Here is a 71,312-nt window from a genome sequence, read left to right on the forward strand (position 1 = left end):
AGCACAGTAAAACAGGTCTGGAATTCCTGCTCACAATGTGGGGACTGGCTGATACACACGTAATCTCTGTTCATCCCATGAAAATTATTTTTCACAGCATATAATAAACCCACAAGAAAGAAAATAAGAGATTTGCAGACAAGAGATTTTTGCAAATTTCTGGCAGACTAAAAGGATCTAATCAGGGTAAAAGTAGTAGCGATGTGAAGCACACAAGAGTGGGTACAACAGGCCCTGGCCGGTTGGCTCAGTGGTAGAGTGCTGGCCTGGCGTGCAGGAGTCCCGGGTTCGATTCTCGGCCAGGGCACACAGGAGAAGCGCCCAACTGCTTCTCCACTCCTCCCCCTCTCCTTCCTCTCTGTCTCTCTCTTCCCCTCCTGCAGCCAAGGCTCCATTGGAGCAAGTTTGCCCAGGTGCTGAGGATGGCTCTGTGGCCTCTGCCTCAGGCGCTAGAATGGTTCTGATTGCGGCAGAGCATCGCCCCCTGGTGGGCGTGCCGGGTGGATCCCGGTCGGGTGCATGACTGCCTCCCCGTTTCCAACTTCAGAAAAATGCAAACCCCCCCGCAAAAAAAAAGGATGGGTACAACCAAAGGAGGGCTCTCAGCCTGCAGCGTGCCAGGACCCAAAACCCAGGACCCTCAGAAGAGGGTGAGGACTACACCTGCACACACAAGACAGTCCTGGTACAGAAAAGCTGTACAACAGGCCCCTAGACCAACTGCGGCAGCCCACAATCAAAAGGGTCTTCCTTAAGCTGAAAGGGAAAGAAAATCTGCCATCTGGCATTTGAGGTCCAAGCACGGTAACAAGCTCCCAATCACCCAAAGGGAAACACACACATTTTCACACCAGCCTCACAGACTCAGATCTACTAGCTTCCTCCTGCTTTAGATAATCACCAATAAATTGAGGAATACTTGCCATACAAAGCAAGAAGCTAGCATTTTTAAATTATTAAGACAACAATGACACTAGATGAAACAAGAAATCAGAGAACCAGCTCTGGCCAGTTGGCCTAAGGGCCAGAACGTCAGCCCAGCATATAGACGTCCCAGGTTCGATCCTTGGTCAGGACACACAAGAGAAGTGACCATCTGCTTCTCTCCCCCTCTTACTCCCCTTTGTCTCTCTCTTCCTCTATTCAACTGGTTCAAGCGTCAGCCCTGGGAGCTGAGGATAGCTCAGTTTGTTCCAGTATCAGCCTCAGGTGCTAAAAATAGCTCGGTTGATTGGAATATTCACCCAAGACAAGGGTTGCCCCCCAGACAGGGCTTGCAGGGTGGATCCCAGTCAGGGCACATGCAAGAGTTTATCTCACTTTCTCCTGTCCTCTCACTTAAAAAGAAAAAAAAAAAATCAGAGAATAAAAGAACTGAAAAAAAAAATCCCTATTAGTATCCTCAGTGTCAAGGAGATAATGCATTAAAAAACAAGAAGCTACTATGAAAAGGAACAGAACAAGCTTTAAATAGGATGGGGAGATAAACTGAAGCCTTCTCCCAGAAATAAGAATAAAATGACACAGGAAGAAAATAAAGAGAAGAGAAAAAGATGTCCATCATCAAACTAACAGGAACTTGGGAAGAGAGTAAAAAAGAAGAAATTCTCAAATAAATGATACAAGAGACTTTCCCAAAGCTTAAAGACAAGACTCTAGGATCAAAGAGCACATCCTTTGGTACTCAGTAAATGTCCTAAAGACAAAGAGGCTCCTAAAAAGTAACCCAAAAGGCTACTTGGCCAAAGGTTCTCAATTAAATGAAGAAAACCAAGATTGATATATGGAGTCCTGAACAGCCCATGATAATACCAGTGCTGGCATAGAATAATCAATCCAGAGTAGAAAAAAGAGGACAGATGGCTGGAAAGGAGAAGGAAGGTTGGAGAGATCTGACACTATCCTTGAGAATTTGAACAATGTAAGGAGTCAATGAAAGAAAATGCAAAGAAAAAGAAATGCCATTACAAACAACGGAAAAAACAAACAGCTGTATTAGAAGGAACAATTTGAGTTACATAGTGAATTCAGGGGATAGAATAGGTGCTATATGATATGAAGACCTAAATGATACAATCGCAACAAAGTAAAAAATACGTACAATTAATACCAATTTACTATGTAGCACCATGAAGAATCTGAAAAAACAACAAAAAGATATAAAAGTCTCTGAGGAGGGGTACTAAAAGGCTGGGCAGGAGGCTGTTGCTTCTCCTTGGGAGTTTTTCATTGACATTTCATTGTATATATTACTTTAAAATATTAAATACATGTATGTTTAATTCCTTTAAGAACATTCAAACGCTGGCTGTGTGTGTCTCAGGCGAGTCACTCAACCTCTGTGGGTCTCACTCACCTCATCCATAAAACAGGACAGTCTCTACCTCATTGGGTCGCTAAGAAACACTGCAAATGATGAGTGGTCCAAGCCACAGAAAATGACCCATAAATGGCAGCTGTGTTTTTAAAAAGTAAAGCCTATAATGGCAGAATACATGACAAGAACATTATTTTAACTTCAGGGCAAAGGGGAAATGGAATTGAACATATATAATTTATTTTACAGGCAGTTTTGGAGTTTTCTTTTATGACTGGATGTGTTCCCAGGGTTGTCCCAAAGGCTGAATGTTCAATGATCCAATCATCTACTTCCTGATTAACGTTCCCCTCACTTACTGAGGGCCACTCAACTATCCCAAGTTATGTTCCCCAAACTTCCAGTTACTATTCGCCCCTTAGGGCTGTCTCCTCTCACCAACCGTTGGTTTAGTGGTAGTTTAACCAACGCAGTCAGGCCTTGGGAGTATTCAGGAAGAACAGGTAACTCCAAATACATAGAAATAGCCTGTTCCACTTCCAGACTCTCAACTGGGGCCTCCCCTGCTTTAGGCAAACTCTCTATCCTTGGAAGTCACTCTCGGTGACAGTTCTTCAGGGAATATTTATTTCTTCAATATCAAGACAAACTGTTTCTACCATTCCATCAAACACAAATCAGTCCTCTATTAAGACAATGTATCCAATTCGCTCACAGAGTGGAGATGGAACGTACATCGACATTTTGCAGTCAGGAGGGGAGGGCGGACTTCAAAGAAAAGAACTGAGGTCACATTTCAAAAGGATTAAACTACAGATGTACCAAAAAAGTACAGGAGTGGGGGGAAAAACAGGTCGGGAGAATTGGATCCGATCCCCCTCCTAAAGCTGCCTATTCCTATACGGCACCCTACGCCCCTATTTCCCTCTGTGAAAGCTTAAGCAAATTAAGAGAATGTTGTCTGTGTTCCTAACTTGCAATACTCAGGGTGCCAACCGAGTCGGAAGTCGGGTTGACAGGAACTACCACACCGCAGGATCTTTTGCGTGCGTTTCATTTTCCCATTTCCCAGACAACTGAGACCCAGCCAGCCCCCTCCCGCAGCTCGAGCTGTCCGTCTGCAGGGCGACCCTCGGGACGTCAGGGAACACCTCTCGGCAGGGCTGCTCCCCAATTTCAAAGGCGGCTGGCGGGGCCCCGGGGGCCGTACCTGTCACCCCCACCGTCCTACTCCACGCACCGCACGGCGCGGGGAGGTGGGGGGTGGGGGGGTTGCAAATGCAAAAGAAAATTAATGAAAAAGAAAGCAAGTCTTCTGCGGAAATAAAACGAGCCTGCGCGGGACCCTCTGACTCAGTCCCCCAGTATCGGAATGCTGGGGGGACAGCGCCATGCGCCCAAGGGAGGACGCGGTGCTACGGGGGCCGCAGAAACACGGAAACGTCAGGATCGAGGGGGCGCCCGGAGGGGCCGAGGGGAGCGGCGGTAGTTAAGAGGTTGCTGGCAGGGCTGAAGGGGGCGGCGGTGCCCAAGGCTGCTGAGGCTTAGGGGGCGTCCGGAGGGGCTGACAAGGCTGCGGGGAAACGGCGGGGGGACGAGTGCCCGCAGGGCTAAAGGGGACGGCAGGGCCCAGGGGCGCTGAAGGGGCAACCGGACAGAGGCAGCGGGCCGTTGGCGGGCCGAAAAGGGTGTCCCGGGCGGGGGCAGCGGGCGCGGGCGCCGCGGCCGGAGGAGGGCGAAGGGAGGAGGGAGAAGGGGAGATCTCGCTCTCGCTCTCGCCCCGCGGGAAGGGGGAGGTGGAGACGCGACCGGCTGCGGGAGCTGCAATTACCGTGTGGGCTGCGGAATTCTCGTGGTGTTTGTCGGGGAGATGCGATAATGGCGCCCGTCCTCGCGAGAGAAGCCGCCGATCTGCGCAGGCGCTGCGAGTTGCCTCCCGCGGCCCTCCTCCCTGCATCATTTGCGCAGGCTCTTCGGACAGGGCGCGCCGGGAGCAAGGGCGGAGCCAAAGGCGGGGGCGTGCCGCTTTAGGCCTTCAGCGCGCGATATGGCCCGCTCCCATGACAGCCGAGCATGCGCACACTCCTGCTCTGCTCCACAGTTTGGACCTGAAGTTCTTACTTCGCAGTGATGCGGTGCGGCTTCTCACTTGCGAGACTGAAGTCACGTCGGCGGGCCATTGGAGGAATTTGCATTTTCTTTGCGACTTAATGAATAGGCATTAGCGGCCCCAACGACTACATATCCCGGAGGGCCCTGCGCGAACTACAAGCAGTGCATTCTAGGAGTCGTAGTCCCGGGGTCTGCGCCATGCCTGCTGGTACTAGTAGTTTCTTCATACTCCTGCCGGCCGGCCGGGGTTCCATGGGCTGCTGGAACTTGTAGTTCTGCTCCGTTCCCTGCGTCCGGTGTGTATTGTCGCTTCCGCTCTGACTGGGTTCTCCACCACCCCCAAAAAATTATGTGGTGCTCAAGGCTTCCCAGTGTCAGGAGCATAGTGTGTGCACGCGCGTGGGAAAAATATATTAATTATATATGATATATATTTTAAAGGTAATTAATATTATACATCATATAATATGTGTTACTGTAAATAATCTATGAATATAAGTATAGTGTGAATGTGGCTATATTTATATAGTATAACTCTGCGTTTGTGGGTGCTTGTAGGAAAAAACATCTCAAATTATGGACAGTACCCAGGAATGTTATTCCTTCTTTCTGCAATCACCATTGCTTTTCATGTGTGCTGGAATTACCGTTACTTTTCCTTTTTCTTTATACTTTCCTCTATTTTCTGAGTTGTTTACATTGAGCAAGAATTCCTTTTATCATCTAAACACAAGAAGATGGGACTATTTTCATTTGGAAAAGAAAATGCTTTACCATGAGTTTCCTGCTCATTTCCCTTTTGCCAATAATTAAAACCTGATTCTGGGCAGCAACCAGCCGTGCAAGCTTGGGCAACCTTGTTGAGTTAAAGTCTTTTGTAGAATTAACACTCTGGGGTTCTGCCGAGGCTCCTCTTCCCAGAATCCTTTCTAGGAAAAGTGCCTTAAAGAAATTCCAAAGAAGAACCATAACCAGAGAGGTACTCTGTAAAAGATACTGACGTAGAAATGAGATGAGTCCTATGTAGAGATGATAAATCTAAAAAGAGTGGGAAATTGCTCAGCAAGGTCACATGATTGGAAAGAGACAAAAGCAGGGTTTGGAATCCAAAACATCAGAGTCGGTTCACCATTGAGGAGGGCAGTGTATTCAAAACACTAACCACAGAAATCCTGAAAGAAGGGTTGGAGGATGGGGAGTTCTACAGAGCCCTCTTTGCTTTGTAGCCCTCTTCCTCAATCACAGCTGAATCAAAACACTTAACTATGTAAGAATTCTTTTTTATTTTTCTGAAAAAAACAGAGAGAGACCAAGAGAGGGACAGATAGAGTCAGACAGGAAGGGAGAGAGATAAGAAGCATCAATTCTTCATTGCAGCACCTTAGTTGTTCATTTATTGCTTTCTCATATGTGCCTTGACCAGGGGGCTGCAGCAAATCAAGTGACCCCTTGCTCTAGCCAGAGAGCTTGGGCTCAAGCTGGTGAGCCTTGCTCAAACCAGAGAAGCCCGTACTCAAGCAGGGGACCTCATGGTTTCGAACATGGGTCCTCCGCATCCCAGTCCAACACTTTATCCACTGCGCCACCGCCTGGTCAGGCACTATGTAAGAATTCCTAATCTTCTGCATCTTACATAAAAGCAGATAAACATAAGGTGGTATTTTTTATATACAGTGTGTCCATAAAGTCATGGCGCAATTTTGACTAGTCACAGGAAAGCAACAAAAGACGATAGAAATGTGAAATCTGCAACAAATAAAAGGAAAACCGCCCCAGTTTCTGTAGGATGATGTGGCAGCATGCGCGCATGTGCAGATGATGATGTAACTCCGTGTATACAGCGGAGCAGCCCACGGCCATGCCAGTCGAGATGTGGATGGTACAGAAGAAAGTTTAGTGTGTTCTGTGGCTCGTTAAATTCGAATCCGTGACCAAAGTGCAACGTGAATATCGGTGCATTTATAACGAAGCGCCACCACATAGGAATAACATTACTCGGTGGGATAAGCAGTTGAAGGAAACCGGCAGTTTGGTGGAGAAACCCTGTTCTGGTAGGCCATCAGTCAGTGACGAGTCTGTAAAGGCTATATGGGATAGCTACCTAAGGAGCCCTAAAAAATCTGTGCGTGACAGGAAGAAATACAAATGGCCAACAGATATATGAAAAGATGCTCATCTTCTTTAGCTATTAGAGAAATGCAAATCAAAACGGCAATGAGATACCACCTCACACCTGTTCGATTAGCTGTTATTAGCAAGTCAGGTAATAGCAAATGTTGGAGAGGCTGTGGAGAAAAAGGAACCCTCATACACTGTTGGTGGGAATGTAAAGTAGTACAACCATTATGGAAGAAAGTATGGTGGTTCCTCAAAAAACTGAAAATAGAACTACCTTATGACCCAGCAATCCCTCTACTGGGTATATATCCCCAAAACTCAGAAACATTGATACGTAAAGACACATGCAGCCCCATGTTTATTGCAGCATTGTTCACAGTGGCCAGGACATGGAAACAACCAAAAAGCCCATCAATAGATGACTGGATAAAGAAGATGTGGCACATATACACTATGGAATACTACTCAGCCATAAGAAATGATGACATCGGAACATTTACAGCAAAATGGTGGGATCTTGATAACATGATACGAAGCGAAATAAGTAAATCAGAAAAAAACAGGAACTGTATTATTCCATACGTAGGTGGGACATAATAATGAAACTAAGAGACATTGATAAGAGTGTGGTGGTTACGGGGGGGAGGGGGGAATGGGAGAGGGATAGGGGGTGGGAGGGGCACAAAGAAAACAAGATAGAAGGTGACAGAGGACAATCTGACTTTGGGTGGTGGGTATGCAACATAATTGAACGACAAGATAACCTGGACTTGTTATCTTTGAATATATGTATCCTGATTTATTGATGTCACCCCATTAAAAAAATAAAATTATAAAAAAAAATAATAAAAAATAAAATAAAATAAAAATAAAAAAAAATAAAAAAATAAAATAAAATCTGTGCGTGAGCCCACATAGAACTGCACTGGATAGGTATGAAACTGGGAGAGTTTTCCTTTTATTTGGTGCAGATTTCACATTTCTATTGTCTTTTGTTGCTTTCCTGTGACCGGTCAAAAGTGCACCATGACTTTACGGACACACTGTAGTTCATATTATCACGAAGTTTTTGCCTGTAGCTCCCTTCCAGGTGTGGGTTTGCCCGCTCCTTCCTGCCCAGGCCTTGCACAAGCTTGGCTACAAGCCACTAATAACTAAGTCAGGGGTCCCCAAACTATGGCCCGCGGGCCACATGCAGCCCCCTGAGACCATTTATCCGGCACCACCGCACTTCTGGAAGGGGCACCTCTTTCATAGGTGGTCAGTGGAGGAGCATAGTTCCCATTGAAATACTGGTCAGTTTGTTGATTTAAATTTACTTGTTTGTTATTTTAAATATTGTATTTCTTCCTGTTTTTTTTTTTACTTTAAAATAAGATATGTGCAGTGTGCATAGGGATTTGTTCATAGTTTTTTTTTGTAGTCCGGCCCTCCAACGGTCTGAGGGATGGTGAACTGGCCCCCTGTGTAAAAAGTTTGGGGACCCCTGAACTAAGTCATGATCAGAAAGTAAACCAATCAAAATTATAATGGTGCTTATATTGGAGTTGTTGATTTCTCTTTTATGTTTTCAGTGTTTCAGCTTTGTTTATTTACCATTTTGCTGCCCAGGAAGCTCAACTAGAGGAAGGTGTTAATATTCACATCTAGCTGGTTAACCATGATTTTTAAAAAATTAAATACTTTAAAATCAGCAAGGACAGCTGTCTACCAATAAAGGGACACTTTCTGACCGACCACAGAGGGTTCTTCTTCTTGCCACTTTATACAAGAATCCAGTGGAAGTTCCAGAAGTTAATTAGGCTAAAGTCACATTGGTGTGGGCTTTTATAGGAAGAGAGAGAGGTGCACTGCAGCCTCAGAGGCAACAGAAGCGCGGGGCCACTTAGATGTATGTGCACTGGGCATTTGCAAAGATCTCCAAAGCCCCTTCTTCAAAACCAGACAATGCCCACCTGAAGGAAAACCTGGAATCCTTCAGAAGGGTTCTGTTCCTGAAGATGTCACTAGGATAAAGAAATGTGAATTATTCATGAATCACTTAGTTGCCCAGAAAAAAACCTACAAAACTGAGAACACCTTTTCACAAGAGCAAGCCTGACCTGGGCTTTGTCTCTAAGCTCTCCTATGGTGAAGTACTGGGGCTTCATTTGGCTCATGAGGATCTGGGGAAATAGAGTTTGTAAAGGGTTTAGTAGAGGGTCTGACTCAGGAAATGATCATTTTACCATTTGTTGAGTTACCATGCCTTGAGCCAGGCTCATTTTATTTTAATCCCTCTTTGGGAAGAATGTAAAGTTCAGAGAGATTAAGCAACACACTCAAGATCATACAGCCATCACAGCACTAGAACTTTGAGGAGGAATGTTCTGAGATGTGGCAGAAAAGGTAGTTAAGATACAGGCTGTGCAAATCCTTGTTGCCAAGAGTTGAGCTTTGTCTTGATCCTAAAATTAACGTGAATTCTTTACAAGGTTTGAGGCAAGGGTAAATATGATCCCGTGTTGTGTTTTCAAACGTCTACTCTGTTTGGAGTGCTGGAAAACAAGTTAGGGGTGTGAAGAGAGGTAGTGAGGAAGCTGCGGCTAGATTCCAGGCAAAAGATGATGGAGGCCTGAACTACTCCAGGATGCAGAGAACTGGACAGAATCAAGAGGTCTCAGGGGGCCAAAACGTAGGGCAGGGCATGGGATAGGGAGCAGCAGTGCCATCTGTCCAGGGACTCAGAGGGAGACACACCCATCCATAATGTAATACATTAACAAAATTAAAGGAAAATTGCATGATCTTCTCAATAGATGCAAAAAAAAAAAGCATTTGACAAATTCAACATCTTTCATGATTAAACTTTTCAACAAACTATAGCAGAAACAAACCTCAAAATCATAAAGCCATATATGACAAGCCTACAGCCAACATCATATTCAATGATAGAGGGTTGGCCTGGGATGCTGAGAACACAGGTTCCAAACCCCGAGGTCGCTGGCTTGAGCCCAAAGGTCACTGGTTTGAAACCCAAGGTTGCTGGCTTGAGTAAGGGGTCACTGGCTCAGCTGGAACCCCCCAGTCAAAGCACATATAAGAAAGCAATCAATGAGCAGCTAGGGTGCCACAATGAAGAATTGATGCTTCTCATCTCTCTCCCTTCCTGTCTGACCTTCTTTCTCTCTCTTAAAAAAGAAAGGTTGAAAGCTTCTTCTTTAACATCAGAAACTAAACAAGAATGTCTGTTCCTATTTAACATAGTACCAGAAGTGCTAACCAGAGCACTTAGGCAAAAAAAAAGATATGAAATACACCCAAACTTGAAAGCAAAGTTGAATTGTCTTTGTTTGCAGATAATATGATCTTATACATAGAAAACCATAAAGACTCCATTGAGAAACTGTTGAACTAATAAACAAACTTAGTGAAACTGCAGGATACAAAATTAATATGCAAAAATCAGTTGCATTTCTATGCACTAACAACAAACTATCTAAAAAATAAATGAAGGAAATAATCCCATTAACAATAACACCAAAATAATAAAATAGAATAAATTTAATCAAAAAGGTAAAAACTGTAAAAAAAAAAAAAAAAAAAGGTAAAAACTGTAAAGCATTGATGAGAGAAATGAAGAAGACACCAATCAATGGAAAGATAGTCCATGTTTATGGATCAGAAGAATTAATATTGTTAAAATGTTCACACTACCCAAAACCATCTACAGATTCATTACAGTTCTTAGCAAAATTACAATGGCATGTTCCACAGAAATAGAAAAAGCAATCCTAGAATTTGTATGGAACCACAAAAGCCCCTGAATAGTTAAAGCAATCCTGAGAAAGGAGAACAAAGCTGAAGGTATCACACTTTATGATTTCAAACTATATTACAAAGCTATACTAATCAAAACAGTATGGTACTGGCATAAAAATAGACACAGACTAATGGAACCATGGATAGAGAGCCCAGAAATAAAACCATTCATATTTGGTCAACTAATCTTTGACAAGGGCACTAAGAATACACAAAGGGGGTAAGAATAGTCTCTTCAACAAATAGTGTTAGGAAAACTAAATATTAGGATGCAAAAGAATAAAATTTGTCCCCTATCTTACACCATACATAAATTAACTCAAAATGGATTAGAGACTTAAATGTAAAACCTGAAATCATAAAACTTCTCAAAGAAAACATGGGGGAAAGCACCTTCATGTAGGTCTTGGCAATGATTTTACGGATATGACACCAGAAGCACAAGCAGCAAAAGCAAAAACAAAGTGGACTGCATCAAATTAAAAGGTTTCTATACAACAAAACGAAAAGACAACCTACCAAATGGGATAAAATATTTGCAAACCATATATATCTGAAAATTGGTTAATATCCAAAAATATATAAGAAATGTATACAATACACCCCTGCAAAAAAACTGATTTTAAAATTGGCAGAGGACTTAAATAGACATTTTTCCAAAGAAGATTTATGTAACCATATGAAAAAGTGCTCATTGTCGCTAATCATCCAGGAAATGCAAATCAAAACCACAATAAGATATCTCTTCACACCTGTTAAAATGGCTATTATCAAAAAGACAAGAGGATCTGTGGTGGCACAGTGGATAAAGCGTCGACCTGGAAATGCTGAGGTCGCTGGTTCGAAACCCTGGGCTTGCCTGGTCAAGGCACAAATGGGAGTTGATGCTTCCAGCTCCTCCCCCTTCTCTCTCTCTGTCTCTCTCTCTTCTCCCTCTCTCTCTGTTTCTCTCTCTCTCCCTCTCTCTCTCCTCTCTAAAAATGAATAAATAAAATAAAATAAAAGCCTGACCAGGCGGTGGCACAGTGGATAGAGCGTCGGACTGGGATGCAGAGGCCCCGGGTTCGAGACCCCGAGGTCGCCAGCTTGAGCGCGGGCTCATCTGGTTTGAGCAAAAAGCCCACCAGCTTGAACCCAAGATCACTGGCTCCAGCAAGGGGTTACTCGGTCTGCTGAAGGCCCGTGGTCAAGGCACATATGAGAAAGCAATCAATGAACAACTAAGGTGTAGCAACGGGCAATGAAAAACTAATGATTGATGCTTCTCATCTCTCTCCGTTCCTGTCTGTCTATCCCTTTCTCTGACTCACTCTCTGTCTCTGTAAAAAATAAATTAATTAAAAAAAAAAAAAGACAAGAGGTAATAAGCTCTATTGAGAAAGAGACACAGGAACTCTTGAACACTGTTGGTGGGAATACCATTATGGAAAACAGTATAAGGGTCCCTCAAAAAATTAAAAATAGAGCCTGACCAGTGGTGGTGCAATGAGTAGAGCATGGATCTGGGATGCTGAGGTCCCAGGTTCAAAACCCCAAGATCTCCAGCTTGAGTGTGGGCTTATCCAGCTTGAGCGCAGGCTCACCAGCTCGAATGCTAGGTACTGGCTTGAGCTCAGGATCATCAACATGATCCTAAGGTTGCTGGCTTGAGAAAGAGGTTGCTGGCTCAGCTTGAGCTACTCTTAAGGCACATATGAGAAGCAATCAAGGAACAACTAAAGTGACGCAACTATAAGTTGATGCTTCTCATCTCTCTCTCTCTCTCTCTCTCTCTCTCTTTCCCTGTCTCAAAATAAATAAATAAATATTATATATATGTGTATGTGTATGTGTGTGTGTATGTATATATATATATATATATATACACATACACACACACACACATATATATGTAATTTCCATGTCATCCAGCAATCCCACTTCTGGGTATTTATGCAAAGGAAAGAAATCAGTATATTGATTATTGATCAGACATCTCCCCATGTTAACTGTAGCATTACTCACAAGTCGCCAGGCCAGGGAAAAAAACCTAAGTGTCCAACAACAAATGGGGATGTATAAAGAAGGTATAACTATATATAGGAAGCAAATCCTGCCATTTGCAACAACATGGATGGACCTAGAGGACATGCTTGACATAGAAAGACAAAAACTGTATGATCTCACTTAAATGTGGAATCCAAAAAAAGTCAAACTTATAGAAACAGAGAATAGAACAGTGGTTGCCAGAGGCTGGGAGGAGGGGAAATAAAAGGTATTGGTCCAAGGTTACTAATTTTTAGTTATAAGAGGAAAAACTTCTGCAGATCTATTGTACAGCATAGTGACCATAGTAAATGATACTGTATAGCAGAGATTTTCTACCAGAGTGCCACGACAGCACACTGGTGTGCCTCAAGAATTTTTTAAACATGCAATACCTGACTATTTAGTCAGGGGTACTGACCTCTTTTTTCCCTTAGACTGTCAAATAAAAAATGACAACAATAGCCCTGGCTGGTTGTCTCAGTAGTAGAGCGTCGGCCCGGCATGTGGAAATCTCAGGTTTGATTCCTGGCCAGGGCACACAGGAGAAGCACCCATCTGCTTCTCCACCCCTCCCCCTCTCCTTTCTCTCTATTTCTCTCTTCCCCTCCCGTAGCCAAAGCTCCATTGGAGCAAAGTTGGCTCGGGCACTGAGGATAGCCATGGCCTCCACTTCAGGTGCTAGAATGGCTCCAATTGTAGCAGAGCATCGCCCCCTGGTGGGCATGCCAGGTGGATCCCAGTCAGGTGCATACAGGAGTCTGTCTGCCTCCCCACCACTTCTCACTTTGGAAAAATACAAAAAAATAAAAAATAGGTGCATAAAAAAAATGACAACAGCCAACACAACAATAGCCATCTGGTGTGAATGCCCTATTTTGAACCATAAATATATAGGTCATATAACAGACTTTCATCTTATTGGTCACATGGCATAATAAGGTTGTGTCTGATTGGTTAATTCTTGGTACCAGAAATTCTTATACACAAGTATAGGCATCTGATTTTTTAAAAAGTCATTTTGAAACAAACTACTACTATTATTTTTTTGTGAATCAATCAAAATTATACCTATTTTTTTTTGTCAGATGAGCAAAAATATATTTTTTTGGTGTGCTGCAGAATTTTAATAATTAGTTTATGTGTACCCTGAGGTGAAAAAAGTTGAAAATTGCTGCTGTAAAGTACAATTGAAATTTACTAAGATCTCAAGTATTCTCACCACAGGTGACGAAGGTGTTAATTAATCTGATTGTGGTAATCCTTTCAGAGTGTATTCATATATTAAATCATCATTTTATTTGTCAATTATACCTCTATAAAGCTAGAAAATACTTTTTAAATAATTTTAAGAGCACCCTGGCCAGGTAGCTCAGTGGATAAAGTGTCAACCTGACGCACCATAGGTCACACAGATTTGACTCCTGAATAGGGCACCTACAAGAAGCAATCAATGAGTGCACAACTAAATGTAACAACTAAGTGAAACAACAAGTTGATGCTTCTCTCTCTCTCTTCCTTCCTCTCTCTCTCTCTCTCCCTCTCAAATCAATGAAAAAAAAATTTTTTTTTTAATTTAGGAGTAATAAGGACCCTACCCAAACATAGTTGCATGGATAGGATGTCCTGTGAAACTCGAAAAGCTGCCTAAACTTTCTGTGCCTTAGTTTCCTCCCTGTAAAGGGGTAGTAAGACCTCCAGTTACCTGTGAGTAACATGCCTTTGAGTATGGACTCATGTGGGATCCATTTCCAGCTCTTGTTCACCTTGTTTGGCTCTGGCCCAGTAACAGCATCCCTGACCTCAATGTTTTTATTGGTTAAATGGAACAATAAGATCTACCTCAAAGAGTTGTTTTATTTTTCTTTTCTTTTCTTTTTTTTTTTTTTTAGAAGAGGAAAGATAGAAAGACTCCCATATGTGCCTTGACCAGGATCCACCCAGCAATCCCCATCTGGAGCAATGCTGGAATCAACCGAGCTATCCTCAGCATCCAGGGCCGACGCTTGGAATAACTGAGACACTGTGGGAAAGAAAGAGGGAGAGAAGGGGGAGAAGGAAGGGAAGAGAAGCAGATGGTCACTTCTCCTGTGTGCCCTGACCGGGGATCAAACCCAGGACATCCATACGCCGGGCCAACGCTCTATCCACTGAGCCAGCCGGCCAGGGCCCCAGAATTGTTTTCAAATTTTGAAATTAACTTTGGAAAGTGCTTGCCCACAGCATTTGACACAAAAGACACACTTACACTGACACTTTTTGTAAAAAAAAAAAAAAAAAAAAAAAAAAATTGTATCTATACAAATAACTTCGACAATAATACTACTACTAACGGCCTGACCTGTGGTGGCGCAGTGGATAAAGCATCGACCTGGAAATGCTGAGGTCGCCGGTTCGAAACTCTGGGCTTGCCTGGTCAAGGCACATATGGGAGTTGGTGCTTCCAGCTCCTCCCCCCTTCTCTCTCTCTGTCTCTCTCCTCTCTAAAATAAAAAAATAAAAAAATAAAAAAAAAATGAATACTACTACTAACGAAAATAAATATTATTAGCGACCGTGATTGATAGCTCCCTAGGTTCCAGTTTCTGTGCCTTTGACCAAATCATGTGATAACCCACTAGTCTATACCTTCCCAAACCTGCTTGACTGCTTTTTTCTCTCCTTTTCTTTTATTATATTTAAATACACATACCATAAATTTTACCATTTTAACCATTTTAAAGTGTACAGGTCAGTGGCATTAAGTACATTCACAATGTCTTGTAACCATCACCACTAATTGATTCCAGAACTTTTTCATTACTCCAAAAGGAAACACTGTTTCCTTTCTCAGTCACTCACCCTTGCTTCCTCACCCTCTCCCCCCCCATCAGCTTACTGCCAGCCCCCCCACACCTCTGCCCCCCAAAACTCTAAACCACAAGGACCCTGTCAGCTTGCAGTCTCCAACAGCGAGCCAATGATACGATCTACCTGAAACAGGCTGGCTGAAGATGGCAGGGCAGCCTGGGATGGCAGAGGACACACCCTCATGAGCAAAGGGAACCTGGGAGTGTCAGCTGACCAGTTGGCTCACGCCGGGGGGAGTGTGCCCTCATCCAGGGCCTGCAACATGGTGCCTGGCATGTACCAACAGTAGGAGTACCACTCCAAGCACTTTACTCTTATCAATTCATTAAACCGTCACAATAGTGCAGCGGCGTCATTGCCACACTCCTGTGGGGTTTTTAAGGTCTAAGATCCTAGAATTCTACGATAAGTTATGATGTCATTTCTCCCCTTAAAGTTTATAAGTTTAATACCCACCCACCCACCACCACCACCAAATACAGACTTTTCTAATCCTGTAGGCTCCCTTTCATGAGTAAAAAGTGTCTGCAGAACAAAATGCCTGTTGTCCAAAGTAAGTTTGTTTGATACCTGGCACGTGCAATTATTACAGGTTGTATAACGCGGGGACCTTCCAATTTACTGTTCAAATGTGGACAGTTTTGTGCGTGAAATGGGCACCACCACCTGGGAGTATCCTGAACCAATCAGGACAGTTTACTTGGGCAGGACAAATTAGTATCAAATCATATCTGTTTTATACAAAGTGGGCACTGGCTGCTTTTTCAGGAGTCCTAAGCAGAGGTCACCTGCTCACCTGCCCACCCACCCCACAGCTTTGACTGATTCCCATCCCTGCACTTTTGAACCCGTTGTTCCCTGTACAAACACATACAGCATGGTTTAGTACCTGGTCTGGAGCAGCCCGAGGCCAGAGAGCCACTCGGCTCCAAACTAGAGGTCAACAGCAAGAGTACGGACTTTGTCCTCCCCTGTGTGCCCTCACCTGTTCCCTTGGACCCACAGCAGGCCTGCCTCCCTGGCTCGCTCACCCAGCTGTTTACCAGACCAAAACACAGTGACCCCAGGAGCCTGGCCACAGTGAAGGCCACCTGTCCCAGTGTACCCATCCCTAAGCCAGACCAAGTGTCATCCTAGAAGCTGGGATGGGCATGGGTTGAAATTTAACTAACAGGGCTCACAGTTTGGGTGAGTTTTTATAATAAGAGGTGAGTCCAGTGTGCTTCACCATTGTTCCAATCAAAGTGAGCATCGTAGGAAAAATCACCCTCTCTTCTTTGGGCTCTGTGGGGACAGACCCAAGATACTAAGGACCTCAATGTTGAGCAGGAACCTCCTGGAGTCCTCGCGTTTCTCCGTCTTGGTCAAGCAGGTGCGGGGGACTCTACGAAGTCATCTGCTAAGGCCTGTGCGACCATGCTCCCAGGGTCCGTGTGCACAGAAAAACAGGAATAACGCTTGTAAGTAGAATTTCTTAGAATCCTTGCATTTTTCCAAATGCAATTTGATGCTTGTCTAAATTTATGATGTCTTTTAAAATGGAAGACAGTCTGGAGCCAGAATGCTTGGGTTCAGGTTTCCACTCTGTCTCTTTTCCCATAGGTGACCTTGGGCACGTCTTTTATCCTCAGATTCATGGGCTGGTTGGGAGGGCAAGAGGCTTGGAGTAAGATCAGTACCAAGTGCCCCTTCTCCCAGGACAAGCTGTTATTATGAAACATCCAGCCCTGAAGGACCAAATGAGCCAATTATAGAGCTCCCTGCCCTTTTGAACCCAAAAGCCGCTAGCAGAGAACATTCTCAACAAACACACAGTAAATAGACCACCTACCCAGCTCTGTCCAGAGACGGCCCCACATCAGCCTTGTTCCGGGATTGGCAGAGTTCATGCTCCGAGACTCATCCTTTCTTCTTTCTGGGTCTCAGCTCTACCTCTGTCAAACAAAGGGCCGGCGTTGAGAGCTGATAAGTTGGCTTCCGATGTAAATATTCCTCACTTTCCACAACTGGGCAGTTGAAAGAGCATGGGTTTCAGAGCCAGTCGCTCCTGAGGGTGGGCACTAGTGACTAGTGAGAGCTGGGCAGCTGCTTCACCTCCCTGAACCTCAGTTTCCTCATCTATGAAATGGGATGACTGTGTGTCGCACAGGACTGAATAAAGATGAATGGTGTGAGTGGAAAGCCTGGCACACCCCAGCCCTCAGTGGGCATCACTGGCCCTTTCCAGTTCATCTGTTGGTCTACACCTGAGGACGATGGTGAAATCTCTGTCTTGAAACCTCAGGGCAATTTACTAAAGCACTTCAGGCTCCACTGGGTTCCTGTTAGGCCAGAACTCAGGCCTGTTGAAGGTGAGGGCAGGCCCCTTGGGGTGCTAGACCACATGCTGTGGGTAAGCTGAGGCTCAGGCTCAGGCGGTATTTGGGGGCTGCTCTAGGTTTCCAAGAGAAGGAAACCCAAGGCGTCCTCCAGGGTGTGCCACAGAAATGGAAACCAAAGTCACCAGATATATATCAACCCCCCCTACCCAGAGGGGGGCTGGGATAGAAGCCTTGTCCCACCCCACTCAGAGTGGGGTCCTCAGACCACCGCCTGGGAGCTTGCTGGAAATGGGGAACCTTAGGCCCCACCATAGACCTACCTGTAAATTTCAAACCCAACAGAAGACCCTCACATAGAAAGACCCGCTCACCTGTCCGCCTCCAACCCCAATTCCCAGAGGCAACTGCTATGTGTAGTTTGCAATGCAGAAAGCAGCCTTCCAACGAATTCCCCCAAGCACTTAGAAATCTGTCCACACGTATACAGTGCTTTCTAAAAAATAATAGGTACTTCACTGGGCAAGCTTATCTGCACCTCGGTTTTCTTCTTTACTTAACTGTAGACATCTCCACAACTGTCTCTCAGTAACAGTCCCCTCTTAGCACTTAGTACAACCATTACGAGCATCAGGCCACTTAAATGGAAACTTGGCCCCACCACTTTGTGGATGTGTGCCCCTCCGCAAGTTTCTTAGCCTCTCAGAGCCTGTCTCCTCTCCTGTAAAAGGTGGGTAATAAGAGTACTTATGGGCCCTGGCCAGGTGACTCAGTGGATGGAGCGTCATCCGGGCGCGCGGAGGTCACGGATTCAATATCAGGTCGGGGCACATAGGAGAAGCTGCCAATGAGTGCACAACCGAGTGAACTAAGTAGAACAAGTTGATGCTTCTCTCTCTCTCTCTCTCTCTCTCTCTCTCTCTCTCTCTTTCTCCCCCCCCCCCTCTCTCTCATCAATGGGAAAAGTAAATTTTCTTTTAAAAAGAGTACTATCACACAGCACTGCTGAAAGCATGAAACGAGGTGATGCCTAGAAAGGCTTGGTCAGCGCCTGGCACCTCACGTGCCCTCTCCGGGCATTGTTATTATCACTCATGGGGCCGTCACACGCGTGCGCCTGTATGTAACCATTTCCCTGTCGGAGGTCACTGGGTGGCATACAATTTTTAACTCTTTATAAGCTATGCTCTCCCACATCTGTACACACTTGTGCAGGACAGGGTAACAAAGTAACTTTTGATCCAGTGCCTGAATTGGTTCATGCTGTAGTTCTCAAAATGCTGGTGGGGACACCAAGGCATTGTTATTTCAACGGTCCACAGTGAGCAGGGTCTGTTCTGCCAAACAGGCAACATAAGAACTTCATCCTTCTCTTTAGTGTTTTGTTTATTGGGATTTAGCAAACATTTCATTTGGGGGCAGGAGTGTTTGCTACTAAAAGTGATTGAAAATCAGTGGTGGTTTGGCCTAAAGGGCAAAGTCAGAGTTATAAAATGGTCAGAAATAACTTTAGGGACCATTTCAATGCAGTGGTCTCTGGAAACATGTTTCAGTGTGTCTGGAAGCTACTTTTTACAGTGGGCATCTCCTCCCGAGTCTGTGATCAGTGACTTCCACCTTGGTAGCTTAAAATGGGCCCTGGTGGGAGGATTCACGGTGGTAATCGGCAAACGTTCCACATCAGAGCTTCTTATTCCTCAGTTCAGCTGGTTAGTAAACTTTCAGCAACAGACCGCTGCATGCTCTCAAACTTTTTTTTTTTTTTTTTTGTATTTTTCTGAAGCTGGAAATGGGGAGAGACAGACAGACTCCCGCATGCGCCCGACCGGGATCCACCTGGCACGCCCACCAGGGGGCGACGCTCTGCCCACCAGGGGACAATGCTCTGCCCCTCCGGGGCATCGCTCTGTTGCAACCAGAGCCACTCTAGCACCTAGGGCAGAGGCCAAGGAGCCATCCCCAACCCCCCGGGCCATCTTTGCTCCAATGGAGCCTTGGCTGCGGGAGGGGAAGAGAGAGACAGAGAGGAAGGAGAGGGGGAGGGGTGGAGAAGCAGATGGGCGCTTCTCCTGTGTGCCCTGGCCGGGAATCGAACCCGGGACCTCTGCACACCAGGCCGACGCTCTACCACTGAGCCAACCGGCCAGGGCCTCTCAAACATTTTAATAGATATCTCTTGCTCATTCATCGGCAAGGCTTCCTGGGTTTGGCTCACTAAGGCTGGGATAGGCTCCAAATTGGGGGCGTCCAGATCTGTTCAATATGTCTCTCATCCTTCCCTGCACTTGGGCCAATGCTGGAACCATAGGAGAAGTGCACTGAATATTTATTGGAGGATGGAAAAAAGAGGATAATACTTTATTACTTCCCATCAGAGAGCTGCTTTAGTTACAACAAGACTTACTTTGCTGACATCAGCTTCAGCCTGGAGACATGATCGACTTGAGCAAACATCGGAAACCTATTTAGGATTTAAGCAGTGTCCCCTGTTTGCAGATTGTGATGGACAGCACCTTTTTACCTGGTGGCAGGGACAGTGTTCAATGCAGATGTTTCATGGTTGGCAGCCCCTTCACCCTTCATGAAGTTTCACAGATTTAACCTTCTGTACCTTATGTCTCTGTGCCAGAAGGCCAGCCGAGTCCCCGGTTAGGGGAGGGCTGCCTCTGTGGCACTTAGCCGCGCCTGTGACCTATCTATGTTAAGAGTTGTGCAGCTGTGTCAAATCCCCGTTTTCCCTTAGGGAGGATCTATGCAAACATGGTTTGTGAGGGCTGCACTGGTTTTTAAGTGTCCCTTCCCAACAGACACAATTGTGGTTTGTGCAGCTCAGAGGGGTTCGGAAGAAAGCAGACGATGGAAGACCAGGCACTCCCGGTAGAGATCAGGATTCAAGCAGATGGAGGAACCAGACCGAGGTCCAGGCCAGTTAGCCGACTCTGAGTCTGCTAGCATCCATTCGTCCCTCTTGCAAAGGAAAAGCGGGGAGCACTGGATGTGCCTGCAGGGTGCTTCAGGCTGCTCTGGCCTGGGAGCACAGCGAGTCACTGCTTCAGGGCACTGGACGGGGTCTCTCTGGGAGGGAAGTGTCTCTGCTAGGCTGGCTTCAAGGCAGAAGCCAACATGGACTCCACAAGCTCTCTCTTCTGGTCTTGGTCAACCCGCTTGTATTATACACTATTATTCTCACTCTTAAAGATGAGGAAACTAAGGCTGGGGAAGGGGGACAGCAGGGGGAAGGTAAATAACCAGCCAATAACTCAAGTAGTGAGTACTGAGAACTGGGTTATTTGGTCACAAATATGTCTTTCCCTCTACATAATGTTAAAAACTTTAGCACTGCCTGACTGTGGGTGGTGCAGTGGATAGAGCATCAACCTATGACACTAAGGTCTCAGGTTTGAAACTCTGAGGTCGCCAGCTTGAGTGCAGGCTCATCCGGCTTGAACACAGGCTCACCAGTTTGAGCGTGGGATCATGCACATGATCCCAAGGTCACTGGCTTGAGCCCAGAGGTAACTGGCCTAAGCAAGGGGTCACTGTCTCAGCTTGAGCCCCCTGGTCAAGGCACATATGAGAAGCAATCAATGAACAACTAAAGTGCCGCAACTATGAGTTGATACTTTTCATCTCTCTTCCTTTCTGTCTTTCTCCCTCTCCCTGTCCCACCCCTCTATCGAGCACATATGCTAAAAAAACAAACAAAAAGTTTTAACACAAAATTAACTATTAACACTTAAATATGAGGAAATGTTGCGTGAAAATCTTCATTTTTATCCTGTCCTGAAAAATCTACAGATCTCGCAACAAATGCTGCCATACTTTCCAGACTGCCACAGTTCCCACTTCCCTAGCGCCAGGCAGCAGCCTCACTGACACACCTGCCTGGACTCCGCAGGCCCCAGTCTGTACCCCAGGATCGGGTAGGAGGACTGCTATGGTCCTGTTCTGCCTTCACAGCCTCTACTTCTTTTTTTTTTTTTTAATAAATTTTTATTAATGTTAATGGGATGACATTAATAATTCAGGGTACATATATTCAAAGAAAACATGTCTAGGTTATCTTGTCATTAAATTATGTTGCACACCCCTCGCCCAGAGTCAGATTGTCCTCCGTCACCCTCTATCTAGTTTTCTCTGTGCCCCTCCCCCTCCCCCTAACTCTCTCCCTCCTTCCCTCCTGCGTCCTCCCTCCCCCCACCCCTGGTAACCACCACACTCTTGTCCATGTCTCTTAGTCTCGTTTTTATGTTCCACCAATGTATGGAATCATGTAGTTCTTGTTTTTTTCTGATTTACTTATTTCACTCCATATAATGTTATCAGATCCCACCATTTTGCTGTAAATGATCTGATGTCATCATTTCTTATGGCTGAGTAGTATTCCATAGTGTATATGTGCCACATCTTCTTTATCCAGTCTTCTATTGAAGGGCTTTTTGGTTGTTTCCATGTCTTGGCCACTGTGAACAGTCACAGCCTCTACTTCTATAATTTCATGAGCACTGGGTCTTTCACATGGTTGGGTGACTCTTGTCCACAATGAACTCAATTGGTCACCTCCCAGATGTGGAAGGTAGCACTTCTTTACTTTGCCACCTCCAGGTTCCAACTCTGTGCCCTTCCCCAGCTTGCTCTCAAATCAAGGCATAAATTATTTTTTTAATATTTGTGTATCTATATTGCCTAAAGCAACATGTCCACTGTTATAGGGAAAGCAAAACACACGAACAGAAGGTGGAATTTCAGGCCTTGGGTGGCCATTGGCAGGAGGTTTGGGAGTACCCTTAGGGTCTACAAAGAACAGAGAAACCCCTGCCAGGTCTGGGTAGCAGCCCATAACTACGGAAACCTTGAGAATAGAGAGCAGGGGGCCATTCTGCTTAGTGTTATTGCCGTCAGAATACTTTTGCCTTCTCCCTTTGGGAGACTTGAAGTATCTATGAGTGTAATGTGCCAGGAAGAGGTTCCAAACTACCCTGCACTGCCTCATGCACATGCTTCTCCGGGTCTGGCCTGGAACCACAGGGCGAGGACTTCCTGAGACCAAATCAATGCAGTGCAAAAAAAAAATCAATGCAGTGGCGTCTGGGGATGGTCCAGAGAGGGCATGGAGCAGGGGCCCTGCGCGGGTGGGCAGGGTAAGCAGCTGACTGTCTGGTGGCTCCCGGGTTCTATGCTGCGCTGGTTCTTCTGAGATCTCTGCCATCTGACTCTCAGGCTCAGCAAGGCCAGTGTATCATCAGGGTCTCCTTCTTTCTCTTCTCTTTGTCCCCAGTGCATCCCCTTTGGAAGGGCCCAGCCTCCATGCAAGGGGGCTCCCGGCAGTCCCCCATTAATATCCGCTGGAGGGACAGTGTCTATGACCCGGGGCTACAGCCTCTCCGCGTCTCCTACGACGCAGCGGCCTGCCTCTACATCAAGAACACCGGTTACCTCTTCCAGGTGGAGTTTGACGACACTACTGAGAGGTCAGGTGAGTCTGAATGGGATCTGATGCCTTTCTCTTCTCCTGTCACATCCTCAGAGTAAAGTCACGGACTTAGCAGAGAAGGGATGAGAGCTTTACTTAAATATAAAGTTTGAGGCCAAGGAACAGCATTGCAGAAGCAGGAACAGGTAAAACTCACAAGTCTTTCTGCAGGGACAGAGGAATGATGCCTATTTTATTTTATTTTATTTTTTAACTGATGCTTATTTTAAAGTCTATAATGCCAATCACTTACATTCACATGGTTTTACTGAGGATAAAATAATGAACACAGTTAAGTCCCTTTCTTTATGGATTGCATTCCAGGGACTGGAGAGGAAGAAGCACTAAGCTAATAAAAACACAAACTCATGGCACATCAGAGAAGAAAAACAGAGAAAGGCAGACGAGGGAGGCGCGGTGGCGGGTAGGCTCGAAAGAGAGGAGGAAGGAAATTGCGCTGACAACGGGCCGAGGTGTCTGGAGGTTTGTCACTTCGCTGGTTCTTAGAGTGAGACCAGCAGCCAACAGACATTGACCTGGTTGATGTTTAAATGAATGCCCACCTGCTATGAGGAAACGGAGGGGAGGAGGACAGGGTTGGAGCAGGGACCAGCCAGAGGTTGTCTGGGATGATGACGGTGGAGGACTTTTGGGCAGGTGGGCAGGGAGGCAGGAGAGAGGCCCCAGAAGCTTTACTGGGTCTCAGCACTCTGGATGGGCTTCAGCTGAACCACCTCATTAGATCCCTTTCGGGATGCTCAGGAGTTTGGGATGTCTACTCCACCAGGTTGGGGATGTTTCTTTCCACTCCTGTGATACTTGTCAGGATCAGCTGCTTCCATCACAGCTGGTGTTTTTCAGCCCCTTTGGTATCATCGTAAACCTTGTTTACACCAAACATCTGTTTTCTTTCTGGGAGTGGAGAATGTTCGTACATGCCAGGCAGAGGGTGCCCATGTGACCAGCCCCCAGTGAAAACCTTGGGCAGCAAGTCTCTTAGGGGTGTCCCTGGTGGACAACACAACTCACCGCTGGGGGAGTCGGCGTGTCCCCGTGACTCCACCAGACACACTGGAAGCTGGAGCCTGGTCTACTTCAGACATCACCATATGCGTCTTTTCCCTCTGCAGATTTTGCTTGGATCCTCTTGCTCTAATAAATCTTAGCCATGCGTATGACTGTGTGCTGAGCCCTGGGATATCTCCTAGAGAACATGGAACCTGGGGACCTGACACTGCCCCCAGCCCCCGTCCTTTCTGGGTGAGCCTTGGCTATGTTTGGTTATGTTGTTCACTTCCTTATTGTTGCCCAGCAAAGAAGTGAACGCCACGAGGGCGCCCTGAACCACGTGCACTAGTGTTCTCGGAGCCCAGGGGAGGGACTGGATGCCGAGTGAGGCCCAGCCTCGAATATTTCACTTCTAATGGACTGGATGGCTGCAGCAGGGGGCAGAGAGCCCTTCTCTCCTGTGCAGTCCCAGGGAGGGGCTTCCCGCACACGGTGGTTCAGCCTTCCCAGGTGCCTCTCCTCGGCTCACAGGTGGGAAGGAGCTTATGCTTCCTGAGCAGCCACCTGTGTGCCTGGGGCTGCTCATGGTTCTTGATCAGTATTCACAGCGATCTCAGGCACACTTCTCAGTTAGGACTTCCCAAATGCAGGGACAAGAACCCCAACTCTGGCCAACATAAGCAAAGAGGAACTTCTTGGAAGGCTAAGCCTAGCTGACAGAAGAGAAGGGAAAATGGGACACCCAGATCTGGGAAAGGACAGGAACCAGGACAGCTCAGGGCTCCAGGGAGCAGGGGTCAAGCATTTATTTACTTAGCACACCAACTTTTTTTCTGCCCGATGTTGTTCTGTTCTAAGTTCAAATTCCCAAGGAGCGATTGAAATCGGCTTTTCGGGTTTAATATGGTTTGTGTTATTTTTAAACATTTTATGCAGCAGCTTTAAAAGATTAAATAAAGAATAATAGTTTCTGAACTTCTGCTTGGTTAATAGTTGTATGACTATTCTAATAAGATTGAGCAAAACAGAAATGGATGTAGATGAGTTCATGATCCTCCTATATAATTTTTATGTGTAACTATGGGTCTTACTGATATCTACATAACACATTTATTTTCCTTTAACTTTTAAATTATGAAAAACTTTAAAGGTTACTTTGGACTTTTGTATGAGTACTGTTAAGATATATTTGGCAAAAATAATTCAGATTCCCAGAGGAGAAGGTCTAGTGACTGAGCTAGGCACTCAGCCAGCCGTTGGTCAGTGGGGTACCCAGCACCCTGATCCGTGTCCTCACCAAGAACACATGCTCAGGGAAGGGGTGGTCCTGGGGGAAATTGAGGTGCTATTTCTGGAAGAAGGAAGATATGCTGGACAGACCAGCAGACATCCCTTTGAAAAGCACCACCGTGAATGAATAACAGCACATAAAAAACAGAAACCACTGTAGAGGGTATTGGGGTTCTTATCTATGCAAGGAGAAATGGAGGCTCAGAGAGGAAGCCACTCACTCAAGATCAAGCGGCAAGGAAGTGGGGAGATCAGGTTCAAGCCCAAGTCCCGCTGATTCTAAAGCCCCGCCCCCCAGTCATTCACTGGTCTCTTCTCCTTGTCAAGGGCTTCACTTGAACAAACTTAAGTGTTCCTCATAACAACTGTGTGAGATGCATATTATTCCGTATTTGGCAGGGAGGAGAATGAGGCTTAGGGCGAGTCACGGCCAGAGGTCATAGAGCCCTCACAGTGAGATTCTCTGTGTAAATTTCTCATAGTAAAATTCCCAAAGAAGGGAATTTTAAGAGCATGAATCCTCTGTTTGAAGGAATCTGCATTCAATATCCACAGGGTTCAGGCATGAGGCCGGAGGTGCTGACTTAAACAAAGGGGAGGAAAGGGCTAGCATATGGGGTGAATGTAGTCCAAATCACGTCAGGTCCTCAGGAGAAACAGCAGCCCGTTCAGGGGCCAGGTGGGCTCCTGGTTCAAGCCCTGCCACACCATGTCCAGGGTGCTCACTCCATCAGGAGGGCCAGTGGACAGTAAGGTCAGCCTGGGACACCCGTCTCTTACCTACCAGCAAGAAGATGCCCACACCCAGGCCCTCCTGCCAGGTGGAGCAGGGATATCTCTGTGATACTCTAAGGGCCCAGTTGTTTATATTATATTTTTATTTGGGTGTCTTACAGCATGTATGCCTTGGAATCTAGTTGTTCCTATATCCCATGGGAGTTCAGGGTCAGGGTCTAAGCTGGGAAACTAGACTATCACAGGTAACAATTATCCCCAGAATCACAAGTCAAGGCCTCCTTTTGGTCAAGAATTTCAGCCCTGGCCAGTTTGCTCAGTGGTAGAGCAACAGCCCAGTGTGTGGATGTCCTGGGTTCGATTCCTGGTCAGGGTATACATGAGAAGCAACCATCTCCTTCTCTACTCCGCCCCCTCCCCACCTTTTGTCTCTCTCTCTCTCTCTCTTCCCCTCCCAGTTGGCGGGTGGATCCTGGTTCAGGGTGATCAGGCACATGTGGGAGTCTGTCTTTCTATCTCCCTTCCTCTTGCTTAGAAAAGAAGAAGGGAAAAAAAAAAAAGAATTTCAACCTCTTGAATTTTTACCCAAAGCTTGAATCATAGGAGTGGGTGTGGCCAGTACCGGCAACCCTTTCTCTGGCTTCAGTGATTGGTTCAGAAGTGAGCATATGATTCAAGCCACACAATAAGAACCAAAGAATTTTCTTGGAAATGTTCAAAGAGAACCTGTCTTTTTGCCTGCAGGTGCTGGGGGCAGCTGCAAGGCTGTGCGGCAGGTCCTCGCAGCAGAGCACAGCTAAGAAGTGGATAGAAGTGGAGGTCTGAGGCCATTGGCAGAGCCTCTGACTGCAGCTGTGCCTAAAGCCAAACCAGCTCCCGGACTAATCACCTTTTTTGCTTCAGTCAGTTTGATTTTAACTTTCAGTCTCTTGTTTTCAAGAGTCAAAATACAAACAGACAAATAAAAGTGACTAATTTTAAGAGAGAAGAAATAGAAGGAAGGCAGCTGGAGAATCGCCAGTTTCAGTCCTTTCAATATTTTCTCAAATGTAATTCAGCTTCAGGCTGGGTCTGGGCCACTAAGGATGGAGGGAAGCGCTGGTGAGCATCTGTTTAAATTGACCCAGAGAGATTTGTGCGCAGAAAGTGGTGTTTTAAGACTCTCAGACCTGTCCAGAAAGACAGGCCCTGCTGAGTATATGGAGTCCTGGTAAATGTTGAGCACTGGCTTTCTGCACTGGGGGTCATGGTTTATGTGATGGAGGTGAGGGGACAAGAAGTCATGATTTGTGGTGTTTGCCACTTCCTGTGGTGTAAATACTCCCACATGGCTGACAGATTTCAAGCTCCCAATGCAAAGTCGTTGATCGTGAATTAGGAAGAGACATACACAGTCAGTTCCCAGGACCTGGTATAAGCTTGTCTCACACATCACTGTACTGTTCTTTCTCCCCTCAGTCCCTGGTGCCTCAGATCTTATTTTTGCTCTCATTTTTGCAAGGCATTTACTGTATTGGTTAAGACTTCCTTTTGTGTTGCATGTGGCAGAAACTCAAACTGGCTTAAGCAAAGAAAAGAGAAATTTATTGGCTTAGATTCCCCAAAATTTCAGGATGTGGCTGTGTCAAAATCCTCCCCTCTCAGCTCTACCTTCCCCTGGTGGGCTCATCCCAGGTGGGGATCTTGGAATGAAGCAAAGATAACGGCCCATAGCCCCGAATGGTGGCCTTGTAGACCTTCTCAATAGAGTGACACAAAGAGACATTCTCTCTCTCCCAGCAATGTCAGCATCAGCGCCAGGACTAGTCCCCATTACCCAGCTTTGGTCACTCATCTTATGTGAGCCAGCAACAGTGACTCTCAGGGTGCGCTGTCCTAGAGAAAGGTCAGGCCGGAGTGGAAGACCACATGCTGCTGGTCCCAGAAGTGAGGTCAGGCTAGAAAGGCACTCTCAGAGCTGTCTCCTCTGGGCTGACTTCCTTGCTCTTGACCTTGAGCTCACCTTGACCCACTCTTGATTTGCATCACTCTCAGAATCCAAGGTTTTTGTACCCACTGTTGCAATCAGGCCTCTAGGTCAGGGGTCAGGAAACTTTTTGGCTGAGAGAGCCATGAACGCCACATATTTTAAAATGTAATTCCATGAGAGCTGTACAACGACCTGTGTACATCGTTACGCATTATCCAATAAAAATTTGGTGTTGTCCCGGAGGACAGCTGTGATTGGCTCCAGCCACCCACAACCATGAACATGAGCTGTAGGAAATGAATGGACTGTAATACATGAGAATGTTTTCTATTTTTAACATTATTATTTTTTTTATTAAAGCTTTGTCTGCGAGCCAGATGCAGCCATCAAAAGAGTCACATCTGGCTCACTAGCCATAGGTTCCCGACCCCTGCTCTAGGTTGACCCAGCCTTGACATCCACATGTTGGCTTCTCCACCAACTTCTTAATCTGGTTCAAAGGGACCCACCCCACCCTGCCACATACCGAAAGAATTATCTGAATATCTCTCCCCCGCCACATAGGTTAGTTGGATAATTCCTCCTGTGGCTCATGTCCACACAGGACAATCTGGTTTTACTTTACTTGTCATTTTCCCCAAAACCCAGTTTCCCTTTTCTCCTTTCCTAGTCAATCTCCCAGGCTTCTGAACCATCTCCATGGCTTGCTTTCCAGCCTCTAGCCCCCTTTTTCAGGTGATCTGTCTTCTTTGTTCACTTCTCTTGAAAATTGGGAGCCATGGTACCAAAGGAAATGGAAAACCGTTGAAAGACAGAAAGTGCTAAAAAAAAAAAAAGTTTCGCAGCAAGTAACCAAGGCTAATGAAACTCTCTCACAATTAAAAAAAACAAAAAACAAAACCTGGACGGACTAAAAGGAAATGCTTCGCGAGTAAAAAAGGAAGTGAGGAGGAGGCGCATGGGGTAGAAGTAATTCTGTATAAAACGTGCTCGCTTAGCTTGGGTAACGCCAGCAGGCGGGAGCCAGAAACTCAAAGCGAAACATACCAGGAGACCAAGGATGTTTTCCATCAGCGTGGAGGGTTCCAGCAGTTTTTCAAGCAGGTGAGGGACACACACGCTTTGAGACGAATGCCAGCCGGCGAGGATGAACAACAAGGTGGAGGCAGTGGCGGCTCTTGCCAAGGCCTGTGCGCGGCGCTGAGGCCCGGAGAGGAAGGGCTGGTGGAGCATGAAGGGCTCGATGGAAAGGTGAGAGGCAAGGACGTGGCCATCAAACCTCACACACCACTTCTCAGATGAAGGAAGACCCCTTGTCCTAACACAGTGATCCTTTTCATAATGAATGGCAGCAGTTTTTCCACCTGATGGGCACATTAGTGCAGAAAATATATCAAAGGTCAAGGTTCAGAGGTTACAGATAGATCCAACTGCTTCTTGAGAAGACACCCTGTGTTGTGTGAACCAGACCCTAAACTACTGTGGCAATGACATCATCACTGCCGCTAGTGTGCAGATGTGCTCGTTGGGGGATTCAAGGCATTTAATTCTCACAACCCCCCCCCCAAGAGACAGGTAAGTATGTCCATTTATTGGAAGAGGACACCTATAGCCAATATGCAAACCCAGGGCTGTTTCCAAATCCTACTCCCTCCCCTCCAGCCACATAAAAATGCCAGTGCCTCTGTTCTTGCTGACAGTGTAGGGCCTGACTCCAGGGCACTAAGATGCCCTGTTGTGCCCCCATGCCACCCACTTACCTGAATGGAGTGAGTAGAGCAGCAGATGGCAAAACACCTCAGTCTTCCATGCTAGACCCATCTTTGGGGGGGGGGCAGGGTCCCGAGCTGCCCCTCCAGTACCCAAGCGGCAATTCATCTTACTCCTCAAGGGTGGGGGGTGGACAACATGGTGTTGGCCTCACTCTGGAGCCATAAAAACAGGGTGTGAGGCCAAGTTCCTCCATTTACTGTCTGGGTGGAGTGAACATGTCACCTCTCCTCTCTGACCCTCAAGTCTCCTCATCTGTGAACTGAAGATCTGATACCGATTGGCTAGTGGGAAAATTAAAAGAGAATCCGCGTGAAGCAGTTAGCACTGTGCCAGGAGAATTAAGTACTGTACTTGATCAAGGATAGCTTCACCTACTGTGTGTGGAGCATTCAAAATCGAATGATCAAAACAAGATCGGGGCCCTGGCCGGTTGGCTCAGCGGTAGAGCGTCGGCCTAGCGTGCGGAGGACCCGGGTTTGATTCCCGGCCAGGGCACATAGGAGAAGCGCCCATTTGCTTCTCCACCCCTCCGCCGCGCCTTCCTCTCTGTCTCTCTCTTCCCCTCCCGCAGCCAAGGCTCCATTGGAGCAAAGATGGCCCGGGCGCTGGGGATGGCTCTGTGGCCTCTGCCCCAGGCGCTAGAGTGGCTCTGGTCGCAACATGGCGACACCCAGGAGGGTCGCAACATGGCGACGCCCAGGATGGGCAGAGCATCGCCCCCTGGTGGGCAGAGCGTCGCCCCCTGGTGGGCGTGCCGGGTGGATCCCGGTCGGGCGCATGCGGGAGTCTGTCTGACTGTCTCTCCCTGTTTCCAGCTTCAGAAAAATGCAAAAAACAAAACAAAACAAAAAAAAACAACAACAACAACAAAAAAAACGAAACAAGATCGGCTGTGTGCTCTTTCAATGTCTTCCACCAGGGGGAACACAGAGAAGGCAGACAGGCAGCTGCTGGCCAGGCTGGGTCTGGCTTTCTCTGACTACAGAGGATTCTGTATGTTTGCATGACCAGGGGGCAGGAGGACAAATAGAAACTGCAAGCCCCATAGTGACTCATGAGCAGCCTTCCTGAAGGGTCACTCACTCGCGAGGACAGTAATTGGCAATTAAGGCACCAGGCACTGAAGCACAGCCTGCCAATGCTCCTTTTAACATCATAGTGAATTTTAAGTATTTGTAAAGTAGGGCCAATAACAGCCTTTTATCCTCTAAATGACAGTTGACAACTGTCCCCATTGCCAAGAGATTCCAGCCGGGCGTGGTTCCTAAGAGCCGAAGTCCCTGGGTGCCATTCACCATTGCAGAATCAGCAGCGAGCACACATGGCAGGAGACTGATGCGTGTTTGCTTCTGGAGCAAATGTAGACCGGTGTCATTTTCAGGTTTGCAGACGTCACTTCCATCAGTTGGGGAATCTTTAGGTGCAAGGCTAAGAAACTGGCTCAGGCCACATTCACCAAAGGGAGCTGCTGCCTGACAGAAACTGGGGGTTCCCTTCCGGGAAGACAGGCTAGAGATGGGCCTGGAGGTGGATCCGGAACTCGGCGGCAAGAACTGCTTTGCCATTTCTCCACACAGGACCCAAATCCCAGGGCCCCTTCCACTGGCTGGGTGCCTGCAATGAGGCATGAACGAGTGGTTCCAAGATTATGCACAGGCAGAAGAGAGGGTCCTGGGCAGGAAATCTTGTGCCATCGAGAAGAGGGCTGTGGCTACATGATTGGAAGATGACTATGAAGACAATCATGAAGAGGAAAGAATGTGATGATCATACTCCTCCTGGGGTAGTTATTTTTCCCTGCAAATTTGTAAATTGTCAGCCTGATTCCTAAAACCATATACTTTCAATCTTCATTAAAGAATGAAGAGGCCCTGGCCGGTTGGCTCAGTGGTAGAGCATCAGCCTGGCGTGCGGGGGACCCGGGTTCGATTCCCGGCCGGGGCACATAGGAGAAGCGCCCATTTGCTTCTCCACCCCCCCTCCTTCCTCTCTGTCTCTCTCTTCCCCTCCCGCAGCCAAGGCTCCATTGGAGCAAAGATGGCCCAGGCGCTGGGGATGGCTCCTTGGCCTCTGCCCCAGGCACTAGAGTGGCTCTGGTCTCGGCAGAGTGACGCCCCAGAGGGGCAGAGCATCGCCCCCTGGTGGGCAGAGCGTCGCCCCTGGTGGGCGTGCCGGGTGGATCCCGGTCGGGCACATGCGGGAGTCTGTCTGACTGTCTCTCCCCGTTTCCAGCTTCAGAAAAATACAAAAAAAAAAAAAGAATGAAGATAGCGTTTATTTATTTCTTCCCTCGGGCCCTGCGTGTGGATAGTTTTGGGAGTTGATTGGAAGTGTGATTCTCGGTGTCCCCTTGCTCAATCCATGGGAAGAATACTCCCCACCTAGGAAAATGCTGTGTTTACCAGGGCCCACAAAGCCATAGCAACCGCAACCCCCCACAGCCAGCCCATGTCACTGGTCCATCCCTACGGTGATTTCTTCCTGTCCTCACTGGTGGCCTCTTCCTGTTCCCACTGCTCTCTTATCCCCTTGCCTTTCCCTGCTGCTCCCTGTACTCATCATTTTCTCTTCCCTTGCGTTGTTCCCCGGGTCCCCACTCCCCACTCTGATCACATCATCCTCCCAGTCTCCCCTAAACTATATGCCCGTGCCTGTGAGGCTGAAGAGGGCCCCCAGACAGACGTATGTGGCAAGCCTGGGCCCCATCTCATGCCGACACTAATGCTCCACTGAACAGAAATTAATTGCAAAATGGACAAGCCTCTTAGGACCATTTGAAATCCCTATCACATTGTTATTGCCCATTGGCTCCAACCCTGCTCTTCCTGTCTCCATCCCAGGAATGCTGCTCAACAGCGCTTCCGCAAACGCACCAAGGAGTTAAGATAAGCCTGCTTATCCTGGTAAAAACATGGAACTACAAGAAAGTGGCCTTTAACAGCTATGGTTGTAAGCACAGAGACAATAATATTTGAGGCCAGCAAATTGCAACATGGAATCATCCAACAATTTCATCTGTCCTCAGGGTATTTCCAGGGTCTGACAGTCACTAAAACAGTTCCCCAATTACCTCTTAATGAGAACTCTGGGGTGATGCACGGCCTCCTCTATCTGGACAGATCCTTTTGACAGCAGAGTCTGAGGGTTGAGGGGCAAGCTAAAGGTTCCCTTCTCATGTATTGGGCTTGTATTTTTAAATTTTTTATTAAAGGAATTTTTTGACACCATATTGTCATTATAAAAAGTCACGTTGAAATTTTTTAAAATCCAAGGCTGCAACCTTAAATTGGATTCCTAACTTTCCTGGCAAGAAAAAAACACAGAGTTTGGCTTGAACACTGCTACCATAAGCTGATGGACTGAAACTTCAAGCAGGCCTGGGTTGAGGTTACAGGGTGACCTGGGGAAGGTGACTTAACTCCTGAGTCTCAGCTTCTTTATCTCAAAAAATGAGCTAATAGTACCTGCTGCAAGGAGGTCCTATATTCCCTGGGGGAACCTAACGGGCTTTGCACAATGCCCAGCACGTAGCAGGTTCTCAGTAAATGCTGGCTTGTTAAGAAGTAGCATTTACAGCATGTACTAACTGTCCATCAGGTGCTGGCAGTTACACAAGCTGACAGATGTTGGCTGCACAGCACGGGAGACACTGACCAGTGAGAGCCTTTTCTCTTTAATCAGCTACTTCATCCCATACAGAGACATGCCAATGGCTGCTGGGTTTTGTTCTTTGAGTGCTTCCAAATTGCCAGGCATCATGCTAAGAAATTTGTACTTGTCACATCACTTAATTCTTCCCCTCTGAGTAAGCACTGGGATCTTCCCCATTTTACAGATGGGGAAACTGAGGCTAAGAGCAACTCAGTGACTGGATCAAGATCACTCAGTTTAGAAGAAATGTTGCTGGCATCTGGCTCCACACTGTGCTCCTGACCACCTACGGAAAGGGCGACAAAACACTATTTCCTGTGTTTTTAAATAAATACACAGGCAATTTGCTAGTGGGTTGTCTTTGTGGGTCAGGTCTAATTTAAAAGAGTTTAATTTTTAAGTGAGAGGAGGGGAGATAGTGAGATAGACTCCTGCATGCGCCACAACCGGGATCCCATCTGGGATCCCACCTGGCAGACCCCATCTGGGCCCAATGCTCAAATCTACCAAGCTATTCTTAGCGCCTGGGCCCAATGCTCCAACCAATAGAGCCACTGGTTGCAAGAGGGGAAGAGAGAGAGAGGGAGAGAAGGGGGAGAGAATAGATGGTTGCTTCTTATGTGTGCCCTGACTGAGGATAGAACCCAGGACATCCGCATGCAGGGCCAACATTCTATCCACTGAGCCAACCAGCCAGGGCCTAAAAGACATTATTTTAGTGACATTCCTCTCTGTAGTCCATGTCTGCTGGCTTCTTGAATTTAATCTGCTTTTTAATGCTTTCTTTTTCTCTTCTGAAATGCACTTACAGTGAGGTTGCATCATCGAGAACTGCAGAACCCGGTGTATCTCCACCAATCTGCCACAGGGGGGCGCTCCAGCCCAATCCACATTTATGGCTTATCTTTCACCCACCTACCCCAGATCCTTTTTTCTCCTCACTTATCCTCCTAGAAAAGCTCACATTTTGCTTATCTCCTTGTGTAGATTTGCATATTATAAAACAAGTAAGGGACAGCAGGCTTTGGGAGGTTTTGTTATGAGTTTGCTTGATCCCAGCCCAGGTTTCCATCAAGTCCCTGGTTCATGTACAAATGACCAGATGTCAGCTTGAATGCATGAAGGAGATGGATATACTGGAGGCCTCACTGAAAAGGGACATCTTTCCTGCAGCAGGAAAGCCTCAGGATTTCAAACAACAGACTTCCATTTATATTCAGGCTACTGGGTCTTTCAGAAGCAGACAGGCGGGAGGGAATCCGAGTGGTGAGGCTACTTCAGTAAAGAATTCAGTTTGATGTTGGGATGGGGGGGGGGGGGGTGTCGCGGAGCCATGGTCGATGGGCTCCAGTCCTGTTCAGAGGATGAACTTGGGAAAGTCTTCTGACCCTTGAAAGTCTCCTGACCCTTGCATCTCTTTACCTGCCAGAGGAAGGAGTAATGCTCTGTGCTCACAATTCCCCTCCCACCTCAGCATCCCAGATTCTGCCTCTCTGTTGTTGGTAACAGTGGGAAGTGGTTTTTCTAAAGGTTATTTTTGTCAGGGATCAGGCAGACATCCAGCTAGTGGTGAATGTATGCCTCATGCAGGTGGTATTGTTCTTTTTGGAGACCTTACATATGATCCTACCTACATAGAATTCTAAGATGCTTGAGCTGGGACCACAAGAGCTATTTAGGTAGTAATTTATTTATTTTTTAACTAAATGGAAGAACTGAGTCCCTGGTAGGTTACATGATGTTTTAGTCACACAGCATTGTTATTGTCATTGTAAAACACTTTGTAAGCCTGATGACACTTTAGAAAGTGATTTCCCTGATATTACCTCCATTTATCCTGCCAACATGCTTCAGTTCACAGGTGGGGAGGCTGAGGCTCAGAGAGGCTGAGCAACTTATTCAAGGTTACACGACAACTTAAACTGCAAATCCAGCTCTTAAAAAAAATTATAGCATTCTGTGGAATTACCTAGAAAATCCCAGGCAGTTCCCAAGCTACCACGGGAAAGGCTGGATTCTCCATAATACACAGATCTGCTTACTGACTGACTAAATGAACCAATCAATGAGCTAAGTAATTCCAACCATTCTCCACCAGGTGCTTCCAACGGACATGTCCTGGACAGAGTGCTGAGAACACAATGATGAATGCAAGACAGAAATGGTTCCTGTCCTGGGAACTTGTACTAGATGGTTCTTAACTCACAGCCTTATAAATTGTGTTCACCAGTTTGTTCCAGTTTGTCACTGACTTAGATGAAACACCCATATTCCTGCCTTCTGGCTTTGCATTCTGGAGATGATACAGACACGCATTGGTATCCATGTGGTTTCCCTTCTGCATGAGCAAGCACATTACCAGTCTCAGCCTCTCAGTGCTCAGGGCATCTCCTGAGGGACAGTAGGTCAGACAACAGTCAGACTCACCCCTGAGGCTCACCTCTTGGTCACTAAGGGTTACATTTTGGTGCTATGAGGTCTCTGGCTGCCCAAAGCTACAAACCCCCTTTCCACCACAGATACAAGATACCAGGCAGAAGTGACACAAAGATGACCACTGCCTATGTTTCATGGTTCTGTAGCTCCTTAGATTATGTTTGGTTTGAAAGATAAAGTGGAAAGGCATACGTTTTGGTGTCAGACCTGGGTTTGAATCTTAGTTCCAATTGCTATACCTCAGGGATTACCAGCAACCTATTTAACTTCTCATCATAAACTAAAATAAAACAGAAAACTACCAAGGCCAGTCTGCTTGAGTATCCTCATCCCTCTTGTACTTCTAGCCACTGAAGATCTCCTTTATTAAAGTCCTGCAATTTGAACCCACCTGAGAAGTTTTCTTTCTTCATGTTCATAGTGCTCTTGGCCACCAGTGAATTCAGACTTTATTATTCAAAATGTTTTATATACTTAGTAGGAAAAGAGATTATTTCTGTATATTTTTAAAAATTAAGATAAAATTTGTGTGTGTGTGTATTAAGGAAAATATGTAGAAGATTAACTCATTAAATCATAAAACTTTATGACTAGATGAGACCCTAATGATCTTCTTTTTCTTCTTCTTTCCCAAGTGAGAGGAGGGGAGGTAGAGAGACAAGACTCCCACATGTACACTGACTAGGATCCACCTGACAAGTCCCCATCTGGGGCCAATGCTCTGCCCATCTGGGGCAATGCTTGCAACCGAGCTATTTTTAGTACCTGAGGTAAAGACTCCAGGGAGCCATCCTCAGCGCCAGGGGTTGATGGGCTCAAACCAATCAAGCCATGGCTGCAGGAGGGGAAGAGAGAAAGAGAGAGAGAGAAGAGGGAGAGGAAGGGGTAGAGAAGCAGATGATTGCTTCTCCTGTGTGCCCTGACTAGGAATCAAACCTGGGGTATCTATATACCAGGATGATGCTCTACCACTGAGCCAACCAACCAGGGCCCCTAATGAGCTTCTAAACCAGTGGTTCTCAAACTTTTTGAAGTCAGGGTGCATTTAAAATCCTACAAATAATTGTAGGCACATTATATACAAATTTCTGAGAAATATGTTATAATAATTAAGTCAAATATTAAAGAAAAAATATAAAGTCCAAGCGTGCTTTTATGGTAATTAAATGAAATAAGTACAACAAAATTAAATTTATTCTGACATTAAAAAACATTTTTATGTAACATTTTTTGAATTATGCTTTTTAGAATTCGTAAAAAGGGTTAAAAAAATTTAAATGACAAAAAAGTTATCTATATCTACATATTAGATATAGATGTATACACATACACACACACACACACATTCTTAGTAAGATTTAATAAATTCGGCAGGTCCCGGTGCAAATGTGTTTTTTCATTCTTGTGTTTATGAGAAACATGAGCCTGATGTGTCCCAGGATTTCTTCATTGTTTGGGCATCTATTTGAAAGGCAAACTCTCATTTCCTCATCAATACATTGAAGAATTTCTCTCTTTTTACTCTTGTGTTGAGGGTAGAAAATTTTAATTCACATAAATAGGATGTTGAAAATTGTAGTAAAATGTTCAAAGCTTTTTAAGATATTGCCACATATTCTTCTTTTATAGAAATCTAAAAGGCTTCAAGAGACAATTCCTTATGTTTTATCATCAATCCAAAACCCCCACCATACATATCATATTAACTTTACACCAAACAAAGGATAGAAGAAATTTGCCTCCAGTCTTTCCGGGGAACATGGGGGGTAGTGTGAACAATCCAGCACCACAGCTTAACAGCCTTTTGCAACCTACTCAGGCAAGTGAGGTGGGGGGTTGGGCAGACTGTCAGCTTACAGCCAATTCCCCGTACCTCTGTCCCCCCAAAATCTAAACTCCAAAAACCCTGTTGGTTTTTTGTCCCCAACAGGCACATATTTCTCTGGAATACCATAGGGCACACCTGAAATCTTCTAGGGCGCACTGGCGCACACTTTGATAACCACTGTTTTAAACCAACATCCTCATTTTGAGTCACAAAAGGTGGCAGGAAGCTTTACAACTTGATTGAGACCAGAATCAGGAGCAGGACCTGTTTTCTTGTTTATACTTCAGCATTTTCTTGTATAGACTTCCTGCTACAAATATACTTTTTTTTTACAGTAAAGACCAGACAGAAAACACCACTAGCCAGTGGAATTTGCCACGTAGAGCAGTTGAGGCAAGCAGGGCACCCTGGGACTCACTCCAGTGTTTTGCTGTGTCTCCCAGACTTGTCCCAGCCACCCTAGTAGCACACTCTCTCTTCAGTCAAAAGCAAGATGTCCAACAGGTACCACTATGTTTTAAGCAGTTGTCCATGAAAACTTATTAGCAAAGAGGCAGCTAGAGTGCAGCTAAAGGCAGGCTAAGCCATGTACATCAGAGCTACCTAGGATGCCGTTAAACTGCAGAGTCCCCATGCTAACCCCGAGCCTCTGGATGGTGCCCACAATTCCGCAGCTGAGAGCCAGATTCCTCCACGAAGAATGTGCCCGTTAGAGCCCGTGTTCGTCAAGCTAACAACTCTTGAGGAGGTTATGCTGGGTATTTAGTGACTTTGAAAGGAAGCTGCCTGACCTGTGGTGGCGCAGTGGATAAAGCATAGACCTGGAATGCTGAGGTCGCCGGTTCAAAACCCTGGGCTTTCCTGGTCAAGGCACATATGGGAGTTGATGATTCTGGCTCCTCCCCATCTCCTCTCTCTCTCTCTCTCTCTCCCCTTCTAAAAAAATAAATAAAATCTTAAAAAAAAAAGGAGTGTTTCTATAAAACCTGGTCATATAGTGGGACTAGACCGAGCTAGGGCTGCATGAAAACCAGAGCTGGTGGGAAAGGTAGCATGTTGAAGCTCAGAATTTGTTTATTTTAAAATCTTACTCTTTACATATTTGTTTATTAAATTATTCTGTGATAGGATTTGAGTCCTTTTTTTTTCACTCAGAAGACGTCTTTTTTCTTTTCTTTTCTTTTCTTTTAAATTAAGAAAGTCTGGAAATCTTACAGGACGGGCAAGCATCTCAGAAATGGTTTTTCTTTGCCCTATTGCTAACAGGCACGGGTTGATGCCCCTACAGCCACCTGGTGGCAGCACTGGGATCTGCATTCTCTCAGGCATTGACTCCAGTTTGTTGTTTCAGCAGGACATCAATAGAGAGTGAAATCATGAAACTTTAGTGTAGACAGTGTCACAGCAATACCACAGTTCAACGAATAGACAAATTAACACACAAGGGCCATTGGTTTTATTTTTCAGGAATTAGTGGTGGCCCCTTGGAAAACCACTACAGACTGAAGCAGTTCCATTTCCACTGGGGAGCAGTAAATGAGTGGGGCTCAGAGCACACGGTGGATGACCACGTGTACCCGGCAGAGGTTTGTAGACATCATCCTAGCAGTGAATGCTTTTACATGCCAGGCTCGATTGTAGGGTGACCAACCATCCCAGTGGCCCAGAAAGGGGGGATTTCCTTGGGATGTGAACTTTTGTGGTCAAACCAGAACAATGAGCCACCTTACCCATTCAATCACACAACTGTCATAAAGGAGGGTATTATTAGCACTTTCCTTTAATAGAAGAAGAGACTGAAGTTCTAAGTGGTTAGGTAACTTGCCAAAATCGGACAGGTGAAATTCAATTCAAGAACAGTTTGTGGCCTGACCTGTGGTGGCGCAGTGGATAAAGCATCAACCTGGAAATGCTGAGGTCGCCGGTTCAAAACCCTGGGCTTGCATGGTCAAGGCACATATGGGAGTTGATGCTTCCAGCTCCTCCCCCTTGTCTCTCTCTCTCTCTGTCTCTCCCCCCCTCCTCTCTAAAATGAATAAATAAAATAAAAATTTTTAAAAAATTAAAAAAAAAAAAAAGAACAGTTTGTGCTCTTCAGCCTCTCACTCAGTCCCATGCTTGCTGGTAATCGATTTCAAACTAGCACCTTCCCTTCCTTCAAGGCAGTTGAGGCTGCCTATTGACAATCTGAAACTTGTTACAGCAGAGATCATCCTAAAACAAAGTGGTATTTTCAACATTAAAAAATGGGAGTCAGGGCCCTGGCCGGTTGGCTCAGTGGTAGAGCCTCGGCCTGGCATGCAGGAGTCCCAGGTTGGATTCCCAGCCAGGGCACACAAGAGAAGCACCCATCTGCTTCTCCACCCCTCCCCCTCACCTTCCTCTCTGTCTCTCTCTTCCCCTCCCGCAGCCAAGGCTCCATTGGAGCAAAGTTGGCCCGGGCACTGAGGATGGCTCTATGGCCTCTGCCTCAGGCACTAGAATGGCTCTGGTTGCAATGGAGCAATGCCTCAGATGGGCAGAGCATTGCCCCCTAGTGGGCTTGCCGGGTGGATCCCGGTCAGGCGCATGCGGGAGTCTGTCTGACTGCCTCCCTGTTTCCAACTTCAGAAAAATACAAAAAAAAAAAAAAAAAAATGGGAGTCAGGGCCTGACCAAGCGGTAGCACAATGGATAGAGCGTCGGACTGGGATGCGGAAGGACCCAGGTTCGAGACCCTGAGGTCACCAGCTTGAGCGCGGGCTCATCTGGCTTGAGCAAAAAGCTCACCAGCTTGGACCCAAGGTCGCTAGCTCAAGCAAGAGGTTACTTAGTCTGCTGAACGCCCACGGTCAAGGCACATATGAGAAAGCAATCAATGAACAACTAAGGTGTCGCAACGACAAACTGATGACTGATGCTTCTCATCTCTCTTCGTTCCTGTCTGTCTGTCCCTATCTATCCCTCTCTCTGACTCTCTCTCTGTCCCTGTAAAAAGAACAACAACAACAAAAAATGGGAGTCAGGAAAAAAAATGAGCAGAGATGAATGTTAGACATTGGTTATTGTAGGTATGGTGGGGTGATAAGTGGTGCCTTATAGATTTGCCCTAATATTTTATTATGAAACTTTCCCACCATGCCAAAAAATAGAAAAAAACTCTTCAGTGAGAGCCCATGAGGCTGCCACCCAGATCCTATGTTTAATATTTTGCGATTTTCACTTTATCACACCTCTGTCCACCCACCCATCCTTTTATCCACCCACCAACCACCTGACTTTTGGATGCCTTTCAATTATGAACTGTTTTTGTTTCAATTTTTTGTTGCTACTGTTTTGGGAGTAATACTAGAGTTAAAATCAAACTAAAGTCCAGCCAAACCCCAAAATAAAAAGCACCTGTCATCACACACCCAGAGGTGACCTCTGAGAATAGCTTATAAATAGGGTGTTACATCTATTGTTATACACATATTTACAAATGTGACAAAAATGAAGGAACAGTGGCTTCCAACATGCTTCTTTTCACTTGACAATATGAACTGTGTACAGTATCTGCACAATGGTTTTTCATGAACAAATAGTTTAACGGAGGAGGCTGTTGTAATTTATTAGCATAGAGGCAAGATCAGCCACGGGCCTCACCAGGGGCTCTCAATGAGTCAGATCCCTCCTGGCCATGCCTTTGACGCATGTTAGAGGGTGCTGTTTCCTGCGGGGGCTTGGAAGGCAAAACCAACTTCAATGGTGGTGTCTGTGAAGGAAAGAGGCTGCAGGCTGGGCTGTGGGCTCAGCTGTTTCTATTTCTGGGAGATTGCAATAGGACAGCAGGTGGGGGGTTCCAGGTAAGCTATGGGTGGGTGGGTAGAGGCTTTACCACCCTCTTTGTCCCCAGTGCACCTGGCTGGGAACACAGGGACTTGGGAATGAGGTCCAGCCACCTGGCAGAGGACCCTGGGGCCCTGGAATCCAGCAGCTGCATGGGGAGGGTTTGCTTGACTCTTTCCTCGCAGACGCGGGATTTGGGTCACCATTCAGAAAGGCCTGCACCACAGCTCATTCCTGTAGAAGGAAATATGTAGGGACACTCAGGACCCTTCCAGGTTCTGAGCTAAACCCGGCATCGGCAGCACCGCATACTCTCATCACAGAGAACCAAAGCCCGGCCCAGGTGTCCTCACCGGGCCTCCTGCTCGCCAGAACCCAGGAAAGCCTGTTTCCCACACCAGTCCCCTGCCCCTGACTTAGATCTTTGTCATCTGGCCAATCCTGGTGCCAAATTGGTCATGGGAAAATGGGAGGAGTATAAAATTTAAGGACACAGAGGAAGTTCAAGGAAGGGTAAAAATGTAGGAAAAAATGCAATGTTGATTAAAAATTATTTGTTGTTTATCTGAAATTCAAATTTAACTGGGAGTCCTGTATTTGATCTGGCAAACCATGTACAAGGAAATGTGAAAAATAGCAAATAATCCAACCACTATTCCTATTTTACAAAGTTAAAACAAGCCTTTTTCTCTCCCACCGAAAACTCTGGAGGCCCTTACCATCTGATTTTATCAACCATTCTGGGGCTCCAAGCATGCTGCTGGTGGTGCTGGCAGTACTTAGCCGCTGCTGGCAACCGAACTCATTAAAGTCGTTAAATGGAAACATAGGTCTGCCACGCAGAAGGGGAGCAACTGTTTTATTTCTTGCTGCATCGTGATAGGTATAACTTCTCTTTCTCCTGTGTTTCAGCTGCACTTGGTTCACTGGAATTCTGTGAAATACCAAGATTACAAAGCAGCGGTGATGGGAGAGAACGGCTTGGCTGTGATAGGTGTATTTTTAAAGGTAACCTGTGACTAGGGCATAGCTCTTCTAATAAAGAAAGTGCTGTGCAGTGACTGAGAGCTGCTCTTTAAACACAGTCTACGTAGAGCGAGGTGTGCTTGTCACCTTGTCTTCTGCCTTTCTGAGAAAACATTTCTTATGTCTGTGCTGTGCAGCTGGGGGCCCATCATGATGCACTGCAGAAGCTGGTAGAAGTCTTGCCGGAAATAAAACATAAGGTAAGCTAAATATATCAAAATGAGCATAGTTGGAAAAGCAAAATTGTTTGGAGTACTGGCTCATTTGCAAGGGGGGAAAAAACAGCTTGATCCAAAGAGTGCTGCAGAGAGGGTCTGGGTCCCGTTCTGGAAGTGGACTTTACTGGGGCTAACTCCAGTCGTCACTAGCTAGCTCGCTCTCTGACGTCATTGTGTCACTGCTATTCCCGGGGCCCTCCCTTCTCAATATAAATGGGCTGCTGGACTTGATTTGAGTCTCCCAAAGTTCAGTTGTTCAGGCAGCATTTGAAGACCTTTGCCATGTCCCCCTGCACAGGTCCTATCCCAGGCAATGACATCCATTAGCGATAACATTTGTTTTAAAACTGATTGAGCCTGACCTGTGGTGGCACAGTGGATAAAGCATCGACCTGGAATGCTGAGGTCACCGGTTCAAAACCCTGGGCTTGCCTGGTCAAGGCACATATGGAAGTTGATGCTTCCTGCTCCTCCCCACTTTTCTCTCTCTCTTTCTCTCCCTCCCTCCTCTTTAAAATTAAAAAAAATTTTTTTAACTGATTGAAATATCTACTAACATTTAAGAGTGCCTACCCAAGTGCCACCTGGAATACTCCTGGAGTATCTTCATGCCTGAGAGCACAGAACGAGGGAAAGAGGGGAGATCCTGCAAACCCACCGCTCTCGTGTGACAGAGCAGGTCTGGCCCAGCTCCCCTTGGGATCCTTGTTGCACTAAGCACCATCAAAAAGATGACAAGGACTGTAACAATGTAGCTTTTCCCCAACATCGGGCTAAGAAAGGACTTTGATACAGAAGTGGGAATTTCAAAGAAATGCAGTCAGAAGTGGAAATTTCAAAGAAATGCAGTTTATTTGTTCGCTACTAAACAAAAAGCATTCTGAGACGGAAGCAGTCACCATGGTCCTTGAACATGTGCACGGATGGGGATCCCACCTGTCTTAACAATGGTGAGCTCCGCTCTACAGGAAAGCTGCAGGTCAGCCCTTCCTAGGTTGGTTCACAGGGGTCCTTTGATCTGTGTGGTGCATTCCCTTTGATGTTGACCTCCGGGTGGGCCCTGTGGGACCAAGACCAGATCAGTCTTCCTACTCCCGCTGCCACGTCTGCCAGCTCAGGAACTCCACAAGGTCAAGGTGCTTGGAGCATCCTCTTCCTTGCTGGTCTTTGGCCAGAGTAAACCTGGGATGTTTTTCCCACCAGCATCCACCTCCTACATGGCGTGGTCTCCACCTCCTGGTGGGAAAGAAAGGAGCTGGCTGTGAGGTCCTGTTTACTCAGGGGACTGTTTTCTTTCTAAGGAAGGCTCTGGAGCATTCTCCCCCATGCCCCATCCCAACTCGGGCAAACTCAGGGTCTCCTGGGCCAACCACATAGGAGAAATGGTGTCAGTAAAGTGACCAAAGATGCTGTCTGGGCTCAGTTCTTGTCCTAATGACCATCTCTGGACCTTGGTTTCCTCACCTGAAAAATTAGAGTTAACATCTTAAGCGGCAAAGGGCCCAGCCTCAGAGCACAAGAGTCGGTTCTCCATTGGAAAGTGCAATTCATCAGTCATTTGTCACAGCCTGTATCCATCCTGGGTTCTGCAGCGATGCTTCCAATTTTGCAGTGTTATGAGTCACCTCTGGTGTGTACATTCTAATGGTTTTTACAAGGCTGTAGAGCCACGGGTTCCCCACCCAGGGCCACACAGAATAGTGCTCCACCCTGCACGTCCCATCCCAAAGCCTTCGTGCAGTCAGCCCCACCAAGCTTTGGAGACTACTGATTTGTTCCAAACCCAATGCTTTTGCCTTTTCTTCCATTTTTGTTCTCCTGAGTTGTACTGAATTGAGCTTTCTTTGTAAGCTACCTTCCCTCTTTCTGAAATAGAATGTACATTTTAGAAAAGAGAACAGCGAAGACGTAAGGAGTAGGTGCCCATCCACCAGGATCTGGGCTGTCTGTATTTGTGGTGGGTGGTGGTCCCAACCACGCCCTGTGCTCCCAGCTAACACTCTAGCCCAGGGGTCTCAAACTCAACTCAGCATGTGGGCCGCAGAGCAAGATCACAGCTGTTCCGCGGCCGCACTAGGTCTACAAAAGGCAACTGTTACGCAACACTTTTCTCACTGCAGTTGAAAACAAAAAAAAATCAGTACAACAAGCACAATCGTACATGCAGTTTACTCGGTGTCACAAAACGACCAGAAACTGTAGTTCGCATCACAACTGCTGTTAACTAAGCTAATATCTAGCTAGGATGCTAGAGAAATGAAAAATATAAGTAGGCCCCTAGGCTTACTTAATTTTATCCAAAATATTTTGAACTTCGTGGATTAGTCTGCGGGCTGCACAAAATTGTTCGGCGGGCCGCATGCGGCCCGCGGGTCGCAAGTTTGAGACCCCTGCTCTAGCCAGTGGGGCTGACAGACACATCAAGAAGGGGCCTTGAAGCCCTGGCCGGTCGGCTCAGTGGTAGAATGTTGGCCCAACATGTGGATGTCCTGGGTTTGATTCCTGGTCAGGGCAAACAGGAAAAGCAACCATCTGCTTCTCTATTCCTCCCTCCCCCCCCCCTTCTTTCTCTCTCTCTCGTCCCCTCCTGCAGCCATGGCTCAATTGGTTTGAGTGAATCACCCGGGTGCTGAGGATGGCTGCATAGAGCCATAGAGCCTCTGCCTCAGGTGAGTTAAAAATAGCTAGGTTGCAAGCATGGCCCCAGATGGACAGAGCATTGGCCCCAGATGGGGTTGCCAGGTGGATCCTGGTCAGGGTGCATGTGGGAGTCTGTCTATCTGCTCTCTTCTCACTTGGAAAAAAAGAAAAAAGAAAAGGAAGAAAGGGTCTTGACTTGCTTTGCGGGCTCCAACCAGTAATGGTTTTCTGTATCATAGGCTGCTCTGAGCCCTAATGTGCTATAGGGACAGGACACAGAGCTCCTGGGGACATTACTGAAATATGTACATGACCTCTCAAGATTTTAATTGGCAAGAAACTGGCAGTGGACAGAGCGGTGCATCCCCTAGCTGCTCTGCCATATGATCCACTGCCTCTATATCACCCTGCCACCCCCTAGGAGGGAGGGACCAGCCCTGGCCTTGACATGGGACAGACCTCCTGTAGCATCTGGGCTGTGCTACTGTCTAATTGTGTGATTTTGGGAGTGTCATTTATGTCTATCTTACTTTCTTCATCAAGAACATAAAAAATAGCCTGACCAGGAGGTGGCGCAGTGGATAGAGCGTCGGACTGGGATGCGGAAGGACCCAGGTTTGAGACCCTGAGGTCGCCAGCTTGAGCACGGGCTCATCTGGTTTGAGTAAAGCTTACCAGCTTGGACCCAAGGTTGCTGGCTCGAGCAAGGGGTTACTCGGTCTGCTGAAGGCCCACGGTCAAGGCACATATGAGAAAGCAATCAATGAACTAAGGTGTCACAACGAAAAAGTGATGATTGATACTTCTCATCTCTCTCCGTTCCTGTCTGTCTGTCCCTATCTATCCCTCTCTCTGACTCTCTCTGTCTCTGTGAAAAAAAGGACATAAAAATAAAAGGTGGTTCTGAAAATTCAAGGTGATCATCTCAGAAGGTGCCTGGCAGCCTTCAGGGCTGGGGATTAGGGGAGGGAGAAGGGATGTATTTGTCACCACACATCCACTGGTACCTTTGGTATTTTGTCCCTTGTGCATGTGGGACCTGTTTCCTTCAAGAATTAAGTAGACCAAACATCATTCAGCCACAAAAAGCAATGAAGCCTCAACACACTATGACATGATGGACCTTGAAGATTTTAAACTGAGTGAGAGAAGCCAGACATTATGTAATTCTGTTTATTGGTAATGCCCAGGACAGGCAAATCCATGTGGGCAGAGAGCAGATTAGTGGGGCCTATGACAGTGTGGGGCAAGGGTGGAGAGGTTCGGGCAAGTGGGCAGAGAGCAGATTAGTGGGGCCTATGACAGTGTGGGGCAAGGGTGGAGAGGTTCAGGGAAGTGGGCAGAGAGCAGATTAGTGGGGCCTATGACAGTGTGGGGCAAGGGTGGAGAGGTTCGGGCAAGTGGGCAGAGAGCAGATTAGTGGGGCCTATGACAGTGTGGGGCAAGGGTGGAGAGGTTCGGAGAAGTGGTGGCCAAACAGTATTTATTGGATTTTTCTTTTCTGGAGTTCCCTTTTTGAGGTGATGAAATGTTCTAAAATTGAGTCATAGAATTATACACTTTAAAGGGGTGAATTCTATGCTACATGAATTATGTTTCAATAATGCTGTGTTATTTTTTAATTCTTCTACTGACTTGAAAGAGAGAGAGAGAGAGAGAAGAACAAAGAGAAAGAGAGAGAGAGAGAGAGGAGCATCAATTCACTGTTCTATTTAGTTGTTCCATTTAGTTGTGTACGCATTGGTTGCTTCTCGTACATGCCCTGACTGGGGAATCAAACCTGTGACCTCAGTGCACCAGGATGATGCTTTATTCACTGCACCACCTGGCCAGGACAATAATGTTCTCCCCCCACCCCCCCACGCCCCGCTTCTTTTTTCAAGTGAGAGGAGGGGAAGTAGAGAGACAGACTCCTGCATGTGCCCTGACTGAGATCCACCTGGCAACCCCCACCTGGGGCCATGCTTGCAACCAAGCTGTTTTCAGCACCTACGGTGGAGGCTCCACAGAGCCATTCTCAGCACCTGGGGCCATTGTGCTTGAACCAATCAAGCCATGGCTGCAAGAGAGGAAAAGAGAAACAGAGAGAGAAAGGGGAGGGGGAGGGGTGGAAAAGCAGATAGTCGCCTCTCCTGTGTGCCCTGACTGGGAATCAAACCCAGGAGGGACATCCACACATCAGGCCGGTGCTCTACTGGCCAGGACAATAATGTTCTTGTGAAGATATTCCTAGATAATTATATAATTATAAACTGAAACAACATCGGCACATGCAAGGTACCTTGTAATTGTCTGTCATTGTGAACCAATTTACCTCCTTGTCGGCAGCTTAGCTAACATCTTCCCGTTTCTGACTGATAAAAGCCAGCCATTGGTGTACCAGCGAGGTCATCGGGACCCTTGTTTTTGCCTTTGAATGCTCAGGGGAAGGAGTCTGATATGCAGGGAGGCCCCCTTCCTTGGGAACAAGAAAATGTTTGCTTCATGCTTGAATATCTTCCCGCAGTGCCTGGCCCACGCTAGGTCCGGAGTTGAGGCTGGTTGTGTTATGTTGATTGCAGGCATGTCCCCACTTCAGCCTTTCAGCCTCACTCAATTTACAGAGAGTTAGGAGCCACCATCTTGGGCCTGTCAACCCCAGGGACCACAAGGGATCCTTTCATCTTTGAGCAAAAGCCTGCTCAGATGCCTCTGGCTTACAAGGAAGTGGACACTGGCCCAAAGGCCCTCCTGCCGCTCTGTGTCCCAGTGCTGTGCTGAGCAGGTCCCAGAGAGCAGCCCCTCACTCCCGCCTCTGCTGGTCCCAGCCATCAGACCACACCTGTCTGGGTCTCCTCAGTGGTCCCAGCCCCAGGCAGAAGCAGGGGTGTCTGTATCTGCTGGTTCCCCCCGTTGCATCTCTTTTTATTGCTTTTGTGTCTCATTTACTTATTCCAGTCGCATGATCTCTCTGCTGTTCCTCCAGCCATCAGACCACACCTGTCTGGGCCTTGGCACAGGCTTTGTCCACCCCTGGAACCTGCATAGCCTCTTCTTTCATCTCCTCCATCTCTTTGCTCAAATGTCACCATCCCAGTGAGGCCTTCAGGACCACCTCTCTGATAACACCCCTCCACTGCCCTACTTTATTTTTCTCCATCACACTTATCCCCATGTAAACTGCTAGGTATTTACTTATCCCCATGTAAACTGCTAGGTATTTACTTATTATTTGGTGTGCTGTCTCTGCTTTCCTCCAGTAAGGTGCCACAAAAGCAGTGGTTTTGTGCTCCAGATCCTAAGATAGTCAGGTTTACTGTCAGTGCTAAACGTATAGCGGTGAGTGAATGAATGAACCAAGGGGAGCATCCCATCCGTGTCACCTGGAACTCAGAGAGGCAGGTTTCTCCTTATCCTTTTATAAAGGACAGAGAGCAAGCGAACATGAATGCTGAACACAGGGATCCCAAGCAGGATGTGCTGATGGGAGTCCCTTGTGGGAGCAGCACAGGGCCAGGCACACAGTGGTTGAGAAGAGCCATCCAAGTCCATCAACCCCACCTGTTCCCTGTGAGGAGGAAAATTCTGGCTTAAGAGTCAGGGAACAGGCTCAATGCAGGGCATCTTCCTGAGTGAATGTCATTACCACGGTTCTTACATCAGGACGGCTGCTTTAAAGAGAAGCCAAGCTGTCTTAAAAGGACAGTCACTTTGAGAAACAGTCTAGCAGTTAAACATAGAATTCCCATAGTATCTAAAATTTCCTCTTCTGGGTACATATAGAAAATAATTGAAAGCCAGGTCTTAAAGACATATTGGTATATTCTTGTTCACGGTAGCATTACTCACAATAGCCAAGAGATACAAGCAATGGATAAATACAATATGGTACATTAGTTTTAAAAAGGGAGGAAATTCTGACACATACTACAATATGGATGAACCTGAGGACATTATGCTAAGTGAGATAAGCCAGTCATGAAAGGGCAAATATTGCGTGATTTCACTCATATGAGGTCCCTAGAGGAGTCAGATTCATAGAGACAGAAAGTAAAATGGTGGTTTCCAGGGGCTGGGGGAGAGGGAGAGGGAGTTTGTGTCCAATGGGGGCAGAGCTCCAGTTTAGGAAGTTGAGAAAGTCCCGGAGACGGATGGTGGTGACAGTTGCACAGGAGCGTGAATGTGCTCAATGCCACAGAACTATACACTTAAAAATGATTAAAATGGGAAGTTTCATGTTATATATGTTATTTTACCACAATTTTTAAATGTGTAGTATGTTCACAGCCTAGGTATATGGAAATAGTAACTTTAAAAGAAAAAATAGCCTGACCTGTGGTGGCGCAGTGGGTAAAGCGTCGACCTGGAAATGCTGAGGTCGCCGGTTCAAAACCCTGGGCTTGCCTGGTCAAGGCACATATGGGAGTTGATGCTTCCAGCTCCTCCCCCCCCTTCTCTCTCTGTCTGTCCTCTCTCGCTCTCTGTCTTTCCCTCTCCTCTCTCTCTCTCTAAAAAAAAAAAAAAAAATATATATATATATATATATATATATATATATATATATATATATATATATATATATCTCAACCATGGCCTCACAGCCTGTATCTCAGGGAACACACTTCCCTCCTAGAGACGTGAGAGCCACATCTCAGAGATAAAGATGGCGCGCTGTCTCCTTCCTTCCTGAGCCGCTGCGTCTCCGCCTGAGCACTGACACGGCCTGTGGCCTCTGTCTCTCAGGATGCGCAGGCGGCCTTGGGCCCCTTCGAGCCCTCCTGTCTGCTGCCCACCTGCCGGGATTACTGGACCTACCCGGGCTCCCTCACCACTCCTCCACTAACTGAGTCGGTCACCTGGATCATCCAGAAAAAGCCCATTGAAGTGGCTCCGAACCAGGTGAGCTGTGCCGTAGAGGGTGTAGTGGGACTGGCTTAAAGAAATTGTTTGACAGTGTAGCTAAGATATTGTGAGCAAGCATCATGGAGTTCTATCCTTTGGTATGTTTGGGAGGTCCCTGCACAAGAAGAATTTTCCAGCTGAAATGCAAGTTTGTTGAGATTGAGCAGAGGTTCCTGAAGTTACAATTTTTTTTTTAACTTGAGATAGTAGTGTGTGAGAGAGACAGAGATACAGAGAGAAGCGGGGAGAGAAGGAGAAGAGGAAATTGATATGGCGGGAAACAGTTATAGTTTAGCACTATCTAATCTTCAGTGGTTTAGAGTTCGAACGTGGCAAGTATCCCTAATGACTAATGGTTGAATTCGGTCAATGCTTCCTCTTCAATCTTTGTCAGGGTAAAGTTACTTTAAAAGAACAGAAGTGACATTATAATTGGGACACAGATCCTAGCCCATAATAGGCCCTCGGTAGGTATTTGTTGGTGAATAAATTAACCAAGTTAGGGATGTCACAGATGAATGTTGGAAAGCCATTAAAGAAATAGGATTGTTGGCCTGACCTGTGGTGGCGCAGTGGATAAAGCGTCAACCTGGAAATGCTGAGGTCGCCAGTTCGAAACCCTGGGCTTGCCTGGTCAAGGCACATATGGAAGTTGATGCTTCCAGCTCTTCCCCCTTCTCTCTCTCCCCCTCTCTCTCCTCTCTAAAAAAAATGAATAAAAAAAATTAAAAAAAGAAATAGGATTGTTGAGGAAGAAGAGAACATTTTAGTTTGTTCCACTTTCTCTGAATGATAGAACAGTAAGAAATTAAGACTCCAGAGGATTTTCTCACAGACTATATTAAGAAGTTACAGAACTATATATTTTGAGTGAAAATTCCAGATGGATTGTATTAGTCAACTATTGCTATAATTCTATGTAACAAACCACCCCAAAACTCAATGGCTTATAACAAGCATTTGTTTTCTGTGCTTGCGGGTCTGTGGGTTGGTGATGAGGTTCTATTTTAGGTTGTGGATGGCTGGGCTTCATAGAAGTTAGTGATTGGTTGGATCAGGCCCAGTGCCTCTCATGCTCCTTGAACCAGTGACTACCAAGGGCGGCTTCTCACGGTAAATGACAAAAATGTAAAAGACAAGCCAAACCATATATGCACACTTCAGGCTTCTACTTGCATCACACCTGCTCACGTCCTGTTGGCCAAAACAAGTCGCAATGGCAAGGCCAGAGTCAGTGAGGCAGAGAGGAAGTGAGTGAATACTTACTGAGCAGTAAATACCCTAACTTTATCACGTAGATACACACCAAAAACTCATTACTTGTTGTCCCAGTGTCATGATCTGCAATGGTTTTTATTTTCTTCTATTTTTGTATCTAAATAGTCTATTTTTTTTAAATAAGTGATGTTACATATGTGTATATATGTATTTTAAAGTTATAGCATCTTTCCCTCTGGAAATCTCAAGAATCGGGAGAAAGTCCATCTGTCTAGGGCAGCTTAGATTTAGGGATGATAACTACACAGCAAGTATGGTGTCACTCTCCCACCCCTGCCCGGGGCAGACATTTCTGATCAATCACAGCAATATTTATCACCTCTGGTTCTAGATGCACTCTTAGAAGGTTCTTCCTGCCTCACGAGTCTATGAAAATCTCATTTAAAAGTCATGGGGGTAGTGGTGGAATGATGCCCTTTGCTTACGTTGAGATGTGGGTTGCAGACTACCCATCATACCCCCAAACCAGAACTGTTGCAGACATCAAGAAGGCCTTGGTGGAAGAATGGCCCTAGTCACCAAGACTCCTCTTTCACTCAACAAACATGTAATAAGCACCTATCCTGTGTCGAGTTTGTAGCAGAAAAGGGTGGGAGAAGGGGAGAAAGGAGAATGTAATACAAAAACAATGATGTCAGTCTCTGCAAACTGCTGTCTGGTAAGAAATGGAAACGTAAGTGAATAGTTTTAAGGCAGAGTGATGAGTGAGTATTATATAAAAATACTGAGCAGAAGCTCCTTACCCTGACCAAAGGAACTGGGGAGGTGGTGTATGCACCCCCTGGACACTTGGGAAAGAGATTGCCAAGTGGAGGAGAGGAGAAAGGCTGCATTTTTGAGAAAGTCAAAAACACGTGCAAAAGAACACTGAGTTTGAATTCATGGGAGAGTGTGTACACCATGCCCAACACAACTCTAGAGGGAACTTCATCAGCCATGCAGCTCTAACTCGTTCATTAAGTGGTCATTATGTAGATAAAATGTATTAACTCTGTATCAATTAAACTTCTGTATTAATTAAACACAGGAGTTATTCTCACAGAGTTCATTCTGAGAACAAATGAGATGACACATGAAAATAATCTTTTAGTTTCTTGAGTGAAAAGTGAATCAAATGTTACTTTAACAATTATATTGTATACATTAGTTCTTTATTGCTGTGTAACAAATAGCCCCATAAGTTAGTGGCTTAAGAAAATAGTAATCACTTATTATCTCTTAGAGTTGCTATGGATCAGAATTTGGGGTGGTTCTGGTCTGGGCTCTCTCATGGAGTTGCAGTCACATGTTGACTGGGGTTGCAGTTTTCTGAAAGCTTTCATGGGGCTGGAAGATTCCTTCCCAAAGTGGCTTACACAAGTAACTTGAAAGTTGGTGCTGGCTGTGTGCTCAGTTCCTCTCCACATGGGCCTCCCTATGGGGCTGTTTGCATGTCCTCACAGCATGGCAGCTGGCTTCTTTAGAGCAAGTGATCTAAGAGACCACCGTGGAATCTGCAATGCCTTTCTTTTTTTTTCTTTTTAAAAAAAAATTTTTTTTTTTTATTCATTTTCAGAGAGGAGAGAGAGAGGGAAAGAGAGAAACAGAGAGAGAGAAGGGGGGGGGAGCTGGAAGCATCAACTCCCATATGTGCCTTGACCAGGCAAGCCCAGGGTTTCGAACTGGCGACCTCAGCATTTCCAGGTCGACGCTTTATCCACTGCGCCACCACAGGTCAGGCTGCAATGCCTTTCTTGACATAGTTCAGGAGTCACCCTGTGTCATATTAGCCACACAGGGCCATCCCTGATTCAATGTGGGAAGGGACTTCATAAGACACGAGGGACACTTGGGAGCTGGTTCTCTCTGTCCCTGAACCCAGATTACTCTGGTAGTTTGCTCTCTATTCCAGCTGGCCGCATTCCGCACGCTATTGTTTACTGCACTTGGTGAAGAAGAGAAGACGATGGTGAACAATTACCGCCCACTTCAACCCCTGATGAACCGAAAGGTCCGTTCATCCTTCCAGGCCCCTGAGGCGGGCACCAGATCCTAAATTCATTATATCCAAATCAATGTGTAGAACTGACTTTAAATAGAAAAAGTAGTGTTTCCCAAGTTTCTTGGTGTGGTCACATGTAACCTCTGAAATTAGAGAGATGGAGATTACTGTTTTACTCAATGTACTTTTCAGTTACAATGAAAAGAATCACTTCAAAGAAGCTTAAGCTGTTGGGGAATAGATATCAGGGACACACAGTATCTCATGGGACTCACAGCAGTGCATGGGGACATCAGGGGGCTGAGCCAGTCCCACCCCCATGACTGAAGTCATCCACCCAGCCCTCTCTCAGTTCTATGCTTTCCTCTCTCCAGGTGGGTGCTCTCTGTTTCTTCTTCACACTCATTGCCACCCCAATAGTTCCCAGGAAAAAGAGTTTGTGTGTCTTGGGGCTATTATAGCAAATGATCTCCAAAGTAAGAAGTTCAACAACAGAAATGTATTTTCCCACAGTTCTAAGACTGGAAGTCCAAGATCAAGGTGCCAACATCGCCAAGTTCTGGTGAGGCCTTTCTCCTTGGTTTGCAGATGGTGCCTTCTCTCTGTGTCCTCACATGGCCTTTCCTCAGTGCATACTTGCAGAAAGTGAGCATTCCAATTTATAAGTGTACAGGGTTGTACAGTTATCACCACCATCCATCACTATAGTTCTCTCCATCATGTAAAACTGAACTGTCTCCATTAAACATGAACTCTCCAGCCTGATCAGGCGGTGGCGCAGTGGATAGAGCATCAGACTGGGATGCGGAGGACCCAGGTTCGAGACTCTGAGGTCTCCAGCTTGAGCACAGGCTCATCTGGTTTGAGCAAAGCTCACCAGTTTGGACCCAAGGTCGCTGGCTCGAGCAAGGGGTTACTCGGTCTGCTGAAGACCCACAGTCAAGGCACATATGAGAAAGCAATCAATGAAGAACTAAGGTGTTGCAACGAAAAACTGATGACTGATGCTTCTCATCTCTCTCCGTTCCTGTCTGTCTGTCCCTATCTATCCCTCTTCTGACTCTCTGTCCCTGTAAAACAAACAAACAAAAAAATTAACTCTCCATTCTCCCCTCCCCCCTAGCCCTAGGCACCCATAATTCTACTTTCTGTCTCTAGTTTTTTGAATGCTCTAGGAAACAATATGAATAGAATAACACAGTATTTGTCCTTGTGTGACCGCTTTATCTCCCTCAGCATAATGTGCACAAAGTCCATCCATGTTGTAGGATGTGTCAGAATGTCTCTCTTTTTCTTTTTTAAGGCTGACTAATATCCTAATGATAATAGTATTTTTATTTTTGGAACATTTAAAATATTCCCCTCTGGTAGAGATGCAGCTCTACAAACAGCCTAATCATGTTATCTTCCAATATTATCTGACTGTCAGATAAACAATGAAAAACAGCACAGAAAAATTAGCAAATGCTATTCTGTCTACCAAGGGGTAGTGATAAACTCCATCTCATATTGAGATATAAGAAATAAATAATAAATATACTGTCTGACCAGGTGGTGGTGCAGTGGATAGAGCGTTGGACTGGGATGCGGAAGACCCAGGTTCGAGACCCCGAGGTTGCCAGCTTGAGCGTGGGCTCATCTGGTTTGAGCAAAAAAAATTCACCAGCTTGGATCCAAGGTTGCTGGCTCAAGCAAGGGGTTGCTCGGTCTGCTGAAGGCCCATGGTCAAGGCACATATGAGAAAGCAATCAATGAACAACTAAGGTGTCGCAATGTGCAACAAAAAACTAATGATTGATGCTTCTCATCTCTCCGTTCCTGTCTGTCTGTCCCTGTCTATCCCTCACTCTGACTCTCTCTCTGTCTCTGTAAAAAAAATAAATAAATAAATAAAAAATAATAAATGAATATACTCATTATGGCCCACAAATAACATCTAAAATCAAAGGGAACCTGTATAATGAATGTGGTTTGTTTTGGCAGAGATTTCCAATTTCCCCCAATCATAGAACTCCTTATATTACCAGCAATTTACAGTCTGGCTTTGAGGTACTCAACGTCTGGCAGCGACTGCAGAGAAAGCAATCCTAAACTGCCTCACACACGTGCTTCCCTGGAAAGGGAGAGCTGCTCACGGGCACCCATCACATCGCAGCGCTTTGTGCAGATGTGGCGCAGCAAGCTTTTTGTTTTGTTTTGTTTTGTTTTACTTAAGATTTTATGTATTTATTTTACAGAGAGAGGAGAGGGGGACTGAGCAAGAACTATCAACTCACAGTTGCTTCAATTTAGTTGTTCATTGCTTGCTTGTTGTATGTGCCTTGACCGGGGAAGCCCAGGGTTTCAAACCAGCAACCTCAACGTTCCAGGTCGACACTCTATCCACTGTGCCACCACAGGCCAGGCCACAACGAGCTTTAATGTTGGTTCACAAAGGCTCTGGTGTCCTATTTATTTCACCACAAAACAAAAGTTTGGGTGCATTAGTGATGGGCTGAGGCATGGCTGTTGCAGTTGAGCACAGGACTCTGGCTAGGCAGATAGCTTCAATCGCCAGAGGCATACGATGTCCAAGAGGAAAGGAGATATTTTTAAGTTTGGTTGGGACCCAAAAATATTTCTTGTCTTTTGAGAAAATGTGGCCATTCTGAGTGTCTAGTGAAGCGGACTTTAGCTCATAAGGAGAGTTTACTATGGCTGTTGTAACAAATGACCACAATTTGGTGACCTCCTACCTCCCTCTCAGAAGGACTCTGTGATAACATTGGATTTACTATCTATCCAGAATACTCTAGCATCTCAAAATCTTAAACTTAATTATACCTGCAAAGTTCCTTTACTGTGTAAGGTCACAGGGATGTGACCATCTTGGGCCACTATTCAGTGAACTGTGTATGCAAAACCAGCCTGTAGCAACTTCAGCAGAGCAGCATGCAGCAGCTCTGGGGGAGGGGGATGGACTGAAAAGGTGCAATGGAGTTGGAGCAACTGCTGGGGTAGGTATGAGAAATGTCCCAGAGCTGTACTCTCCTATAGCACTTCCTGTGGTAGAATGACAGAACTACTGCATTGTCCTACATACAGCAGCGCTTGGCCATTGAGCCCTTGAACTGTGGTCAGTGTGATTGAGAGGCTGGATTTTAATTGTACGTGATTTTAATTAGTTAATATTTAAATGCTACACATGGCCAGCCAGTGGCTACCTTGTTGGGCAGTGCCGCTTAACCTGGGCATTCGTTTCATGGGTTTGTATGTATGTAAAAGACCACTGAGGTGAACACTCAATATTCATGCACTTTACATACTTCACAAGGTGTATATTGCACCTCAATTTAAAGAAATACTTTGGGCCCTGGTCGGTTGGCTCAGCGGTAGAGCGTCGGCCTGGTGTGCGGGGGACCCGGGTGCGATTCTCAGCCAGGGCACATAGGAGAAGCACCCATCTGCTTCTCCACCCCCACCCCTCCTCTCTGTCTCTCTCTTCCCCTCCCGCAGCCAAGGCTCCATTGGAGCAAAGATGGCCCGGGTGCTGGGGATGGCTCCTTGGCCTCTGCCCCAGGTGCTAGAGTGGCTCTGGTCGCGGCAGAGCGACGCCCCAGAGGGGCAGAGCATCGCCCCCTGGTGGGCAGAGCGATGCCCCCTGGTGGGCGTGCTGGGTGGATCCCGGTCAGGCGCATGCGGGAGTCTGTCTGACTGTCTCTCGCCGTTTCCGGCTTCAGAAAAATACAAAAAAAAAAAAAAAGAAATACTTTGCTTACCCACTCAAGAGAGAGCTCAGGTTTCTGAGCTTCTGTGGACAGGACGTGAGGCAGCTGGGACGTTGGCTCAAGCACTTCCCAGAATAAGTGAAGCAGTTGGGAGATTGGAAGCACCATGACACACTGAGGGGCTGCAGAATCAGGGATGTCACCAGAGTCGCTAAGCAGAGGCCAGGCAGACAGGCCCACCCTCGCAGTGTTCCATAGCTACCTACAAAGTGCATCGGGAAACACACTGCCCCCAGGTACCTGGCACCATCAAGAGAAGTCAGCTCTGTTTATGGAGGCAGACCAAGTCATTCATTCTCAACAAAAATAGTTTAAAATAAAATATGTTTGGCTCTTAAAAGGATTGAGTTTGGTGGTGATGCTGGGTGAAAAAAGGATTGGCTCAAAGGAGTCAAAATACAGTGTGTCCATAAAGTCATGGTGCACTTTTGACCGGTCACAGGAAAGCAACAAAAGACGATAGAAATGTGAAATCTGCACCAAATAAAAGGAAAACCCTCCCAGTTTCTGTAGGATGATGTGGCAGCATGTGCACATGCACAGATGATAACGTAACACCGTGTATACAGCGGAGCAGCCCACGGCCATGCCAGTCGAGATGTGGACGGTTCAGAGGAAAGTTCAGTGTGTTCTGTGACCAAAGTGCAACGTGAATATCTGCGCGTTTATAACGAAGCGCCACCACATAGGAATAACATTACTCAGTGGGATAAGCAGTTGAAGGAAACCGGCAGTTTGGTGGAGAAACCCCATTCTGGTAGGCCATCAGTCAGTGATGAGTCTGTAGAGGCTATACGGGATAGCTACCTAAGGAGCCCTAAAAAATCTGTGCGTGAGCCCACATCAAACTGCACTGAATAAGTATGAAACTGGGAGGGTTTTCCTTTTATTTGGTGCAGATTTCACATTTCTATCATCTTTTGTTGCTTTCTTGTGACTGGTCAAAAGTCACCATGACTTTTCGGACACACTGTAGATACTGATAAAAGAATGTGAACAAAACAGACATGTTTTTGTTCTACTTCTAAGCTGATATCCCTACTTACTGATAATCAATAATTAGGAGTTTACCCAGCAGCGGAGCATATCACGATCACTGATAGTTCCCACATCTGTAGCTACGTCCCCAGCCAGACAAGGGCTCAGTATTTTCATACATATTCAGTAATCTTCAACCCTCCTTGTGAGTCTGAACCACAGCCCCAGCCTTGACCCCCAAAGCTTGTGCTACCTTGGGTCTAAGGAATGGTTTTTACAAAGCTCCCAGTGACTGGATTGCATACCAAGGATGAGAGCATGCACTCCCATTCAGTTGTTCTAACAAGTTCTACAAACATTCTATGACATGGTCTTCATGGGAAAACTGAGGCTCGCTTGAGGGGTGGAGACTCTTGCGACCTCTGGGTTGTAGGCAGTCCCCCAGGGCCTGTGCAGCATTTTGCTTTTGACTTCCCTGATGTGCACAGTTAAATAAAAGAAGAAATTCAGGCTTCTGAATACAACAAAAAATAGTCTTGAACTTGGCAATTTAGTGAGAAATCATATTCTATAATAACCTGCAGTTGTATCTCCAAATTCCACCCAAAAAAGGCACCTGCTCAGATCTCCTGCAGCTTATGAGGGTAGCATTCTCAGACATGGAAAGAACGACAGTAATTGGAGGGTGGGGTCTTTGAGTTGGATGTGCAAAAAGCAGCCATGCATCAGTTTTCCATGGGCCATTTCCATGGTGACTTTGAGACAGAGGAAAACCCAGGTGTCCAGAGGAGCCTTGCAGGAGGGAGGGAAAACTACAGCTTCTTGATCTCGGTTCCACTTACCACATGATAATATTGTACATGTCCCAACAAGAATTCCAAAAACAGGTGGGGTGCTTTTCTCTTCATTTTTCCTGTTGATATAGTTCTTTCCTCTGAATGCACAAACGTCTTTGTCTCCTGGTTGACGTTCTCCGTTGTCAGTTATTTTTAAAAACCAGTGTTAACGCTGAGACACAGATTTCCCCAGTAAGCACACCAAGCCTGACGCATTGCAATGAAACCACAAACACGCCGAGAGGAAAGACGTTGATCTCGGCCCTCAAAGCAACAGCACAATAAAACAAACACAGGCGCTTCCACTCCCTGTCCGGAGTGGCAGCCAGGCACGGAAGTCAAAGTCAAGGTCTGTGGGTTTGCGGGATGGCTCTCACTGTGACACCATTGTGGTTTAGGATTGTATTGTAGAATTTCTGGCCCAACTTTTAAAGTTCAAGGCTTCCTCCCTTTGCTTTTATGTTATTTTCTCATTTTGTAAAAATACAAATGAGTGAGAAGCTTGTAGGTTCACAGCAAACTGCTGTCCCTATCCTCCCCTCTCCTTCTCTTGCTGGTTCTTGAGTGATGAGCAGAGTGGGCCACAAGCCTGACTAAATCCCCTCCTCATTGCCCATGGGAAAAATCCACAGTTCTCATGTGGTGACCCGGGCTCACTTTCGCCATCCCCTCCCTGTTGCCCATTCTGTGCCAACCAGGAATCTGGCCACTCCCCACAGCTGGTCCTGGCTGGCTGGACCTACCCTCTTCCACCTGCTCCCAACTGCTCCTCCTTCTGCTATCAGCGGAAACACCCCACTCCTCACAGAGGCCTCCTGGGGGCTCCCAGACTGCACCTGGTGCACAGTTATCCCCAGCAATAAAGGGGTACCTTGGGGCTTGTCTCTCTTCCTGAAAGGCACCCGCTGACCCCATCTCAGTAAACAGCACTTCCATCCACCCAGCACCCAGGCCAGCCTTGGGGAAACCTCTCATGGCACCTATTCCCCACACCCCAGGTATCGGTGGGTCCTGTTGGCAGCACCCGTATTCTGTTGCATATTTCAGACCCACTCACTGTTCTCCACTTCCTCTGTGACTGCCACAAGGTGGCCCCATCTCTAGCCAGAATTACATCACTAGCCTCCTGGTTTTGCCACTTCTTTCCAGGGTCTGCCTATGCCCACCTACTCCATTCTTCTCTTGGCAGTACAGAGATTTGGGAGGGGAAATGTCAACTTGACTATCTGCCTCCCTGTTCAAAACTGAGACTTGCTTTTCCACTTGGAATTGAGCACAAGCTTTTTCCTTCCATATCGACCTCTGCACAGAGGGCTCTTCGCTTGGCTGGTTGTCCCCATAGTTATTTGCATGAATCACCCGCACCCTCAACCTCCTTCTCAGCCTCTGCCGTGGCCACAGGCCTCCCTGCCATCCTCAACCCCCACTGCTTGGACCCGGACTCATCTCCGTCCACAGTTAGCATGTTACCATGCTTGTTAGCTGCTCACCACGGTTTCTCACTCTGGGAGGTTAGCCCTGAGAGGGTGGTGTCTTCACACATCTGCTTGTTCACAGCACCAAATAAACACTCATTCAATAGAAAGTGAATGAGCTGCTCCAGCTGATGAAGCTCAGTGCCCCTTGCCATTCCCAATTAGCAGCGTGGGCTCTCACCTCGGTGCCTTCAGTCCTGCTGTCCTCTCCTCTGGGAACGCGCTTCTCCTCAGGCCCTGCTTGTGAACATATTTCTATCATTCGGGCTCAGCTGAAGTGCCTTCTCTTTTGTAATATTTTCACAAAATCAGCCCCACCCTAGGAGAAGTCACCTTCTCCTCTGTGCTGCTGCGCATCCTGCTGCTGTGTGTGAGAGTGAGTGTGGGGGCGGGCGTGGGTCAGCGCGGAGCGCTACGGAGTAGCCGCGGTGTGTGGGCTCTCACAGTAGAGGCACTGTGTCCGGTGGTGAACATTTAAGTATAGGATTGAACTCTCAGCTCCCAAATCTGCCTTCGCAGATCTGACCTTCTCTCTCTAAGCTGGTGTGTTTGGCATCTGCCCTGTGGCCTTGTGCAAAACTGAGAGGAAGGCCAAGTAGCTGGAGTGAGCAATTCCGAAAACTCTGTCTGCAAAGAACACAAGTCTCTCCAAACTCTACAGAATTACAAGAACAGCTTCCTAGTGCACGCACACCTAGGTTAGTACCGCTCAGTGCCGGGATGTGACCCGTGAGATGAGTTCTCCCTGCAGTCCAGGGCAAGGTGAGAGCAAGTTCAATGTGAGAGTCAACTTGTCCTGGCTTCCATTTCTATGGAAATGTTCAAATGTACGCCAACAGGAAAAAAAGTCTTCTGTTCCTGCCACCCTTAAGATATACTCACCAAGTGTTCCACTGAAGATTAAGGCTGTGTGTATTTTCAGTGTCAAGGGTATTCCCTTCATCAGAATTTCCTGTGTCAGTTGTAGATTTTTGGGTTACTTTTTAGTAAAAATGAAATAGGGAAATTATTTTTAAGTAAAATAAAATCTTTTGACCCTTTTTACTGAATTCTGAAAATTCAGAAGGGCCCACCCTATAGGAGCTATAGATCCCTGAACACACCCACATAAATCAAACAAAACATCAAACAATAGGCTTTTTATATTTCAACCTTACATATTCCTTGATTTTTTTTTCTTTTTTCTGAAGTTGGAAACAGGGAAGCAGTCAGACAGACTCCCGCATGCGCCCAACAGGGATCCACCCGGCATGCCCACCAGGGGACAATGCTCTGCCCATCTGGGGCGTCGTTCTGTTGCAACCAGAGCCATTCTAGCGCCTGAGGCAGAGGCCACAGAGCCATCCTCAGCGCCCAGGCCAACTTTGCTCCAATGGAGCTTGGCTGCGGGAGGGGAAGAGAGAGACAGAGAGGAAGGAGAGGGGGAGGGGTGGAGAAGCAGATGGGCGCTTCTCCTGTGTGCCCTGGCTGGGAATCAAACCCGGGACTCCTGCATGCCAGGCCGACGCTCTACCACTGAGCTAACCGGCCAGGGCCTCCTGATATTTTTTTCAGTGTTTCAAGATAAAACATATAACATCACTCCAATTTAATGTCCCACCAGTATGTACCAGTTACTGTGCAAGACAAGTGGGGTACATCAGTGGATGAAACTATAAAGCACCCAGACCCTGGACCTGGTGAAGCTTGAATCCGTGGGGCAGACAGTACCAAGATGGTGGGTGTAATAAGCAAATATGGAATATGCTAGAGGTGACCAGAGCTCCAGAAAAAGCAGATTGGAGGCAGGGAGCCAGGTACCAGGTCAGGGTGGTCTCCCTGAGAAGTAGATATCTGAGCAAAGACTGGCAGGAGGTGAGGGGAGGAGCTGTGCAGAACGTGGGGATGGTTTCTGAAAAGTTACAGAGCAGCAGAAAGACCAGTGTGGCCAAGATGAAGTGAGGGGGAGCAGAAGAGTCAGGAGAAGAGGAATCAGAGGGGACAGGTCCAGAAGGGTCTTGGGAACCACTTAAAGATGGGGCTTCACTCGAGGGGAGTGGGGACGCTTCAGAGCAGGCACATCTCACTTGTGTCCTCACAGAAAGGAGACGCATGTGAACTGCACACTGTCCGTGCAAAGCCATGCTGTGGTGGTGAGCAGATTGGAAGCTGGAGACCTTTGTCCTGTGATCCAGCCCTGCTGGCTAGTGGGTTCCGAGAGAAAGTGAGGTGTTGAGGATAAAGCCAAGATGCTTGTTGCCAACAGTTCAGAGGAAAAATTTGCCCTCAGTGGCCCAGGAAGGTGGGGGGTGAAAGCTTGGGGGAAAAGGCGGAGAAATCTGATAAGGCTAGAGATCTTCCATTCCCTGCACCTCCGACTTCTTCCTGTTTTAACTTGTGAGAGCTACACTTTAGATAAGTCGTAGCTTGTTTTTCCATCTCCCACTCATTTCTTGAATGTAAAAAGGGCAAAATGCAGTAAAAAAAAAAAAAAAGGTGGGGTGGGCAAATGCATTGCTGAATGGAGGAAGAGGAAAATGGTTGGGACCAGGTCCTTGATCCCCATGGGCCGAAGGGAGCCAGAGTGCAGTTGGGATGACATGTAGTAGTCCCAGACTGGAGTGCGCGCACACTATTGGGCACAGTGAGCAGGATCTCCTCAGGAGGCCACCTGGTTTCTCCAAAGGGAGCTCTCCAGTCACACGGGAGTTGAGAACAGAAGTAGCCAATGGCCATGTCCACTTGGGATGGAATTGTCAACAGAGACAGGACGGATGGTGCTGGGGCCCCCTCACCCAGTCCTTGCAACTTCTTTCCTGCTGGCCTGAGCTGGCAACCAAGAGCTGACTGACCACTTGGAGCTACCTCATCACCCTAGACCCCACACTTCACGCCACAATCCATGAAAAGACCAGGTGCCAAATGTCCTGGAGATGGCCAGTCTAAGGAGGGAGGAACCCCTGGGTCCTGCCGATTTGCAAGCTATATCAGCATCTGCAGGAACTGTGTGGAGGCTACCCGGTGTGGCCTCGGGACCTCTGCAGGGCAACATTGCATCCGTTCTGGCAGGGCAGGTGTCCTGGTTGCCTGAGTAAAGGACACAGTGCAGCTGTAGCATTTAATGCCCACCCTTGGTCTGAAGCTAGGCTTGGCCACTTATTATACTTACTAATTGCCTTATTTCTCCAGCACAAATACTCACTACTAATACGGTCTAACTATGGTTGACGCAAGAATTAATGACATAAAATATCTATAAGTCCTGGCCTGTGATTGCTATTGTAGCAGCAAATGGCCGCAAGTGGAGGATGATAAGCTGCCCAGACAACTTGATAGAGGAAGAAGGATTTATTAGTAGCCAGCAGAGCATGTGGGGCTAGTAGCACCAAAGCACAAGCTCCCCAAAGTTAGTTTTTCTGAATCTTCTATACCTCTACAGCTTTAGTTTTTTACGTGACAAGTGCCTGATTTCTTTGACTTTTTTGTCTACAGACCTACATGACTTTTGCGTCTCCAGGAGGGGAGGGGGTAAGTGAGGAGGTTTGGACCGTCTGTCCTGGACTGTTCACATATCCCATTTTTCTTGCTGTTTGCTGCAAGTTTATTTCAGGGAACTGATGAAAGGGGCTACAGCTGTGGTTTGTTACTTTTCAAAATTCCTCAGTCAGCCCTTCCTCCCTCAGTCCGAAACCCTGAGGTCACTGGCTTGAGCGTAAGATCACAGACATTGCAGGCCCGCTCCCCTGCATTCTTCTGGTTTCTCCCCTCTCACTATCATCAGGGCTGGGGAGACTTTCCTCTTGCCACTTTAGTTCTTCTGACTGGTAGAATAATTCAAACAACGTTCAGCAGACGAACAGGAGAAAATAAAAATGTTAATACATGTACATGAGAAATTCATATAAGCTTGAAATTTCTAAAGACGGTGAGACAACCTTGGGTACATGACAATTTGGATAAACAGAGAATGGGAGGAAGTGGGGTCTTAGATTTCAGAAATGAGGATGGGCGATTTACAGCTAGTGGAGGAAGAGGTGAACGCACATTGGCAGGTACATCTTTGCTAGGCAACTCAGGAACAATGGGATTCAGGGGGTATCGAGTAACCACACTTAGAGTCTTACCGTGATTAATTATGCCAAAGTTCCCTTCCTGAAGCAGGTTTTCCTATCTGAATCTCTTTAAGAAAAAGGGAAAGTGGCCCTGGCCGGTTGGCTCAGCGGTAGAGCGTCGCCTGGCGTGTGGGGGACCCGGGTTTGATTCCCGGCCAGGGCACATAGGAGAAGCGCCCATTTGCTTCTCCACCTCCCCCTCCTTCCTCTCTGTCTCTCTCTTCTCCTCCCGCAGCCAAGGCTCCATTGGAGCAAAGATGGCCCGGGCGCTGGAGATGGCTCCTTGGCCTCTGCCCCAGGCGCTAGAGTGGCTCTGGTCGCGACAGAGCGACGCCCCGGAGGGGCAGAGCATCGCCTCCTGGTGGGCAGAGCGTCGCCACTGGTGGGCATGCCAGGTGGATCCCGGTCGGGTGCATACGGGAGTCTGTCTGTCTCTCCCTGTTTCCAGCTTCAGAAAAATACAAAAAAAGAAAAAAAGAAAAAGGGAAAGTAAAAAGCTCTTCCTGGGTTTGTTGAGTGTTAAATGATTGCAGTTACAAATCATCTGCCTGCCAGGGCGGTACATACTGGGGACACTCACTCTGGACCCCCACAAGTTCCCCTTCTGAAACTCCTCTAAGTGTGTTCCATATAAAAATCAGCTGGGGGCAGTGGGGAGAAGTTGAGTTAGTAGTTGAGTGGTGAGGGAGCTGCAAAGAGAGAAAAGAACATAGGTGAACAGGATGATAAACAAATAGAAAATAACTGAATGGAGTACATTTCCCCACATCTCATTAAACTAATCCCCATTTTGGGGAATAAAGCAGTCCAATAAAATATCTTTGCTTCATTTATCTGATGGAAAGTATTAATTGTTCCTTTTAACAGATTTAAGTTACACACTACCTGTTCCGTTTGGTTTACATAGAATATTTTTCACCAATGGTTGTATAAGCTCCTCCTTGTTGGGCAGTCAGTATACCTAGCGATTTGAGGGAACTACAGAGCTGAAACCATTAACTTCTGACTGAAGTTTCTTCTGAGTCTGTATAGTAGCACTGAACTCTGGATTCATTACCTGGAGAGATTCTAGATTGCTTTTCCCAATTCATAATCTCCCATGCTGGGGAATAAGACTTGTAACGCTGAAAGAACTTAGAGCTGCAAGTGTGTCTCTGAAAGCCTTCTACAAGATGTTCAACAGATGTTTTTGGATGTTCTGCTTTTTGAGGACATAATTCAACTTCTGACCAATTCACTCCATTATCACTCCTATTAACCTTTGAATGTCAACTTCTAGTTGAGCCATCTCCTGCTCATTTACAGGAGGGCCTGGGATGGGGTCTGGCCATCTGTCCCCTATGAGGAGAACAGGTGGTCATCTGGTCTGTCTGAATATTACTGTATAATTGACTGCAAGTACTCCCCTTCGCAGCTAATCCAGATCTCTGTGCTTGGAGTTATGAATAGCTATTGATCTTTCTAATTCCTCTCTGAACTTTGTTGGATCTTCTGAAAGAGAGGGTACGAGGGTTTTACAACTTTAAAGATTAGCTGCTGAGACTGACCTGTGGTGGCGCAGTGGATAAAGCGTCGACCTGGAAATGCTGAGGTCGTCAGTTCAAAACCCTGGGCTTGCCTGCTCAAGGCACATATGGGAGTTGATGCTTCCTGCTCCTCCCCCTTCTCTCTCTCTGTCTCTCCTCTCTCTCTCTCCTTCTGTCTCTCCCTCTCCTTTCTAAAATGAATAAATAAAATTAAAAAATTAAAAAAAAAAAGATTAGCTGCTATCCAGGGGACATGTCTTCTTGGTGGTGGGGGGAAAGGATATATCTGCAAGGAACATTGCATATGAATAGCTGAAGTTGGTAAGGCCTGTTTATGAAGTCCTGGAAAACAGAAGAAACCAAAGGGGACAGCAGAGTGAGCTTTCCTGCCCCTCCTGACTTTCAGCCTTTATACAAATTACCCGGCTGCCTCTTGGCTTGAGGTCAGGCCTGAATGCCTTCTCTGAGTAAGTGTTGTAAAGAAAGGGAGCTGGGCATGTAAGGGTCTTCTGGGGAGGATGGAGAATATTTAGGATTTAAGAGATCTGATGGGGGAGCTGAAGTTAGGTTTTGGGGGGAGCGTCATTTAGACCAGAGATTTCTGAACAGTCAGGACAGAGAGTATCTATGCGAGAAGAAGTGAATTACATCAGATTTGTTTTTTCATTTTTGCTCTAAATCTCACTTCTTTAATTGTATCAAGGGGATCTTTTAAACCAGGTGTTATGCTTCTTGTGTTCTCTTTTCAATATAATCTTCCTATAAATACCAAAGGCAGCTGCTTATTATGAGAACTTTCTAAAATTTGCTTTAAATATAGAAGTTTCTCCAACTCAAAATTTCGTTGCCTGGTCATTGATGGACAGGACCCTCAACAGTACTGTATATTTATTCCAATAGCAACTCATTCCATAAGTCTTTTAATGGAAAGGCCCAGGGTTAACTTTCCAGCCTTAGAGTAAATTTTTACCATGGACACTAAAGGCATCCCTGGAGTGGGCTCATAGTGTGCCCCCATAATCCAAAAATTCACTCCCAAAGAAAGTCAGAGAAGGCACAGACCTTCATTACACAGGCGGCAAGGATGATAGTGTCTTGGATCTTCCACAAAATATGAGATGCTTCTAGCCACAGACCCGCTAATTTGTGGCACCAGGCAGGCACTACTAAAAATGAGATTTTTCCAGCAGTGACAATTAACAAAGGTTTAGACAACACAGGCCTCTTATCGCTTGGGATCCCTTGTAACAAACTCCCTTAGAGCTGACACAGCTGCACAAAGAGACACTTGAAAGCCCAGTCTATTCCACTGGCCACTAAGTTCATCCCAGAAGTACACCGTCTGGTCTCCAGATGGTGGAGACCAGAGAAAATATTTTCACTGGTTACTAAACCAAGGTCTTAGAACATAGGACGAGATTTAAAAAAAAAAAAAGTCACCCAATTTTTATATAGGGACCTATAACCAAGTTTGTCTGAAAACCACCGGTTTGGAGAAAACCGCTTAACCCCCAGCCTGTAAGCTTGGCTTGAACAACAGGCTTACAGGGAGTCTCTGCCTGTGTTCTATTCCTATGGCATTTCTTTCTTATGACAAACAACACAAAAGCCATAGATGGGGGCTGGGGAGGAGACCATCTCCAGAAGAAAAGGATCAATACAGAAAACCCAAGAGTCATTAGGCCCAAGAAGCTAGCTTCCTAAATATTTTCTACCAATCTAAATGTAGGAGAGAAAAAAAGGACTCTCATCACTTCTAACTTCTATAGAGCCCTGCAACAAAAGACCAGAGAGGGTGTGACAGGGCAAACGAAAAACAATGCCCACCTCTGCCAGCAAAGATCCATACTCTCTCAGTGGCGCCATCCTGAAGCCAGAAGTATCCCAGCCAGTAACACTCCTGGCTGGATTGGCAAATATTTATGGCTGAGGAAACTTTCCCCTTAACCCCTCAGTTCTCCTGGAAGAGCTAATGATGCAAACAATATACAACAGATTAACAGGACAAAAATCAAAATTTTAATATATGTATACTGGGACTTCACATAAGAATGAAAATTCCAAAGACAGTGAGGCAATATTGAGTATATGTGAGATTTTGAACAATGCAGAAAAGGGAGGGAAGGGGTCTTAGTTTTCAGAAGTGAGAATGGACGATTTATTGCTAGTTGCGGAAGAGCTGAACATGCATGGCAGGTACAGTTTTGCTAGGCAACTCAGAAACAAAGGGAACCAGGGGTATCTAGTAAGTGTGTTCGGAACCTTCCTAACGCTACAGTAAAAATGCTTATGGTGATTGATTATGCCAAGGTTCCCTTCCTGAAACAAGTTTTCCTCTCTGAATCGGTTTAAGAAAAATGGAAAATAACACCTCCTGAGTTTGTTGGACTTTAGTTGATTTCAGTTTGAAATAATCTGACTGCCAAGGTGGCACATTCCAGGGACACTTGCTCCCTCACGGTATGTACCCACATCTGATGGGAAACGGAATCTAATTTTGGATATCACTAAGGGCGACCTCACCTTTTCAAGCATGCAGACAGGAAAAAATAACAGCTGAGCACAATAAAAGCATGGCCTTTTAAAACAAATTTCCAAGAGAAAAAGGGACACTTGCTACATGAAAAGAACACAAACATTTCTCCCATATGGCTGAGAACAAACCTAGCAGGGCAGCCACATGAGGAGGGGCAAGCTTCCACATCAATGATTTTTCAGGTACATATTTTCTGGGAAAAAGAATGAGTGCAAAAGAAGAGCAAAGATCTAATAAGGCTATAAATACTCAGGCCTGGAATGCTGAGGAACCAGGTTTGAGACCCCAAGGTTGCTGGCTTGAGCACAGGCTCACCAGTTTGAGTGCAGGGTCACCGGCTTGAGCGTGGGATCATAGACATGACCAGTAGATGGCACTCTTTGCTAAGATTTTAGATCTAGGACAAGGCAAGAGAGCCATGAACGGCACATATTTTTTTTTTTTTTATTAAATAATTTTATTTTTTTAATGGGGTGACATCAATAAATCAGGATACATATATTCAAAGATAACAAGACCAGGGTATCTTGTCGTTCAATTATGATGCATACCCGTCACCCAAAGTCAGATTGTCCTCTGTCACCTTCTATCTTGTTTTCTTTGTGCCCCTCCCCCTCCCCCTTTCCCTCTCCCATTCCCCCCTCCCCCCCCCCCCCCCCCCCGTAACCACCACACTCTTATCAATGTCTCTTAGTTTCACTTTTATGTCCCACCTACGTATGGAATAATGCAGTTCCTGGTTTTTTCTGATTTACTTATTTCGCTTCGTATCATGTTATCTAGATCCCACCATTTTGCTGTAAATGTTCCGATGTCATCATTTCTTATGGCTGAGTAGAAACGGCACATATTTTAAAATGTAATTCCATGAGAGCCGTACAATGACCCGTGTACGTTAAGCATTATCCAATAAAAATTTGGTGTTGTAGCCCTGGCCGGTTGGCTCAGCGGTAGAGCGTCGGCCTAGCGTGCGGAGGACCCGGGTTCGATTCCCGGCCAGGGCACATAGGAGAAGTGCCCATTTGATTCTCCACCCCTCCACCGCGCTTTCCTCTCTGTCTCTCTCTTCCCCTCCCGCAGCCAAGGCTCCATTGGAGCAAAGATGGCCCCGGGCGCTGGAGATGGCTCCTTGGCCTCTGCCCCAGGCACTAGAGTGGCTCTGGTCTCGGCAGAGTGACGCCCCAGAGGGGCAGAGCATCGCCCCCTGGTGGGCAGAGCGTCGCCCCTGGTGGGCGTGCCGGGTGGATCCCGGTCGGGCGCATGCGGGAGTCTGTCTGACTGTTTCTCCCCGTTTCCAGCTTCAGAAAAATACAAAAAAAAAAAAAAGAAAGAAAAAGAATTAAAAAAAAAAAAAGAATTAAAATAAATAAATAAATAAATAAATAAATAAATAGATCTCCTGCAGCCTTGGTTGGATAGATTGTTGGTTCGAGTGTTGCCATGATGCACAAAGGTTGCAGGATCTATCCCTAGTGAGGGCACATACAGAAATGGATTGGATCAATGTTTCTGCCTGTCTGTCTCTCTCTCTCTCTCCTGTCTTCTCTAAAATCTCCTGCAACTTCCCAAAAGCCCTGCAAGGGATGCACCAAATTTCAATGCACATGTTTCTCTTCCTCTGTAAATTCTCACTCCAGAAAAGCAGGATTGGGCCAGCCTGGTTTCTTCAGGTTGTCTAGGCCCTTTTTATACCCTTAGCTTACCATAGCTGTAATTCTACACTTCTATGTCTGATTACTGATTGCTACTCTCTGTTACTGGAGGTGGCACTCACTGTTGTGTGCCTGGAGCCCAGTGCAGTGACCAGCACAGGAGATATACACACTGAAGGTGTCAGCTGTGTGAATCCCAACGAAAGTGCTTGAGACCTGCCCTTAGAGCTTTGCCAAATGATGACCTTCCTTGCGAAACTGGAATCCATCCTGCAATTTTCAAGACTTAGCTGTTATGAATGACAAAAACCTAACAGTCTGGAGGTGAATAAATCGCAGGAATAAAGGTGGCAGAATGACTAAAAGTACACATAGGTTTAGGGATCTTTAGAAGAATGGGGTTCCAGCTCACTTACTGGTCAAAGTTATAACACTCCACTAAGCCTGTTTCTTCATCTACAAAATGATTCTAATAACAACACCTACTCTATTAAAAATTTGCACTTCAAGGGCTCAGCACAGTGCCTGGCACCCTATACATACTCTAAGTTTGCTTGGCCACTGCAGTCCAGCCTGCTGCCAAACAGCACCCTCTGGAAAGACATTGGGAAGAACAAGAGTGGAGAGATTGTTTTTATTACCCAAAGCCACCAATTTAAACAAGTTAATATTTGTGTTGTGACCTCCCAGCTGCCAATATTTCCATCAATTCTAACATTACAAATGAATAGCTGGCATGGGGTGGGCATGCTTCTATAGGGCTACAGCAGGTCCAGAATGACCTGCCTTGGCTAAACTCCCAAACAGAACTCTTAAGTTCCTTCTCTGTTCACATTAAAAATATATAATAATTTTTTTTAAGTGAGAGGAGGGGAAATAGAGAGACAGACTCCCACATGTGCCCCAACCAGGATTG

At 46.3% G+C, this 71,312-nt stretch overlaps 2 protein-coding genes across 10 annotated transcripts in view; one reads left to right on the plus strand and one right to left on the minus strand.

Annotated features, from left to right (window-relative positions):
* BANP (BTG3 associated nuclear protein) overlaps positions 1-4,343 on the minus strand; it is a 162,906-nt gene extending 158,563 nt beyond the window's left edge. For 2 of the 7 annotated variants that reach the window (XM_066243327.1, XM_066243325.1), the window contains exon 1: positions 4,149-4,340. The gene's annotated coding sequence lies outside the window, so the exon portion shown is untranslated. Of the gene's footprint in view, positions 1-4,148 lie in introns of all 7 variants that reach the window. The other 5 variants (XM_066243326.1, XM_066243332.1, XM_066243328.1 and 2 more) reach the window with 4 other exon arrangements.
* Positions 4,344-16,400: 12,057 nt separating this feature from the next.
* On the plus strand, positions 16,401-56,835 carry CA5A (carbonic anhydrase 5A). Of its 3 annotated transcripts, XM_066243378.1 has the most exons (9): positions 16,404-16,683; positions 22,820-23,017; positions 39,172-39,290; positions 42,424-42,519; positions 42,675-42,737; positions 50,118-50,273; positions 53,446-53,544; positions 54,049-54,097; positions 55,087-55,168. In XM_066243378.1, the coding sequence occupies exons 1-8, from the start codon at positions 16,542-16,544 to the stop codon at positions 54,052-54,054; spliced, it is 879 nt and encodes a 292-aa protein (XP_066099475.1). In that variant the 5' UTR covers positions 16,404-16,541; the 3' UTR covers positions 54,055-54,097; positions 55,087-55,168. The 3 variants fall into 3 exon arrangements, with proteins under 3 accessions (XP_066099473.1, XP_066099475.1, XP_066099474.1); XM_066243376.1 differs by lacking the exon at positions 54,049-54,097 and having other exon boundaries at positions 16,401-16,683; positions 55,087-56,835; XM_066243377.1 differs by lacking the exons at positions 54,049-54,097; positions 55,087-55,168 and having other exon boundaries at positions 53,446-53,960.
* Positions 56,836-71,312: the final 14,477 nt, after the last annotated feature.

This window comes from Saccopteryx bilineata, chromosome 9 (genome assembly GCF_036850765.1).
Source record: "Saccopteryx bilineata isolate mSacBil1 chromosome 9, mSacBil1_pri_phased_curated, whole genome shotgun sequence".
NCBI classification, from domain to species: domain Eukaryota; kingdom Metazoa; phylum Chordata; class Mammalia; order Chiroptera; family Emballonuridae; genus Saccopteryx; species Saccopteryx bilineata.

Bases quoted from the DNA above. Each gene is read 5' to 3' on its own strand.
- CA5A (XM_066243376.1), top strand. From the start codon at position 16,542: ATGTTGAGCAGGAACCTCCTGGAGTCCTCGCGTTTCTCCGTCTTGGTC. The intron at 39,291-42,423 runs GTTTGTAGACAT...CCTGTGTTTCAG, and splicing joins ACCACGTGTACCCGGCAGAG to CTGCACTTGGTTCACTGGAA. The intron at 42,738-50,117 runs GTAAGCTAAATA...TCTGTCTCTCAG, and splicing joins TGCCGGAAATAAAACATAAG to GATGCGCAGGCGGCCTTGGG.